Here is a 72,089-nt window from a genome sequence, read left to right on the forward strand (position 1 = left end):
AACTTGAAATAAAAAATAGGGAGTTTGTGTTGCATATTTGGTTAAAGTTACAATATTATTTAACATTTCTGCTTCTTTTCATGTAATCTGATATATTCAAGTTGAATATCTGATGTCATTTCTTTACTCTAATACTGATTTGTTCCCACCAGCTTCTTTGTGCTGCTGTATAATTATATACACATTATTTTCTGTAATTGCTTTTTAATCAGTTGAAAAGAAAGTAGGAGAACTATGTAATTATAATGTCTTTTAAAATGACTTACTAATTATCATTACCAGTGATTTTTTTAAATGTGTATTTGAAATACTTTTTGTATCACTTTATATTAACTTTAAAAGTTTCTTTACTATCTCTTGCAAGACTGTTCTACTAGAAACAAAACCTTTCATTTGCTCTCACCATCACTATTCCCAACCATCTAGGAATGTCTTTATTTTTCCTTAACTTTAATTATTTCAATATTTTAGTTGCATTATTTGCAAATTTATATGTAGTTGTGTATTAATCAGAATTCTCCAGAGAGACAGAATTAATAATATGTGTAATTATTAGAACAATGTTTACCTTGGCTTAAATGATCACATTGAGCTGTCTGATGGCGACTGTGTGCAAAATGAACCCTTGGAGATGTGGTGCTGCTCAGTAAGCAAAGCAAACCTTCAGAACATGAGGCAGAGATGATACTGAAGCAATCTGATTATGAAGTCCCCAAGAATCACTGCTGTATTCACTTTCAGAGATTAAGGAATCTGGAATTCTTGTGTCCATGACAAGGATATGTCATTTCTTATATTTATATGTTATTTCTTTTTGCTATACCTGCTTAAATACCTCATAATTAAGATTACCAGTTCAAATTTCACAATCTATATGGTATTTCAGCCCATTAGAAAGTTCTCCAATGAGAGGGTGGCATACCCCTTCAACTAATCAAATAATTTGCCACTTTTCCTTTGAAACACTGACTGACACACCAGAAATATCCTTACTAATTACCACAGTATATTCATATGACATTAGCAAGCAATATTAACAATTATGAAGTGTAGGAAAGTAAACATATTTTACTTGCCCTTTACCAGTCTCTTCCAATTGCAGCACCTTACAAAGTTATAGTAAAATATAAAACTTAGATGATTTTCTGTGACACTACCAATGAACAGACTACTATCCATTTCCTCATAAGATTCTCTCAGGTTGTGAATTAATAACCACTTACTCATGACTCCTACTTGTCTTACATGTAAGAAACATTTACAGCTTTATATCACTTTAAGAACATTATATAAATGAAGTCATATTCTAGAAAACTGTTGAAGGATGCTCTGAAATTCAACATTTTATCTAAGCAAACATTTCTGAAAGTTTTTCCAGGCTTTTGATTTCATCAATAGCCATTAAGTGTCTAAATTAATGATAATTATGAAATGGATATGCCTCTATTAATGAGACCATATACAGTTGATCATTCTCTAGTTTTTTTCCAGTTTGAAGATATTAAACATATACTTCCACTCAAGCCAGTGGTTGGTGCACATCTTTGATTCGACTCAGGAGGCAGAGGCAGGTGAATCTCTGAGCTCAAGGCCAGCTTGGTCTACAGGAGTTCCAAGACTGTCTTAGAAGTCCAGGCTACACAGAGAAACCTTGTCTCAAAATGGAAAAAATAAATAACTAAATAAAAACACAATTAAAAAGTGGCAACTTCTAAAAAATATGCAAAGAGAGAACTTTGTGTGAAGATGAAATCATTTGTTTAGAACCAACATTCAGAAATCCAACTACTAAGATTTCTAAGAGATTTTACTTAGTTTTAACTAAGTGATTTAAAAAATATCAGTATTATTCATATTTCGTTCTACAAAGTATTAGTGTCTTAATTGCTTACCTACCACTATTACAACATATTCTGGCAAAAGGAACTTTATGCAAAAATGAGCTTATTTTTGCTAAATGTTCAAGGCACAAACACCATAGTCCCAAGGATGGCCTCACTTACAGTAAAGGTGAGTTTTCTCCAATCAAGTATCATAATAAGTTAATCACCTACAGGTATGATTATATACCTTTAGGTCATTTTAGACTTGGTCATTTTGACACTAATTCTAACAATGCTATTTTAGAAGTCTTTTAACTCTGATTTTGTATAAAAATCAAAAGCATGTTATAAGCTTCCAACATATATAAGGACAAGCAATTAACATTTTTATTTCACAAGGAAAGATTTAGAGCCAAGCAAAGAATGATGAGAATAAAGCCAAATAAAGATCTCTCAAGTCAGACAACAAATTCTGTAGCTATATCTGCAGCATTTATGGTTAATGATAAAATCTGAGTGAACTTTAGAGTTGAGGGTCTCTGTCCATTCAGTACTGCTGCCACCTTCATCACCTATAGTCTCTCTGGAATAGATCCATTCTACAACCACAGCTCTTTCTCTTAAATGTCTGACATTTCTGTTGTATCTAAGGTCCTGGGGTTATTATTGCAGCTTAGTTTTTCCTACACAAGTTCAAAAACAGCTTTTCAATGATTACTTGTAGAAAATCCCGCTTTTCCATAAACTTCCTGATAGTAATAGCCTTCTGCAGACATGTAGGATTTCATAACGTTCTCCATCTCGCGTCCTCATCCTTTGATAATCAATACCCTGTGAGCAAGCTCTGCTGTCACGGAAAGCAGAGGTGAAACAGCCCCATGTGCTGACCCTGTGGACAGTCTTTCCTATGAAGGTGCCCTGAGAGGCAAAGTTCCCTACATTCCCAGCAGCTTTGTGGCTGAGGCCTTTCACTTTCTAAAACTTCCATCATTTCAAGTTGGAGCCTTTGATGCAGGTCCTAAACCCAAGGCATTTTTTTTCCTATTGGAAGAGTGCACAACGGCAAGTTTCTTTAATGGGGCCAATCTTTTTTTTCAGAGTTATAGCTGCTATTTTAGCTTCATGCTTCTTGTCTGAAACTCTAAACTTGGTCAAACCTCTTCCCTTCACAAACAATTTATTACATTAGTTTAAAATACTACATCCTCAAATTCTTAGGATACATACAGAAAAAGCCACATCCTTGGACAAAATATCTGTCAATGGCTCCTTCCTCAATCTCTGATGAAATCTGTATTTTCCTCCAAAACTTCATGCACCAATATTTCTAATACCCAATCTATTTCTTTCCAATTTTATTCAGCCTAATAATTTAGCCATTTTTCCTTTACAATCTCAAGTTTAGATTTTTACATTTAGATATGTAGTCTCTTTTTATAAGATCTGATATATAGACCAGGTGGTTGTCATAATAATAATGATCATTACAATATATTTTATTGCAAAAAAATATACTGAAGAGAAGCAACCCAAAGAATACACAATTTTTATACAAAGTCTTTATTCTAAAGAACATCACATTAAATGTCTATGTTCAATATTAAACACATTACTATTTATTTACCTGATTTTTTTCCAACACAGTTTCAAAGGTTTAGGTTTTAAGATTAGCTATGTGATTTTTGCAACATCTGATACTTAGTTTGGACTTCTTAAAAACGTTCTTTTAATTGTTCATTTAAATATATAATTGATTATATTTCAGTTTTCAGAGGTTACATTCTTGCAATTAAGTTCCCTTTTCATGTGTTTTAATTGGTCTTTTGCTGCTTCCTGGGTTCTTCTTTCCTCCAGTCTTCTCCACCCTTTCAACCTCCTAGCAGTAGATAGGAGAGAAAATGATAGAGGGGGAAGAGGGAGAAGTTATCATTAGAATACTTCTTGCTGCTTAGTTTAGGGATTTTAAGTTCCTTAGGGCAAGTTTGATCTTCACAGAAGATCAAAAAATATCGAAATTTTTCTTGTTGTTGTTTACTTTTTCTTTTATTTTAATTGAGTATCTTCTTCATTTACATTGCCAATGGTAAAACCTTTCCCAATTTCCCCCCTCCCAAAAGCCCCCCACCCCAAAGATTCCCTATCCCTCCTCCCTCTCCCTGACTCCATGTATATGCCCTTCTACCCAACACACTCCCACTTTCTTCCGACCCTGTCCTTTCCCTTTTTTGGGGCCTCTAATGAGCATTTACCTGACCAAAGACCACTGATGCCCAACAAGGCATTCCTCTGCCATATTTGTGACGGGAAACATGTGTACCCCTTGGTTGATGGTTCAGTCCATGGGAGTCTTGGGGTATCTGGGTATCTACTTAGCAAACCAGAACCATCACCAACCAACAGCAAAAAAACCAACAACAACTAACCAACAAAACTTGCACTTATATACCCTTTGAAAACTCCCCAGAATCAGTCACATAATCATAGAAGCTAGCTGCTGCTGGCAAAATCATGCCCCTGCTAGAGCAGGAGGCCATTCATAGTCAGCTACAGTGGACAATCTGAAGCAGCCCCACATCCCACACCTAGGATTAAAACAAAAATATATACTTATAATGCTTTTGTGGTTTCTTTTTAAAAATTGAAATGCCAAAATTGTTACTACAATCTTTCTTTAAAATTATGAACATATTTCTTAGATTATTTTGTGTTCTCTCTTCTTTTGCTTTTGTCTATTTCCATATCCCTCTGTCAATGTCATACAATCATGGTTAATATTGATACATAACCACTGAGAAATGGGTGGACTAATACATCTTGCGACTTTCTTATTTTCAAACAGTTTCACCATTTTATTCATTGCTCTTCCCCCAAATAATTTTTTCTATGCCATATGCAAAGATTTACCACTATTCTTTTAATAGGAATGACATTGCAACATAAATTTTAATTTGAGAAAATTACAAAATTCCACACTTTCACACTTAATAATTTCCATCTTGGTGTGTCCTGCTATGTGCCCCATGCCCTATACCCTGTGCCCTGTGCCCTGAGCCCTGTATCATGTGTCATCTTTCATGTGCCATGTGCTGTGTCATGTGCAATGTTTCAAGTCATAAGCATCTTTCCAAACCCTTGAAGTTTCTCTGGGCCTCTAATATAGCTATGGTTTTACCAAAAAATAAAGTTAATATATTTTTTTTCTTTTTTTTTAGTATCTGTGTTTTAAATCCTGGGAATACAGCAATTATCATCCAAAATAATACTCATAAACATTGCTTCAAAGAATTCAATTTAAACACCTATCTTTCTTCTGTCATCTATTTAGCATAATATACTTATTTTCTACATTTCATGTGGACAGATTTTATTTTGTTTAGTCTTGCTCTACAGTTATAACTATTTTGTTAGGTATGCTGAATTCATATACTTATGATACCACTTAAAATACTTGATTTTCTTTTATTTCAGTTGTAAACATGTAAAGGTTCTTTAAGAATTTCATTCAATATTTATGATCATATTCAGCTTAAAAGAAATATGTAATTTGCTTGAAATGTATTGATGATTTTAAATAATATTTTTATATTTTTGATTGTGAGCCTAGCCTCTCCAGCCCTAAAAAATATTCCTGTATGTATAAATCTTAATTGAAATCCAATAATAATGGCACTTATGGTATTCATTTTAAAATTTCAATACATTAGCATAGTTATTCCAAATTTTCCAGTCTTGCTAATGCTGCAGTTTAGTAATATAAGAACTTGTTTCTTTTGCTATTGATTTTGGAGTATTACATTTTTATATCTCATTTTTGTTTATAACATTGTATTTTATTCTAATAAAGCACTACTAACCATAAATCCACAGTTATTTTAAAATAGTTTTGTGTAAAATTTACTAAATTCAAATAACTTTGTCTCATCATCTCCTTTTTATCATGTAGTCCTCCAATTCATTATTATATTGTGATTCATTTTTATGAAAGGCTCATTCAGCAGATTTATCAGAGGTGTTTATATATTGTGAGAATTTCTCTATAGCATTTACACTTCAAAATTCATTTCAGGGAAGAATTAATTTTGTCGTAAGGGCACACAACTCCAAATAGGAATGTGGGCAGATACACATTTTCTGAGACATCGCTTTTAAAGAGCCTCACCTGGCTTTTTATGGTCTTTAGAAGTTAACCTTCTCCTCATTTCATTGCACCAAGGCATGTCCTTAACCTGGTCAAGGACATATTCAATCCTTAGCCATCATTATGAGTTTAGAGACAACATGTTCATGTGCATAAGGTTTGGGATGCAAAAATCCACTCACCCCTTCTGGTGTATTGATAACTCTTGTGATCACTACCAATAATGAAGCTTGAAAAGGTCAAGATCTTGAAAAACCTTCTAAACAGAAAAACTGGGGCTAATGAATACAACTCTTAAGCAGCAAATGCTGATGAAATGGAAAGCTATTGAGAATTTTCCTGTGATCTAAACAAATGGTGGACAATTTGTTGTAATTATTCCTGGCATATTACATGGTGAGTACTAATAAAACAGTATTCTCTAAGCCCTAGAGTTCCAAAACATTTGGCCTGCTTTATGGTAGGTTTATTTGTACCCTAGAGAATTTCTACCTCAGTTGAGTAGGCATGAAAGAAAATAAAGAAAATAAATGCTTTTCCCTTCCCTTAGAGACAATAAATCTCAGAGAAAGGAAATTGTGTTTTGAAGATGGATTCAACATTGTTGAACTTTTCTCTGGACGGGGAAGATTTTGGTTCTGAAGTTCAGGGATACAGATAAAATAGAATTCACTTATTTGTTTTAGTTACCCACTGTCACCATTTCCATATGAATTTGTAATCACAGTGAACAGTACAGACATATCTCTGACATAGGTAGATATGTATTCTATGGTTGAGTAGCTTGCTGCTCTTGTGGGAACCCTAACAGTGAGAACAAGAAATGTTCCTAAATCATTTGCCTGCCTATGGGACACTTTTCCTCCTACTGGGGCTGCCTTGTCCAACCTTGAAGTGATAGTATGTGTCTGGTCTTATTGTAGGTTGTTATGGTGTGTTTGCTTGAATCCTCTGAAAGGATATATATTACAACAACAGAAAAGGCCACAGCCTTCTAATTACTGTATTTCCAATATCTCAAACTTCCGTCTGGATGTCAGTTCTCTTCCATTATTTCCACAATTTATGGGTCTTTTTGGAGATGTGTGTGTGTGTGTGTGTGTGTGTGTGTGTGTGATTTACAGTTCTACAGAATAAAATAGATTAGCAACACTACATTCAGATTTTAAATTTACCAATTATATTGTCATATTCATGGTCCTTTTTCATTTTTTTATTTTCTATTTTTAGTATATTGACTGATTACTTGAATGAAGAATTTTCTTTCAATATCTAGTAGGAAGGTATTTGGTCTACATCTGGAACTAGTATCTCACATCCAGATTTAGGACACTGACCTAGGCAGCTGAACTTTTCTGATTAATGAAACATTGGTTATGCAACTCTAGCCCACAGGTTATGTCACCCATAAAGTGTTTGGTGATTACAATGTTATACTCATTCTTTTTACGTATTACCTTTTATTTTCTCACTGACAAAAATTATTTCAATGGAACAGGATTGAAGATCCAGAAATGAACCCACACACCTATGGCCACTTGATCCTCGACAAAGAGGCTGAAAACATCCAGTGGAAAAAAGATAGCCTTTTCAACAAATGGTGCTGGTTCAACTGGAGGTCAGCATGCAGAAGAATGTGAATTGATCCATCCTTGTCTCCTTGTACTAAGCTCAAATCCAAATGGATCAAGGACCTCCACATAAAGCCAGACACTCTGAAGCTAATAGAAAAGAAACTGGGGAAGACCCTTGAGGACATCGGTACAAGGAGAAAGTTTCTGAACAGAACACCAATAGCGTATGTTCTAAGAGCAAGAATTGACAAATGGGACCGCATAAAATTACAAAGTTTCTGTAAGGCAAAGGACACCATCAAGAGGACAAATCGGCAACCAACAAATTGGGAAAAGATCTTCACCAATCCTACATCAGATAGAGGGCTAATATCCAATATATATAAAGAACTCAAGAAGTTAGACTCCAGAAAACCAAACAACCCTATTAAAAAATGGGGTACAGAGTTAAACAAAGAATTCTCACCTGAAGAACTTCGGATGGCGGAGAAGCATCTTAAAAAATGCTCAACTTCATTAGTCATTAGGGAAATGCAAATCAAAACAACCCTGAGATTTCATCTTACACCAGTCAGAATGGCTAAGATTAAAAATTCAGGAGACAGCAGGTGTTGGAGAGTGTGTGGAGAAAGAGGAACACTCCTCCACTGCTGGTGGGGTTGCAAATTGGTACAACCACTCTGGAAAGCAATCTGGCAGTTCCTCCGAAAACTGGGCACCTCACTTCCAGAAGATCCTGCTATACCACTCCTGGGCATATACCCAGAGGATTTCCCACCATGTAATAAGGATACATGCTCTACTATGTTCATAGCAGCCCTACTTATAATTGCCAGATGCTGGAAAGAACCCAGGTATCCCTCAACAGAAGAGTGGATGCAAAAAATGTGGTATATCTACACAATGGAGTACTATTCAGCCATTAGAAACAATGAATTCATGAAATTCTTAGGCAAATGGATGGAGCTAGAGAACATCATACTAAGTGAGGTAACCCAGACTCAAAAGGTGAATCATGGTATGCACTCACTAATATGTGGATATTAACCTAGAAAACTGGAATACCCAAAACATAATCCACCCTTCAAATGAGGTACCAGAAGAAAGGAGGAGTGGCCCCTGGTTCTGGAAAGACTCAGTGAAGCAGTATTCAGCAAAACCAGAACGGGGAAGTGGGAAGGGGTGGGTGAGAGGACAGGGGAAGAGAATGGGGCTTATGGGACTTTCGGGGAGTGGGGGGCTAGAAAAGGGGAAATCATTTGAAATGTAAATAAATTATATAAAATAAAAAAAATTAAAAAAAATCTTGAAGCACGTAAAAAAAATTATATGTGATGGAGTTTGGAAAGAATAACCTAAAATATTTCTACTCTGGTCTCTCTTTTTTATTTCATACGCCTTCATTGTCCCATCTCAAGTTAAAATCAAACAAACAAACAAACTAATTAATTAATTAAAAAATATGATCTCCTTAGGTACCTCTCCTTTCAAAGAAGGAATTTGGAAATTGCATTGTTGAAAAATTCAGATGGTTTCCTCCAGGTAATATAACTAGTTCTCCTCTTTTGCTGAATTTGTGAAGTTGTATTAAGATAGGAGACGTAATATTTTCTTGTTTCTTTTATAAGTAAGATGAAATGGATCATTATGGACAGAAAAGTGACATTAGTGTTAACAATAGGCATGATAGAGGCTATTTGACTAATTTTTTTCTTTTAATTTAGCTCTAGATATATGTGGGAGAAATATCTTCAATGCTTGCAAGGATGTTATTGAAGCCTGACACATAGTTTCTCTGTTTACCTAACATGACACACCTAAGCTGAGAGCAACCTGCATCTCTGGATCCATGGAAAAGAAAATATCTGTTTTAGTGGTCTGAAGCAATTATTTACATCCATCCTTCCACATTTAAGCAGTGAGAAATTTCCTATATCCATAGGCTATCTACATTCAGTCAGGTATTAAAACCACATATTGTTTATTTTTAATGATTGCCTAATTTGTAGTGCTCCCTTGATTTATGTTTATTCAATTTTTAAAAATATTGCTAATATCAATGATAATATTAGGGAGAGCAAAAAACTTTTCTTTGATTATCATGTTGTTAGAAGTCATACAAATGAGAGAGGGGAAAGGGTTTGTCAGCTTCTAATTTTTAAAATATGAAAGATGAACACAGAATTGCATTGATGAAGTCAAATCTAGAGGTGAAACTGATATCTAAGGCATGGTACATCAAAGCCATGTTACAGTCATTGCTAAGCCTGATTTAGTATGGATATGCTGGGTGCTAATAGAACATACTGGACATGGTACCCATTCATTGTTTCGTTGTTTATCTCTTGTGATTCATCTCAAAACTCCCTTGACCAAATCCCATAAAATGTTTGGCTGTAGTAGAAAAAAATCACCTGCACCTAAAAGATAAACAAGAGATGTAGTTCTTGGTGACTTTTGTCATATAATCACTTGAATTTCTAAGAAATTCATGGAGCTTTACCAATTAGAAATGCTTAAGATTGGAGATTTCATTTATCTCTTGAGTTTGACTTCTTTCTCTAAGAACATTTTCTTTTAAAAGTACAAATTTATGCATTATATTGATGCAATATTTCAGTTCTCTATTTAATTGAACAGGTATCATTGTCATACAAAACCCATTTTAACTGCTATCTGAAATTAATTTTAAAAATTATTTTTTTATTTCCTTTTCCTTGGTTTTCTGAATTGACACCTATAGAAATTTTTGTTATCTATGCTACTTTCTTGACCATATTTGCTCTATTTCTATTTTAACTCTAAAAATAAAGGAGTGACAAAAATATGCTCATTGTGAAGAAAGTAATCATATGTAAGAAAGTAATCATATGTTAAAAAAAAAAACTACACAGAACTGGATAAATGACTGTTGCAAATGTTAAGTAGATGTCATATGTTTCTGCTCGCTGCTACAGGACTGCAGATGAAGCTGTTTTGCCAGGTCTGTATACAACTGTAACATGAAAGTAAATGTTTGAGTGTATAACAATATCTAAAGCTATAGTAAAAATATATTGTCAGTGATTACATCATAGTATATCAATTATAATTGGTAATTTTAATATGTCATGGGCATGAACGGAACTTAATGATATTGAGATTCTTGGGGTGACCCAATGAGTGAGGATATTAACATATCCTCACTAGCATATTAACACACACACACACACACACACACACACACACACACACACATCATATATATATATATATGATGCCAGGACCACCAGGATCACTGTGCTGCACCACAATGTTTCTTCACAGTATGTGCTGTCTAGGTTCTTTAATGCTCTATGGTACTAACACTCAATTGACTAAAGTAATACATGATGCTTTACTGTATAGCCATATATGCCACAACAGCCTTACATAGCCTCAGTTCTTCCACAAAGAAATTGGATACAACATAAAGGCTGTGCATACATACATACATGCTGAAAATGAACAATTCATAATCAAATCTCATTGGGCATAATTAGCCTAGATTATATTTCATGATCTACTTTAAAGTTTAAAGTGATCTAAAAAAAAGCCTCTCATGGTCTTGAGAACCTCACTATTCTTTACCACTTCTCCCACATGAAGAGTAGTTAAACAATTAATTGCAAATGTGTTCCTACATAGCTAAAATCTGTAAAACTTAGTGAACATCTTGCTTTCATATTCACCTCAAATTCACCAGGAAGTAGAGTGTGTGTGTAGTTGCTGCTGAGTTTAGGCTACATATAAGATCCTTGTCCTATAACTGAGACCACTGTTAAGTTTCACTCCAACTTTTTTCTCTCTTTATGTAGCATAAACTCATGAATACTATCTGATGTAGTATCATCAAAACATAATATATATTAATTATTCTTTTCAATGTATTTCTGAGTATTCCTGCTCCATTACCAAAACAGCAACTGAAAATATAAAAATTTCGTGCTATTCTCAAGCGCCTTAGGTTTATTTTGGCTCTAACTAACATTTGAATCGTAACAAGACAACCTGAGGCAAGAGGAATTAAGTGTAATTACTAAAGAGGAACTTGTAGAATTAACTAATTATTTCTGAAATAATTTTACCTTGTTATGGGCAAGAATTGAGTGGAGTAGAGGAGGATAGCTTTCCCTGCTACACAGTGGTCACCTTCTCTATGTGAAATACCTGTGATTGTGATTCCTGTGGCAGAAGACAGAAACAGCATGATTCTGGTTTGTATTCATCCTAGTAGAATGTTTCACTGAATCTTGTGTTTGAATATTTATTCAAGATGAAGATTTATGCTAAAAATAATTCATATTTTACACACTTTACTTATGTTCTATTACTTTTTGTCTAATAAAAAAATAACTTTTACTGTATGCACTTTCCATGTGTGTCATCACAGTTAGGTGAACACTGGTCACAATTATTCTCAAAGTGCTTAAATGTTGGGTTTTGATTATGGTTATTTTCCCCAAGAATTCATATGCTGGAAGCATGGCCCCTAAGAAAGGAAATTACATGATAGGGAGAAATAGGCCTTGCATATTTATGAATGAATAAAATATGTTTATCATGGTCACGAAAGGGAGTCAGATCTGCTTTTTTCATGCATTGAGATTGAAGTATGTTATAAAGAGAAGAAATTGGACATAGTACTCATGGAGGAGCCAGCTATACCACTCTTGGCATATACACAAAAGATGATCCAACATATAACAAAAACACATCCTCCACTATGTTCATAGAAGTCTTATTCATAACAGCCAGAAGCTGAAAAAAATGCAGGTGTCCTTCAACAGAGAATGCATACAGAAAATGTGGTATATTTAAGCAATGGATTACTATTTAAAAACTATTACTATTAAATTAGCTATTAAAAAACAATTACTTCATGAAATTCACAAGCAAATGGATGTAACTAGAAAATATCATCCTGGGAAAGATAAGCCAGTCACAAAAGAACACACTGAAGACAAAGAACAGTATGTACTCACTGATAAATGGGTATTAGGCAAAAAGCTCAAAATACCCACGATACAACTTGCAGATCATATAAAGATCAAGAAGAAGGACGACCAAAGTGCAGATGATTGAGTCCTACTTATAATAGGGAACAAAATAATCATGGAAGGTAGAGGGTGGTTAGTAACTTGGGAGGAAGATAAGAGAAGGGGCTGGAGCGGGGAAGAGGGCATTCTCAGCAATGGGAGGAGATGGGTCAAGAAATTGAATAGAGGTGTGTAGTCATCGAGGATGGAGAACTGTGTGTAGCCACCAGAAAGTCCCAGGTGCCAGGAAAGCAAGAAGCTTCCATGTCCCAATGAGGATAAGATTAGCTGAAATACCCAACAAAAAGGGAGAGAGAACCTGTAGAGACGATATGCAGAAGGTAGGCATGATGTCCCTCGGTTGACGGATGAGGCTACCCACCCATCTCAAAAATTTTAACCTAGAATTCCTGTCTAAATGAAATACAGGCACAAAGAGTGACACAGAGACTGAAGGAAAAGTCATCCAGAGATTGTTACACTTGGGATCAATCCCATATGCAGCCAGCAAACTGAGACACTATCGCTAATGCCATGAAGTGCTTTCTGAACAGGAGTCTGATAATGAAAGGCCCTGGAAGAGTTAGACAAAGGGCTGATGGAACTGAAGGAACAACCACATAGGAAGAAAAATTTCACAAACCAGAAACCCAGAGATTGCAGGGACTAAACCAGTAACCAAAGAATACACATGGAGAGACCCATGGCTTCAACAGCACATGTAGCAGAGCATGGTTTTATCTTGCACCAAAGGGAGGTGAGGCTCTTGGCCCTATGAAGTCTACATGGCCCGGGATAGGAGATTCAAGGGTGGAGAGGAGAGAGTGGGTGAGGGTATGGGTGCAGGGGAGTACCCTCAAAGAGACATGAGAGAGGAGGAATGGAATAGGAGGTTTGAGGAGGGGAACTGGGAAGGGTGATAATATTTGAAATGTAAATAAATAAAATAACCAATAAAATGTTAAAAGAACATAATAAGCAAACAGAAAGACATAAAGGTGAGAAAGTGTCTTGTAGGGAAAAAGAAAGGTTGAAAGCTGAGTGGAAGACATGAAAGGACAAGATAAGGGGAGGTCCAAGTAACCAGATTGGATTATTCACATGTTGATTTTGTCAAATAATAAGCTCATAAAAATTGAAAAAGAGAGATAATGTTCAATGTGTTGGTCCCACAGAGATTGTAGACATTCTACCCTTCTCCATGCCTTAATTCAACCAGAGTCAACTGTCAATACGAATCATAAGATAAATAAGCACATATTCTTTGTATAGTACTCAGATTTGCATATTTTATTCAAAATCATGACATACTAAAACTGTTAAAAATAGAGCTTTACCAAGCTAAAGTACATATCCAAATTAGAGGAATGCTGACTGGTACAGAGAAGGTATTAATTGTTTAAAGCAGTCATTGCAGAAACATCGTATCATAGGTTGATTTGTACTACACATACAAGTTTGTTTCCCCAAAATATTTTTCTATAGCATAATATCTTTAATGAAGACAGTGATCGATAGCACAAAAAGTTGATATATGATATAAGATATTCTATCAAAATATATTTACTAACAATATACTTATCATCTTAATATTTAATAGGATTTGATAATTAATTTTAAAATTATATATTATATATGAAAATGAACCTTTGAAATAAACTTTTACTTACTATAATCTTCTATTAATTTTAACCTTGAGAATTTTATATTGATGTAACTAGATTTAAAAGGAGGTGAAACACTCACTGTTTGGTAGATTACCTATCACACTCTATTCTACTAATTTAGCATGCATTGATCTACCTTTTTAATTTTATGTTTAAGTCATTCGTGTGAATAAGAATTCCTGGAATCATGCTGTATTGGTAAAGGATGATTAGATGATTAGAGTGATTAGAACGTCAGTGATGTGGAGAAAATGGAAAGTTCCAGGCCTAGAGCCTAATTACAATTTATTTTCAGCTATCTTTAGCCGACTGAACAACCATCCCCCACCTGCTTCTCTGTCCTACTAATTTTCTATCACAAATATAGAGGTTGATCTAACAACCTAACAGATAAAAATAATGAAAGTAGTCTACTACACAAGACCATACTTTTACACCAATGAAATGGCCAAAGAGTATGTGTCATCAGAGCATCTGACAATTACAGTTTATATTTCTCCTGCAGTATAATCTAAATGTTTCCACCAATATCTTTCAACAACATCTGGATTTATGAATTTCATTCTTTTATTACTTGCAAAACTTTAAACAACTACTGAAATACGGGACATGGAATTTTGAATAAATCCTAAATCTGTGGTCCTGGGATGTGGTCACTCACATTTAGCGACAGAATGAAGTCTCTCATCTTTTTTTGAGGCAAAAGCTGTGTGCTTGCATTAATAATCCCTTTTTCACATGTCATACAGCTTTTTGTCTCACAGTTAATCTCCTACATTCTGAATGAGCAGTAATGCCCATAATATTAAATAAAGTTCATATTTATTATGAATTATCTATGAACTTCCATTGTAAAATTGCAAGTAAATAGTTCTGCATCAAGTTAATGGCACATTGAAAATTAATTGGGATTGTAAATAAATAATACAAAAAGAGGGATAGAATCTGTGACATTCTGAGTATACACTAAATGCTTAATGACTAATAAGATAAAGTACTAACATACTGAAAGAGAAACATGTAAATCTTTTGTTTTAGTTAATCTTCTTTTCTAGGTACAGTTTCTGTATATTTCTGTGATATCCCTAACAGAAGTGCCAGCATGCATTTAGGCTGCTTTACAAGTATACAGGGATCTACCAATCAGTGCATGCTGAGACATTTTTACTGTATAGCTAATTTTTGGTATTAGAAGAAAGTACAGAACAAAGTCAAGTCTCATTAATACAAGATATTCTCTTCAGTGATACAAATGTAGTTTTCCCTCTGAATAAAATCTTTATCAAGATTTTGCCATATAAACAAAGCCTTTATTTTGAAATAAGTATATTTTCCATTGCAGAAGTGCTCCTTAGTTTGTGTCATCCCTAAAATAAATGAGAAATTCATAATGATATCAATATGTAGATTGTCTTCTGCTGTTCGGTCATTTCTTCTGAACTTCTACATTTTCTGCCGAAATTTCATGAAGGAAAAGCCAAGTCACAACAGAAACATGAAAGATTCTCATGGTCCCACTCTCAACAGTATAAATATAAGTAAAAAACTACTTGGTAAGGAGACTCAGACCAGTATAAGTGGCCAGAAATTCCTGAATATATGGCACCTGAAAACTGAGAAGAGGGCCCCTGTGTTCAGGTTTTATGATTCTACACTTGTTTTGGGTGGGCTTTGTGGGGATGCTATTGAATTTGAATTATCACTGCTTTTCTTTTTTTATTAGATATTTACTTTATTTACATTTCAAATGTTAACCCCTTTCCATGTTACCCTACTAAAAACTGCCTATCCCATCCACCCTTCCCCTGCTTAACTCCCCCCCCCCCTTGCCCAATTTTCTGACTTGCATTTCCCTATTCTGGGGAAACGAGCCTTCACAAGATGAATGGCCTCTCCTCTCATTCATGTCTGAAATAGTTATTTCTGGTACATATGTAGCTGGAGCTGTGGAACCCTCCATGTGTACTCTTTGGTTGTTTGTTTAGTCCCTGGGGGTACTGGTTGGTACATATCATTGTTCCTTCTGTGGAGCTGCAAACCTCTTCAGCTCCTCTCTCTAGCTGCTCCACTGGGGACCCTATTCTCATTCTATTGTTTGGCTGTGAGTCGTGGGTGTTTTGATCTACCTACCAATAAAACTCAAAATATCCATACTTTGGTCTTCCTTCATCTTGAGCTTCATATGGTCCATGAGTTGTATCTTGGGTATTCTGAGCTTTTGGGCTAATATTCACATATTAGAGATTGCATACCATTTGTGTTCTTTTGTAATTGGATTACCTCAGTCACGATGATAGTTTCTAGCTCCAACTGTTTGCCTAAGAATTTCATGAATTAATTGTTATTAATAGCTAAGTAGTACACCATTGTGTAAATGTACCACATTTTCTGTATCCATCCCTCTGTTGAGGAACATCAACAGAGGAATGGATCACTGCTTTTTGTAAGTAATCCTTCACCCATATGTCTTTATTAAGCCACAAAAAACTAATTGGTTCACCAGGAATATTGGAGGAGTAATTACATTGACTTTTGGTAGGTTTCATTTCTAGAGGGAATAGTTATGTGTCTCCCCAGGAATAGCCTGTAACAGTATCTTCACCTAAAATGTTAAAATGGTATTCACAGTGGCTAAAACCATTACAGCACACTATCACAAACATGACTTTCTTGCACAAAACGGCAAACTGCAAAATCCTTTGTAGAAAAGATCAAGAAGTAGTGTAAGCTGGTACTAATTGATTTAAGAGCAAAAACTGATACTTGAAATTTAATTATTTCTGCCTTCAGAATAAGTTTTAAAAGCATATCCTTAGGATGGATATCTATCTATCTATCTATCTATCTATCTATCATCTATCATCTATTTATCTATATGAGACACAGATTGTTCTTATTAAAATTTGAAAAACATATTTTAGAACGTGTATTTTTGTGTTTTCAAAACTTGAAGTATCAATAAATAAAATAAAAATGGGCAGACGAGTCTAATTCCAGAGGGAACTTGTCTCCTGAAGCAGATCAGTGAAGACTCCATCTCAGCTTTGAAAAATGAAACCTGTCTACCTGCTAGGGTTTCAAAATCCCAACAAGATATTTATGTATTTACACTTTATCTTTAAGTATTATTTTATTTTCTCCTTTATAAATCTGAACTTCAAAAAGATCATCTTTCTTGCCTTTTTATATTTTAGAAACTATCTGATGTGTATGTAATATGCTCTAAACACTACTAGAAGTACTTTAAAAACTAGGGCTGTGGAGATAGATATGTGTGTATTAAGAATTGAATTTGAATCTTCAGAACTTATATATGGCCAGGGACAATGCACTCAGCAATACTCCCTTGTGTCCTATGTAAAATGTGGTATGGAGACAGGAAAAACTCTAAAAACTGTAAAATCTAAAAATGGAGACAGGACTGCTTTAGTAAGTATCAAGCAATAAGACATTCTGTCTCAAATAAGGTAGAAGGACGAGCCTGGCACCAGATTATCTTCTGACTTTTATGTTCTGGGAAAAAGTTGCCCATACATCCATGGTCAAACATACATTCAGGCATACAGACAGACAGACATATATACATACATATTTACATTATTTTTATATCTCATAAAAATATGCCAAACAATTTTTAAAAGCACCTTAAACAGGTGTAAATTACATTTTATTAAAAAAATAATTTCTTGGTTGTAGAAATAGAGTATGCTTTCAGTAGTGGGAAAAGAACTCAGTGAAGGTTTGTGTGACAGTTTGTCTATGAATATAACTGAAAGAAACAGATTCACTGACAAAAAATTTCCTCTTAACTGCTGTCACCCACACTATCAACAAGTCAGTGTGAACCAAGGGAAGAAAAATAATTTTTCAGAGTACTTGATGTAGTGACTAGAAGGAAAACAATACAATGGAAAAAGAAAGTGAGTCACATGTATCCCATCTGCAGAATGATATTCTGCAGTGTCTCTGTGGTCATTTGCACTGCTTTAAATCCAGGAAGATGTGCTTAGATGTGAAGAGAGAAGGAGAAAGTTCCATGCAAGAGAAATAAATTTAATCCAAAACTCTTCATTGGGAACACAGTATAGCTTAAAGAAAACTAGGACCAAAATGAGAGAAACTTTCCTGGGAACTTATTTTCACAAGGACATAGTCATATTTCTTGAGGGGAGGAGGAATGGGATGAGTAACTATGGGAAGGGGCCCTGTGAGGGGGACAACAGTTGAACTGTAAAAAATGATAATAAAAATGAACTTAAAGTTTAATAAAAGAAAATTTACAATAGAATGAAAAAAGAAATATAGAAACAGACTGGAAGATCAATGGAATCAAACAAAAAGAAAACAGAAGTAAACTAACACACATGGGCAATTGATTTTTGACAAATAAGACAAAGCAATACAAGGGAAACGAAAGAGCACCTTCAACAATTGGTGCTGGTCTAACTGGTTGTCTGAGGCAAAAGCGTGCAAATAGATCCATATTTCTCACCGAGCATAAGGAATTCTTAGTTTTGTATTTCTTTTGAAAAGCAATCTGTTAAGAACATATTTAATATCTATGATTCTACACACACACACACACACACACACACACACACACACACACACACACACACACACATATATATATATATATATATATATATATATATATATATATATATATATATATATATATATATATAATGCCATATAGTTGGGTCTCATGGAGACGACTCTTCAAGAGTGGCTCCTTTCTCTGTGATAACTCCACACAAACCTACCAGTACAGAAGAAATTTTAACACTGATAATTGGCTTGTATAAATTTTGTTGTATATATTTATATGTGTGTGTGTGTGTGTGTGTGTGTGTGTGTGTGTGTGTGTGTGTTATATGTCGATGACTTTATATCTAGGATTGCACGATTTATCATTAATTATATTTAATAATAAATTATAATAATAAATTGTCTTAGGGTTTGTATACCTGCACAAACATGACCAAGAAGCAAGTTGTGCAGGAGAGGATTTATTGAGCCTACATTTTCACATTGCTGTCCATCATCAAAGGAAGTCAGAATTGGAACTTAAGCAGATCAGGAAGCAGGAGCTGATGCAGAGGCCATGAAGGGATGTTACTGAATTGCTTTCATTGGCTTGCTCAGCTTGCTTTCTTATAGAATCCAGGACTATCAGCCAAGGGATGGCACCACACACAATGGGCTGGGCCTTCTATCCTTGAACACTAATGGAGATAATGCCTTGCAATTGAATCTCATGGAGGCAATTCCTCAAGAGAGGCTCCCTTCTCTGTGATAACTCCACACAAAACCTGCCAGTATAGAAGAAATTTTAACACCAATAATTGGCTTGTATAAATTTTGTGGTATATTTTAATTTATTTTAAATTCTTACAAAGAACATTAAAAGTAATCATCGTTTCTTTATGCTTTTTAAAAATATTATTAATTTTAAGTCTTCTAATTTCCAAAATGAAGCACATACTTTGCTATTGCATTGAGACAGCATACAAGGGCACTTTTCTTTAAAATGTTTTATTTTAAAAACTAAAATTACTGGTATAATAATAAGATTCGAATTGATTTAGTAAATTTTTTATGTTCTTCAATGCAAAACCAAAAAGCTACTCTGTGATTTCCTTTAGTAGGTAATACTTCATACCAACATCCATTGTAACATCTGATCTCAGCCTTACATGTCTGTCATGCACTAAATGTTCCTAGTCAACGTTCATCCTGTTCTTTTGCAATAGACCCTACTTTTCTCATTTAATTAGAGTTATTATTTTTCAATTTTTATGTACCAATTGTTTTCTGTAACAAATTTATCCATGTTTCAACAGAATCATTCTCATCAACATATTAACATGTGTCTTCATCACAGAAGGATAGTAAAATGCTTTCTGAGAAGAAATGACCCTCTAGCTGCTACTGTCCTATTATATTTCTTTGTTTTCCTTTGGTCAGCATAACTACAAAAAATTCCATATTTAAAATATTCAGTATATTTCAATATATTTTCTTATTTGAATTTGACTCTTATTTGGAGTTTATATAGAACACTCTTATCAAAATCATCCAAAAGCTAAACTCAACCATCAAACCCTTTTGTCAAGGTCGGATTGACACTTAAATAAAGCTTATCACATTAAACACCTATTAATCAATGCATTTAGAATTAGCCTTTGAAAGCATCACTACCATCTGTCAGGACACAGGAAAAATCATTGTTCCTTTCACTATGTAAAGAAATTAAGATTTTTCTCTCTGAGAAAAATTTAGGAACAAAAAATCATTTGTTGCTACCTTCTACAAAAAGTATTGTGCCTATCAATAACAATCAGTATTTCTAAGCCAACTGTAGAGGAATTTTAATCCAGCAATATGACAACTCTGGCAAGGAATAAAATCCAAAAACCTTTAGGTCTGTGTGATGCTGGAATAATTCAACTTTATTCCCTTGGTCAGAAAAATAAAACATGCCTTAAATACACATTTTTAATGCAAAACAAACAATAAAGGTAAAGTTAGTTTCTAGAAGAAAATTGTCCTGTTAGCAAGTAACTACAAACTGAGAGGTAGACAAAGTTACATAACTAATAATAATTTGACAGAATAGGGCAGAGTTATAATATGCCTGAGAACAGCCAGAAAATAGAGGCTACTACAGAGCAGTGCTGAGTGAGATAAGCATGGAGGGAGGTTCAGTGAGTGCAATTCAGTTCAGTTCAGGCAATGCAGTGGAATTCAGTTACGTTGAATTCAAATCAAGGAGTGAAGTTCAGTTCAAATGTTGGGTTTTTGAGCAGAACAATTTAGTGAAATCTGAAAGAAACCAGTTTGAATCAGTCATTTTGAAGAGAAGAAGTTTAATCCAGAACAACTGAGTTGAACAAGCCACCAGAATTTAGAAAGAACTAGAAACACTGAGGTTATTCAGTACCAAGCCTCCAAGATAACAATTGAATCTGGCAAATAAAAGTAACATTTATATCTGGGAGCTGCCATGATTGAAGAATTAAGTCCATTAACTTGACTAAAGACAATACATCTGACAGAAGGCCAGAAAAAGAAGTTCACCTAAGTTTGTCTCCAAAAGAAGACAATGACAGACTAGATGCCCAGAGAGACTCAGAAAACTCTGAAGCAGATGGATGCTTGAGGTTTGTTGAGTCTTCAGAAATCTTACAATTATTGACTTTATGTAGGACCCATTAAATAAAAGAAAATTTTGTGGGGTTAGAGTTAAGATATTGCTTTAGTCGAATCTCTACCTCTGGGCTAGGTATTTGGTCTAGAGGAACCTTGTAGGATCTCAAGAGCATCCTGCTTCCTCATGAAAACCTTTAGGAGGGACCTTAAGATTAACCATCTTGGAATCCTGTTCAACAAATTCCATTCAGGTCCAATCTGCCTACCATCTTAGTTGGGTCTGCATGGGACACAGCCCACAGAGTAAGGTCCACTGGAGAAACAGCCTGCAAAATGATGTCTGCCTGTGGCACAGCAAGTACAGCAGGATGCCCTGCTCTCCATTGTCTGGCTTATGGGATCCCCCAACTTCCTGAGAAGTTCTGCTGCCACCAGGACCATGTAGGAAACACTAGAGAAAAATTGATTTCTAGAGGACAGCAAAGAATACAATCAACAAGAAGCAGGACAATATGGTACCACCAGAGAAAAGCTATCCTGGATATCCCAATTAAACTGAAGCACAAGAAGAAGATCTTAAATCCAATTTTATAGTGATGATAGAGGCCTTTAAGGGGGCCATGAATAAATCCCTTAAGCAAATACCTTCCCTGACATCAAGCTATATTATAAAGCAATAGTGATAAAATCTGCATGGTATTGGTTTAGAGACAGGCAGGTAGACCAATGGAGTAGAACTGAAGACCCAGAAATGAACCCACACACCTATGGTCACTTTATCTTTGACAAAGGAGCTAATACCATTCAGTGGGGAATAAAACAGCATTTTTAACAAATGGTGCTGGTTCAACTGGAGGTGGGCATGTAGAAGAGTGCAAATCAACCTATACTTACCTCCTTGTAGGATACTAAAAAGCAAGTGAATCAACGACCTCCACATAAAACCAGATAAACTGAAACCAATAGAGGAGAAAGTGGGGAAGAACCTCAAACAGAAAGTAGAATTAAAAGAGGAAGCAAATAATTATAACAAAATACAGGAAAATACAAATAGGTGGATACTATGAAAAGCTCAAACCTTTTATATATATATATATATATATATATATATATATATATATATATATATATATATATATATAAGCTCAAACCTTAAATATATATAAATATATGAATATGAATATGCATATGCATAAGCATATACATATACATACACATACACATACACATATACATATACATCCTACTACAAAAGCCTATGCTCAACACAACTGGGAATCTGGAGGAAATGGACAGTTTCCTAGACAGATATCTGACACCAAAACTAAATCAGGATCAAATAGATCAACTAAGCAGTCCCATAACGCCTGAAGAAATAAAAAGGGTCATAGAAAGTCTCCCAACCAAAAAAAGCATGGGACCAGATGATTTCAGTGCAGAATTCTATCAGACTTTCATAGAAGACCTAACACCAATACTCTTCAAACTATTTCACAAAATAGAAACAGAAGGAACTCTACCCAACTCGTTCTATGAAACCACAATTACACTGATACCAAAACCACACAAAGATCCAACAAAGAAAGAGAAATTCAGGCCAATTTCTCTTATGAATGTTGATGCAAAAATACTTAATAAAATTCTTGCCAACCAAATCCAAGAACACATCAAAACAATCATCCACCATGATCAAGTAAGCTTCATCCCAGGGATGCAGGGATGGTTCAATATAAGGAAATCCATCAATGTTATCTACTACATAAACAAACTCAAAGAAAAAAACCATATGATCATCTCATTAGATGCAGAAAAAGCATTTGACAAAATTCAGCATCCTTTCATGCTAAAAGTCTTGGAAAGAACAGGAATTCAAGGCCCATACCTAAACATCGTTAAAGCAATATACAGCAAACCGGTAGCCAACATCAAACTAAATGGAGAGAAAATTGAAGCAATCCCACTAAAATCAGAGACTAGACAAGGCTGTCCTCTCTCTCCATATCTTTTCAATATAGTACTTGAAGTTCTAGCTAGAGCAATTAGACAAAATAAGGAGGTCAAGGGGTTACGAATTGGAAAGGAAGAAGTCAAATTATCACTATTTGCAGATGACATGATAGTCTACATAAGTGACCCGAAAACCTCCACCAGAGAACTCCTACAGCTGATAAACAACTTCAGCAAAGCGGCTGGTAATAAAATCAGCTCAAGCAAATCAGTGGCCTTCCTATACTCAACGGATAAACAGGCTGAGAAAGAAGGTAGGGAAATGACACCCTTCACAATAGCCACAAACAATATAAAGTATCTTGGTGTGACTCTAACCAAACAAGTGAAAGATCTATATGACAAGAACTTCAGGTCTCTAAAGAAGGAAATCAAAGAAGACCTCAGAAAATGGAAAAATCTGCCATGCTCGTGGATCGGCAGGATTAATATAATTAAAATGGCCATCTTGCCAAAAGCAATCTACAGATTCAATGTAATCCCCATCAAAATCCCAACTCAGTTCTTCACAGAGTTAGAAAAAGCAATTCTCAAATTCATCTGGAATAACAACAAACCCAGGATAGCTAAAACTATTCTCAACAACAAAAGAAATTCTGGGGGAATCAGTATCCCTGACTTCAAGCAATCCTACAGAGCTATAGTGTTAAAAACTGCATGGTATTGGCACAGTGACAGACTAGTTGACCAATGGAATAGAATTGAAGATCCAGAAATGAACCCACACACCTATGGTCACTTGATCTTTGACAAAGGAGCCAAAAACATCCAATGGAAAAAAAGAGAGCCTTTTCAAGAAATGGTGCTGGTTCAATTGGAGGTCAGCATGCAGAAGAATGCGAATTGATCCATTCTTATCTTCATGTACTAAACTTCACTCCAAGTGGATCAAGGAGCTCCAGGTAAAACCAGACACACTGAAATTAATAAAAAAGAGACTGGGGAAGACCCTATATAAACCTTTTATATATACATGTACATATACATCATATACATATACACATACACATACACATACACACACACACACAAACACACACACACATACACATACATATATATCATATACATCATATACACATACACATACACATACACATACACATATACATATACATATACATAAATAGAAGGGAAATCCCAGGTCAAAGAAGCAGAAAACATCTTCAACAAAATCGTAGAAGATAATTTTCCTAACCTAAAGAAAGACATGCCTATAAATGTACAAATAACTTACAAAACACTGAATAGATAAGACCGAAAAAGCGCTCCAACATGTAATCATCAAAACAAGAAATATACAGAAGAAAGGATTTTAAAAGAAGCTAGGGAAAAATGTCAAGTAGCATATAAAGACAGACCTATCAGAATTACATTTGATTTTTCATCTGATAATGTACAACCTAGAAGGGGCGGGGCAGAGATCTTATAGATCCTTCGTAACCACAGATGTCTGAACTGACTACTATACTCAACTTTCAATCAACATAGATGGAGAAAGCAAGATATTCCATGAAAAATAAAACAAACAGTGCTTCAGAGGATACTATAAGAAAAACTCCAACAAAATGAGCCTAACTATACTGAAGAAAACATAAATAAATAAATTCATACCAGTGAAAACCAATAGAAGAGAAAGATACACATGCACACACACACACACACACACACACACACCAACAAAATCAGCTCAAGAGAAAGTAACAAACATTTGTCATTAATATCCCTCAACATCAGTAGACTCAATTCCCCAGTAAAAAGACACAAATTAGCAGAATGAATACATAAACAGAATTCACCATTCTGCTATATATAAGAAAAACACCACGGCAACAAAAATAGGAATTATCTCAGCAAAAGTGGTTTGAAAAATGTTTTCGAAGCAAATGTACCCAAGGAACAAGATGGAATAATCATTCTAATATCTAATAAAATTGACTTTCAATAAAGGAGACAAGGAAGGATACTTCATACTCTTCAACAGAAAAAAAGAAATCCATCATGAGGACACTTCAATTCAGATGACATCTTCCCCAAATGCAAGTGTAACCAAATGTCTAAAAGGACCATTAATAAAACTTAAATAACACAAAGGACCCCACATATTAATACTGGGAGACCTCAACACCTGCCCGACCTGTGGATCCCTTCCATATACAGCCAACAAACCCCGAAGCTATTGTGGATGCCAGGAAGTGGTTCCTGCTAGAAGCCTGATATGACTGTTTTCTGAGAGACTCTTTCAGAGACTGGCAAATACAGAGGCAGATGCTCACATCAAAGCATTGGACTGAGAGATGGAGAAGGGATTGAAGGAGCTGAGGGGATTTGCAGCCCCATGGAGGAACCAACAGAGTCAAAAGGCCAGACCCCTGGAGCTCAGGGAGACTGGACCACCAACCAAATAATACACATGGAGCAACCCATGGCACTGGCCACATTAGTGGCAGAGGATGGCCTTGTCAGACATCAGTGAGAGGAGAGGTCCTTGGGCCTGAGGGTGTTCAATGCCCTAATGTAGGGGAAAGCCAGGGCTGGAAAACCGGAGTGGGACGGTAGGTAAGTGGGATAGCACCCTCATAGAGGAAAAGGGAGAGGGGATAGGATAGGGTGTTTCTGAAGGGGAGACCTGGAAAAGGGAAACTATTTGAATTATAAATAAAAATATCCAAGAAACAAAACAAAAAATAATGGATAGAAAATAAATAATGAAACCAACAGAGGTTATGATTCAATGGGCCTAACAAATATCTGTAAATACTTCACCTAAACAGAAAAGAACATATATTTTCCTCATCACTTTACAGAACCTTCTCCAAAATTGACCATATATTTGGTCAGAAAGCAAGCTTCAACAGATACAAGATAATTGGAATATCCTCATCCACCTTTTCAGATCACTATAGATTAAAGTTGGACTTAAAGATCATCAGGAAGAACAGAAAGCACATATTTTCATAGAAACTGAACAACTCTCTATTCATTTATCACTGCATCAGAGAAAAAATAAAGAAATAAATGAAACATCTTCACCCAGGATAACAGCTTGACTGATCCTCTGAAAACCCAACAGTCTGAAGACCTCCCATGAGATCTACTGCAGCCAAGCCAACAGATCAGCAGCTTCTCTGACTCTCTGAAGAGCTTCTAGTTGGAAAGTCCCACAGGAGTTCTGCTACAGCCAGGGATCCAGGCCTACTAGGAGACCTGAAACTCCCCAGGGAAAAAAGAGGCAGACTCCAGAAAAAGTCATCCAGAATGACAAGCACCAGGAATAACCAGATGGTGAGAGGAAATTACAAGACCATAAGCAACAGAATCCATTATAAGTGGGCATCATCATAATATAGTTATCCTACTACAGCAAACCCTGAATACACTAACACACCTGAAAATGGGGAAGATGTCTTAAAATCCTATCCCATGAATATAATAGATTCCTTTAAGGAGGATAACTTACTGAAAACATAGTAAACACATAAGAAAACATAGGTTAAACTCGTAGAAACCCTTAAAGAGGAAACAAATAAATCCCTTAAAGAGATACAGGAAAACACAATCAAACAGTAAAGGAATTGAATAAAACACTCAAAGACCTAAAAGTAGAAGTAGAAACAATAAAGAAATATACAATAAGGAAAACACAAATATAGGCAAACCTGGAAATGAAAAACTTAGGAAAAAGGTCAGGAATTAAGATTTAGTTATCACAAACAAAATACAACAAATAGAGGAGAGAATCTCAGGTGTAGAAGATACCATGAAAGAGATTGGCACAACTGTCAAAATATTCAAAACATAAAAACTCCTAACACAAAGCATCCAAAAAATTCAGAACACAATGAAAAGACCAAATCTAAGAAAAATTTGAATAGAGGAGAACAAAGATTCACAGTTCAAAGGACCTGAATATATTTTCAGCAAAATCATAGAAGAAAACTTCCTCAATCTAAAGAAAGAGATGGACATAAAGGTACAGAAGCCTACACAACACGAGATATATAAGATGAGAAGTGAAAATCCTCTTCTCACATAATAATCAAAACACTAATTTCACAGAAGAAAGAATATTAAAAGCTGACAGGGAAAAGGGCCAAGTAACATACAAAGGTAGACCTATCAAAATTATACCAGACTTCTCAAGAGACACTATGAAACCAAGACGAGCTCAGTCAGAGGTCATGCAGACCCTAAGAGAACACAAATGCCACACAAAATACTCAGAAAAACTCTCAATTAACTTAGATGGTGGTTCCTCAGAAAACTAGGCATGACACTTCTGGTGGACCCCGCTATACTGCTTTTGAGCATATACCCAGAGGATTCCCTGGCATGCAATAAGGACACATGCTCCATTATGTTCATAGCAGCCTTATTTATAATAGCCAGAATCTGGAAAGAACCCTGTTGTCCCTCAATAGAGGAATGGATACAGAAAATGTGGTATATGTACACAATGGAATTCTACTCATAATTCTTCTTATAATTCTATTCTAATTCAATAAAAACAATGAATTCAGGAAATTCTTAGGCAAATGGTTGGATCTGGAAAATATCATCCTAAGTGAGGTAACCCAATCACAAAAAAACACACATGGAATGCAGTCACTGATAAGTGGATATTAGCCCAGAAGCTCAGAATACCCAGGACACAATTAACATATCAAACCATTACCAAGAAGAAGGAAGGAGAGGGCCCTGGTCCTGGAAAGGCTTGATACAGCATTGTAGGGGATTGCCAGGAAAGAAGTGAGGGGTGGGATTGATTGAGGAATAGGTGGAGGGAAGAGAGCTTATGGAACTTATGGGGAGGGGGCAACTGGGAAAGGGAAAACCATTTGGAATATAAACAAAAAATATAGAAAATTAAAAAAAATATTCCAGGAAAAAAACAAATTCAAACAGTATCTATCTACCCATCAAAAACTAAAGAGGCTACTAGAAAGAACACTCAAACAAAATGAAGGTATCTATACCAAAGAAGAGACAAAATATTAAGAATCTCATAACAAAGCCAAAAGGAGAGAACCACAAGCACATAAAGACACCTACAAAAACCAAACATTTTAGGAACTAACAGTCATCTGTCTTTAATAACTCTCAATATTATGGAATCAACAAACATAAAAAGATTTAAGCTGCCAGAATGGATATGCAAACAAGATCCAGCATTTTGCTGCATATAAGAAAAACACCTCAATAACAAAAACAGACACTGTCTCAGTATAAAGGGGAGGAAAAAGGTGCTAAGTAAATGGTCCCAAGAAACAAGGTGGAGTTGCCATCCTACTATCCAATAAAATAGACTTTTAACCAGAAGATATCAAGCATGATGAGGAAGGACACTAAGTATTCATCAAGGGGAAAATCCACCAAGAAGAAATCTCAGTTCTGAACATCTATGCCCCAAATGCATCGACAACCATAAAAGAAACTTTACTCAAGCTTAAAACACAGATTGAACAGTATACAATATTAGTGAGAGACTTCAACACCCCAATCTCACCAATGGATAGGTCATTGAAACAGAAACTAATCAGAGACACAGTGAAACTAATAGAGGTTTTGAACAAAATAGATTTAATAGATATCTACAAAGCATTTCACCCTAAAAAAAAATACTACATCTTCTTCTCAGCTCCTCATGGTACCTTCTTCAAAATCAATAATATAATTCATCATAAAGTAACTCTCAACTGATACAAGAAGATTGCAATAATCCCATACATACAAACAGATCACCCAGGCTGTAGGTTCTTCTTCAATAACAGCAAAAATGAACAGAAATCCTACATACATGTGGAAATTGAACAGTTCTCTACTCATTGATGACTTGGTCAGGGAAGAAAAGAAGGAAAGAGATTAAAGACTTCCTGAAATTTAATGAAAATATTGACACATCATACCCACACTTATGGGAAACAATGAAAGCAGTACAATGAAGAAAATTAATAGCACAAAGTGCCCAGGTAAAGAAACTGGAGAGATCTTACACTAGCAACTTAACTGTACCCTTCCCCCCCCTGCAACTAGTTGGCTAGCGGGCACCCAACTCTTCCGATGGCTACCTCCGGCCTTTGTTCTACAAACAAAGGGGCTCCACACCTCGGCTATCGACACCGCCCCCAGGCCGGCGTTCACCTGAGCTCCCAGGCAGTAGGCAGACGACCCGCTGAGACTTGGAGCCAGAGAATTCACAGCACCGCCTTTGAAGCTACCGACTTCTGGGGTGTTGGCCGATCCCCCAAATGTCTATAAAACCTGTCTTCAATTTATTAAAAGCAGTCTTGACCAGAATCCTAGGCTTGACTCAAATCCCTTGTCTGTGTCCCTGTACCCCAAGATTCTCTCAACAGGTAACCTGGTTCACATGTAGCCGCTGGCGGCTACATACTGGCGCCTGAACGTGGGAGACCTGGCACGAGAGAATTCCTGAGGTGGCCCTATTCAGCGAAGCTTCGCAGAAAAAGGTGAAAATTAATGGTATCTGCACGGTAAGCAACATAGAAGTCAAAACTAGCGCTAGTGAATTCGTGTCTATCGTTGTGAGTGCAAGGAAGAGATACAGTTTTTCAAGCATACTGTGTGCACCCGACACAGGAGTTGCTTGGGTTAAAAGGATAGGAAAAAATGGGACAGGAAAGTTCGCGCGAGATCTGCGCACGCAACATTCAAGAGTTGCTTCAGGCAAAAGGGATTGGGTTTGAAGAGGAAAGATTAGAAGATTTCTTGGACCAGATATATTCCTGTTGTCCTTGGTTCCGAGAAAAACGAACGTTAAATGAGAGAACTTGGCTGAGAATTGGTAATTCGCTAAAGGCAGCCAAGGCAGACAATATCACCCTCTGCCTTTGGACTCTGATTAAGGACATCATAGATGAAGGGAGTTTGGAAGAATTAGGTGTTATTCATGAAAGTGAGGATTTTCAAGTAAAAGGCCATGTGGAGAGGATCCCTGTTATAGAAAATTCTCCACAACCTGAGTCTCGTAAACAAAGAGACAGTTCTGATGAGTCTGTGGTTAGGAAAAAAATAGCTCATCCCGAGAAAGGAGCAATTGAAGTTCATGGAGAAACTTGGCCCCCTGTAGCGCCATCCGCGCCGCCTGTGACCTTGATGGCAGAGGCCGAAATCCAGAAGGATATGCAATTACAAAAGTTAGAGTTTGAAATTAAATTGCAGAAATTGACTAATGAGTTACAGGAGCTAAAAAGGGTCTCTAATACTAGAGAGAACAATAACTCGGAGACCCGCCAGTCGCCATTAGAAAGAGTTATAAACCAGGCCCGCGGAGAGGGGCAGGATACGTCAGAAATCTTAGCTTTTCCAGTCCTTGAGGTAGAAGACCAGGACAATGTGGTCAGACAATATCAGACCTTGGAATTTAAGGTGATAAAAGAGTTAAAGCTAGCCGTAGCCCAGTACGGCCCGACCGCTCCCTTTACACAGGCGTTGTTGGATACTGTGATTGAGTCGAATCTAACTCCACAGGATTGGAAAACGCTGTGTAAAGCTACGTTGTCGGGGGGGGAGATTTCTTGCTCTGGAGTTCTGAATGGCGTGAGGCTTGCAAAAGAACCGCCGCCACTAACACTCAAGCAGGCCATCCAGAATGGAATGCGGAGATGTTGTTGGGGGAAGGCCTATTTGAAGGAAATAATAACCAGATTGGGTTTCCCATCGCAGTGTATGCGCAGATTGCGGTGGCCGCCCGCCGTGCTTGGACTCTGTTACCAGCTAAGGGAGATATTAGTGGAAATCTAACAGCTGTGAAACAGGCTCCCGACGAACTCTTTCAGGATTTCGTAGACAGATTGCTGAAAACGGCTAATAGAATTTTTGGAAACTCTCAGGCAGAGAATCCGCTGGTTACGCAACTAGCCTATGAGAATGCTAATGCGGCCTGCCGAGAGGCCATTAGACCCCAGAGAGGAAAGACAGACCTAGCCGGTTACATTCGCCTTTGTTCTGAGATCGGTCCGTGCTATAATCAGGGTTTAGCTATAGCTGCAGCGCTGCAGGGAACAACTATTCAAGGGATTCTGTCACAAAGACGAGGAAATAGGAGATGTTTTAAATGTGGTAGTCTGGGTCATTTTAAAAGTGATTGTCCTGATAATAAGCCCAGTATAAACGGGCAATCAGGTGGTCCACCAGGAACGTGCCATAAGTGTAGAAAAGGAAATCAATGGGTTAAGAGAGACAAGTCAAAAAATAACTTCCAAGGTAGACCCGTGTTGGGAAACGGGGGGAGGGGCCAGCCCCAGGCCCCGATGCATCAGACTGTCTGTGGGGCACAGCTACTGCCGAGCCAAGGAAATCCATCCTTGACCTCGCCAGAGCTACACCAGGAAGTGCAGGGTTGGACCTCTGTTGCATCGGCCATGCCGTACTAGCTCCAGAGATGGGAGTTCAGGTTTTGCCCACGGGAGTTTTTGGGCCATTACCTGAAGGTACTTGGGGATTGTTGTTAGGACGAAGCAGTTCTACTGTGAAGGGACTGCAGATTTATCCAGGAGTCATAGACAGTGATTATGAGGGAGAAATTAAAATTATGGCTGCTTCCTCTCGTGGTGTCATAAGTATTCCAGCTAATCAAAGAATTGCCCAGTTAGTCTTGGTGCCCTTACATCCACTGCCTTCCAAATTCATTAAAGATAAGAGAGGGGAGGAGGGCTTTGGCTCCTCCAGAGTGTTCTGGGTTCAGTCTATTACTAATAAAAGACCTAACCTTAAATTGACTATTGAAGGAAAGAGTTTTGAAGGATTAATAGATACGGGAGCTGATGTTACAATTATTAAGGGACAGGACTGGCCGTCTAATTGGCCATTGACAGAGACCCTAACGCATCTGCGAGGGATCGGTTATGCAAATAATCCGAAACAGAGCGCTAGACTTCTAACTTGGAAAGATGCAGATGGAAATTCAGGACAAATTCGGCCTTTCGTGATACAGAAGTTGCCTACCACGCTCTGGGGCAGAGACCTGTTATCTCAGATGAATTTGATTCTGTGTAATCCTAATGAAATTGCCTCTAAGCAAAAGACAGTGTCGGAGGAATCCGAACCTACTCGGGGGCTTGGATATGAAGGACAAGGCACTAGTAGGTTTAAAAACCCCCAGGCAAACCCTAACTCTAGAAGTCTGGGGCATTTTCAGTAATGGCCACTATCTCTCCTGCACCCCACGCCGATAAAATTCAATGGCTTAGCGACATTCCAGTGTGGGTTGATCAGTGGCCTTTAACTAAAGAGAAATTGGAGGCTGCCTCTCTTTTGGTGCAGGAACAGTTAGAGGCAGGACATCTTATAGAGTCATTATCTCCATGGAACACGCCGATATTCGTAATTAAAAAGAAGTCCGGCAAATGGAGATTGTTACAGGATTTAAGAAAGGTAAATGAAACAATGTTGCCCATGGGAACCTTACAAACGGGTCTTCCATCTCCTGTGGCTATTCCAAAAGGGTTTCATAAAATAGTCATAGATTTAAAAGATTGTTTCTTTACCATTCCTTTGCACCCTGAAGACTGCAAAAGGTTTGCGTTCAGTGTTCCTTCTATTAACTTTGCAGAGCCTATGAAAAGGTTTGAATGGACCGTGCTTCCCCAGGGCATGGCAAACAGCCCCGCCTTGTGCCAGAAATTCGTAGCACAGGCCATTCAACCTGTGAGACAGAAATGGCCAGATATTTACTTTATCCATTTCACAGATGATTTTCTAATTGCAGGAAAAAATCCTCAGACCTTGCTTTTATGTTTTAGAGATTTGCAGCAAGCCCTGGTCGCTAAAGGGCTGCAGATAGCTCCAGAGAAGATTCAGATTCAGGAGCCATATAACTATCTAGGTTTTAAACTTACGGACCAGTCAATTTTTTCCCAGAAGATAATTATCCGCAGGGACAATTTGAAAACTTTAAATGATTTTCAGAAATTATTGGGTGACATTAATTGGCTTCGGCCGTATTTAAAACTTACCACAGGGGAATTACAACCTTTATTTGATATTCTTAAAGGAAATGCTGATCCGACATCCCCTAGGGTATTAACTTCAGAAGGACTTTTTGCCTTACAGACAGTGGAGAAAGCTATTGAGAACCAATTTATTACCTATATAGATTATTCCTTACCTCTGCATCTGCTAATTTTTAATACTACTCATTCGCCTACAGGATTATTATGGCAAAAGGCTCCTCTGATGTGGATTCATTTGAGGGTGTCTTCTAGGCGTAATATCTTGCCATATTTTGAAGCAGTGGCCCAAGTAATTATGCTTGGTAGAAAGCAGGCATTGACTTATTTTGGTAAGGAACCGGACTTTATTATACAACCTTACAGTGTAAATCAGGATGAATGGCTAAAACAGCATAGCACAGATTGGCTGCTGGCTCAGATTGGTTTTAAAGGGTGTATAGACAATCATTATCCTCAAGACAAGTTAATAAAGTTTTTAAATATGCATGAGGTCGTATTTCCAAAAATGACATCTCTACAGCCGCTGCAGAATGCACTCCTAGTGTTCACAGATGGTTCATCAAAAGGAAAAGCCGGATATCGTGTTAACAATCAACAGGTGGTCGTAGAAACGCCTGGGTTATCTGCTCAGTTATCAGAGCTTACAGCAGTGCTGTGTGTTTTTCAAACTGTAAATAGTACGTTTAATCTCTTTACTGACAGTGCTTATGTTGCATTTTCGATACCGCAACTAGAAACCTGTGGCATGTTTAATTTTAATACGCCAGCTGGATCCTTGTTTTCACAATTGCAAGGTATCATTCTTGCTAGAAAAAATCCTTTTTATATAGGACATATTAGATCTCACTCGGGTCTCCCTGGACCTCTGGCTCAGGGCAATGAGTGCATTGACAAAGCACTAATTGGTCAAGTCTTGGCACTCACACCCATAGAATTGGCAAAACGTGATCATGATAAATTTCATCTTTCTAGTCATACGTTGAGGCTCCGTCATAAAATCACAAAGGAGCAAGCTAGAATGATCGTAAAGCAATGCCCTAATTGTCTCACTTTAGCACCAGTGCCCCATTTAGGGGTTAATCCACGTGGCCTGGTGCCCAATCAAATTTGGCAAATGGATGTAACTCACTATGCGGAGTTTGGGAAATTAAAATTTATACATGTTTGCATTGATACGTGCTCAGGACTTATTTTTGCTTCCCTGCATACCGGAGAAGCCTCTAGAAATGTAATTGATCATTGTTTACAAGCCTTTAATACCATGGGAGTACCCAAGGTCATTAAGACAGACAATGGACCAGCCTACACTGGTAAGAACTTTATCTCATTTTGTAAAGAATTTAATATAAAACTTAAAACTGGAATTCCTTATAATCCAATGGGGCAAGGAATAGTGGAGCGCGCCCATCGCACGCTTAAAAATTGGCTTATTAAAACTAAGAAGGGAAATTTATATCCCCCTCGGTCCCCAAAGTCACATCTTGCCTTTGTTCTATTCGTTTTAAATTTTCTCCAAACGGATGCGGAAGGCCAGTCTGCCGCTGACAGGCATTGGCATCCGGCTACTTCCAATTCCTACGCCATGGTTAAGTGGCGGGATCCTTTAAATAATTCTTGGAAAGGCCCAGACCCCGTTTTGATATGGGGAAGAGGCGCGGTATGCGTTTTTTCACAAGAACAGGACGAAGCGCGTTGGTTGCCAGAGAGATTGGTAAGACAAGTGGATTCGACCCCAAAAACGGTTGGTAAGTATATTTAGGTCAGAAGGCTGTTTTCCAAGCCGCCCCCCCCATTCATTTGGGGAGATATAGTTCCTTTGTCTTCTTGCAAATTAAGTTGCAAGCCAGGCCTTTTGCCTGAGTGGATTCCACCCCCAAACTGTAGGTAAGTATAATTAATTCAAAGGCTGTTTTTCAAGCCACCTCCCAGTTGCTTGGGGAGGCATAGTTCCTTTGTGTTCATGCAAACTAAGTTGCCGGCCAGGGCTCTTCCCTGAGGCCACTGAATTTCAATTAAACCAAAAACCGGTTTGACCTCCCAAGACTAACCAGACAGGTTCTCTTAATCTCCTTTTATATTTGAAGCAGATAACACTCAGAAGACGAAATTCCTTCAGCAATGGCCCTAGGTGGAGGATGGGTTGCCTTTTCAGCTAGCCAACGCTTAGCCGCAGAGAATTTACTCTGCCAGTGGAAATCCTCGGAGATGAGGCTGCTTGATACTCGGAATCATGCGTGTTTGTTGTCACAACAAACATGGGCATCAGTTGAGGTGCGAGGCGAGGCACTGCAAGGGAAAGGGAAAAAATTCCTGGCTCCGAGTTTCCCTGAAAAGCACGCCCAGCTGCATGGGGGTTTGACATCGTAAGACCGTCCTGAAAAAGGCGGTCTAGCCCCCCCCCCTGAAAAAAGATGTCGGTAACACTTAAGGGGGCTGCGGCCAATGCTTTCACTCACTGATGAATGCCCGTCATCCATTGGATGAACTTAATCATTTCCACTGAGTGGTTTTAAATTTAATAATTAAGGGGGAATTGTACCCTTCCCCCCCCTGCAACTAGTTGGCTAGCGGGCACCCAACTCTTCCGATGGCTACCTCCGGCCTTTGTTCTACAAACAAAGGGGCTCCACACCTCGGCTATCGACACCGCCCCCAGGCCGGCGTTCACCTGAGCTCCCAGGCAGTAGGCAGACGACCCGCTGAGACTTGGAGCCAGAGAATTCACAGCACCGCCTTTGAAGCTACCGACTTCTGGGGGGTTGGCCGATTCCCCAAATGTCTATAAAACCTGTCTTCAATTTATTAAAAGCAGTCTTGACCAGAATCCTAGGCTTGACTCAAATCCCTTGTCTGTGTCCCTGTACCCCAAGATTCTCTCAACAGGTAACCTGGTTCACATGTAGCCGCTGGCGGCTACACTTAGCAACACACCTGAGAGCTCTAGAACTGAAAGTAGCAAACTCAGCCTAGAGGCATAGGGGCCAGGAAATAGTAAAACTTGGTGTCAAATTCAACCAAATAGAAACAAAGATAACAATAGAAAAAAATCAGCAAAACCAGGAGCTGGTTTTTTGAGAGATTCAATAACATATAAATTACTTGCCAATCTAAATAAAAGGGCCGAGAGACATTATCCAAATTTACAAAATCAGAAATGGAAAGGGAGACATAACAACAGAAAAAGAGGATATTAAAAAACAATCATCAGGACCTTTTATAAAACCTATATACAGCAAAACTGGAAAATCTAGAAGAAATAGATGTTTTTTTTAAACAGATACCAATCAAAAAAGTTAAATCAAAAACAGGCAAACTATCTAAACAGGACTATATCTCATAAGAAAATAGAAAAATTAATTAAATACCTCCCAACCAAAACAAACAAACAAACAAACAAAAACCAAAAAACAGGGTCAGATGTATTTAGTGGAGAATTCCACAAGACCTTCAAAGAACTCCTATCAATATTCCTAAAAATATTCTACAAAGTAGAAACAGAAGGTGCATTATCTAATTCATTCTTTGAAGTCACAATTATTCTAATACCTATATCACACAAGGATTCAACCAAAAAAGAAAACTTCAGACCAAACTCACTTATGCAAAAATACTGAATAAAATTCTTCCAAATGGAATCCACGAACACATCAAAACCATTATTCACCAGAATCAAATAGGCTTCATCCCAGGGATGCAAGGTTGGTTCAATATATGATACTCCATTAACATAATCCACTATATAAACAAAATCAAAGAAAAAAATTACATAACATCTCCTTAGATGCAGAAAAATCATTTGACAAAATACAACAGCTCTTCTTGTTAAAAGTCTTGGAAACATCTAGAATTCAATGCCCATACCTAAACATAAAAAAAAAAAAAATCAATATACAGAACAAAAAAAAAGTCAGGAACAAAACATGGATGCCTACTCTCCCCATACATATTCAAAAAAGTACTTATTGTCTAAGTAGAACAATAAGACAACAAAAAGAGATCAAGGAGATATAAGGTGGCAAAGAACAAGTAAAGGTATCACTATTTGCAGATGATATAATAGTATACATAAATGAACCTTCAAATTCTAACAGAGAACTTCTTCAGCTGACTACAAACTTCAGCAAAGTGGCAGGATATAAAATTAACTCAAATAAGTCAATAGCCTTCCTTTATATAAATGATAAACAGGCTGAGAAAGAAATTAAGGGAAAAAAAACCCCTTACTTCACAATAGCCCCACATAATATAAAATATCTTGGGGTAATTCTAACCAAACAAGTGAAAGACTTGTATGTCAATAACTTCAAGTCTCTCAAGAAAGAAATCAAAGATCTCAGAAACTGGAAAGATCTCTGATGCTCAATTGATTCCAGATCTAATATAGTAAAAATGGTCATCCTACCAAGGCAATGTACAGTTTCAATACAATCCCCATCAAAATCCCAACACAATTCTTCAAAGACATTGATAGAAAAATTCTTAAATTCATCTAGAAAGGGATAAATGGTGAAAACAATTCTTAACAATATCAAAACTGCTTGGGAATCATCATTCCTGATCTCAAACTTTACTACAGAGCAATAGTGATAAAATCTGCATGGTATTGTTGCAGAGAGAGACACAATGATCAATGGAGTAGAAGTGATGATCAAGAAATGAAACCACATACTTAAGGACACTTAAGCATTGACAAAGAACCCAAATATGCAATGGAAAAAAGAAAAACTCTTCAATAAATGGTGCTGTTCTAACTGACAGTCCATATGTAGAAAAAGGAAAATAGACCCCTATTTGTCACCCTGCACAAAGCTCAAGTATAAGTCAATCATGGACCTCAACATAAAACTTGATACACTGAATTTAATAGAAGAGAAAATGAGAAAGAGCCTTGAACTCATTGGAACAGGGGTAATTTCCTTAAAAGTACTCCAATGCCTTATGCTCTAAGATCAAGAATTAATTAATGGGACCACATGAAACTATAAAGCTTCTGTAAGGAAAAGGAGACAATCAACAGGACAAAAGGGCAACCAACAGTGTGAGAATAATCTTCCCTAACTCCTCCTCCAATAAAGGGGAAATATCCAAAATATATAAAGAGCTCAAGTAGCTAACATCTAAAAATCCAAACAACCCAACAACAACAAAAAATGGAGTATAGAGATAAACCAAGGAATTTCGTGAATTGTACATTCACAAAAGAGGAATCTTGAATGGTTGAGAAGCATCTAAAGAAATGTTCAAAGTCCTTAGGGATCAGAGAAATGCAAATCAAAACGACCCTCAGATTCTACCTTATGCCAATTAGAATAGCTAAGATCAAAACCTCAGATGAAAACACAAGTTGGAGAGGATGTTGAGAAAGAGGAACACGCCTCCATTGATAGTGGGATTGTGAACTGCTAAAACCTGGAAATCAATCTGGAGGTTCCTCAGAAAATTGGAATTAGATCTCCGTGAAGATCCAGCAATACCTCTTTTGGGAATACACCCAAAACATGCCCCACCCTGCTACCAGGGCACATCTTCCACTATGTTCATAGTGGCCTTGTTTGTGATACACAGAAGGTATCCAAATGTCCCATGACAGAGATACAGAATATTGGATTAGGACATTAGGGACAGGATACAGAAAATGGATTTATCTGCACAATGGAATATTACTCAGCTATTAAGAATGAGAACATTCTGAGTTTTGCAGGCAAATGATGGAAGTAGAAAATATCATACTAAGTGGGGTAAATTAAACCTTAAGAACATGTATTGTATGTACTCACTAATAAGTGAATTCTAGCCAAAACAAAAGAAAACAAAACAAAAAACCCTACAGAATACTCAAGATTCAGTGTGCAGAGCTCAAAGGTTAACAAGCTGAAGGGCCCAAGTGAGGATTCCACAGTCCCACTTGTGAGGGAGAAGAAAGAATTCACAAGTGGGGAGGGAGGGAGGAACCTGGGAGTGAAAGTGGAATTGGTGTGGAAAAGAGGGCAACCTAATCTGGTACTGGGTGAGGGAAAAGACTGAAGCCCTGAGGGCCTAATGGAAATCAGCAATATTGGGAGGGAGGAGGTTGTGGGAACCCTCCAGAATGCACCAAATACCTGAGAGGTGAGAGACTCCCAGGACTCAAATACAGGGAACTTTGATGAAATGTCCTACAGTAGGGAGACTGAACTTATAGAGCACACCTCCAGCAGGAAGAAAGGGCATCAAGCGAGGAAATTGCCATCCCATGGTGAATACATTGACACATAATTGCACCTGTCTGAAGGAACTGCAGGGATGGAAATGAAGAGAAGCTGAGGAAAAGAATGTCCAGAATTCGGCCCAAAGTGAGACCTAGCACAAAGGAAGGTTCCAAGGCCTGACAAAATTACAGAGATTATGGGTGCTCACAAAAAGGGACCTATTGTGACTGCCCTCTGAAAGCGACAAGTACCTGAAAGAGTCAGATGCAGATATATGCACCAAAAAACAGACAGAAGCTGCTGACCCCTGTAGCTGAATTATAGAAAAGTTGGAAGATGAGGAAGGTGACCCTGTAGGAAGACAAGAGTCTGAATTAACCTGGACCCGTGAGATCTCTCAAACACTGGACTACCAAACAGGGGCATGCACCAGCTAATATGAGGCCCCGAACACATATACAGCACAGGACTTCCAGGTCTGTGTACAGTCAGAGAAGATGCCTCAAGAGACTGGAGGCCCCAGGGATTGTAGAGGCCTTGTTGGGTAGGTGGTAGGTGTTGGGGATATCCTTGGGGGATAGGTGGTTGGGGAATAAATTTGAGGGCGAAATAAATAAATAAATAAATAAATAAATAAATAATAAATAAATAAATAGTAAATTAAAAAAGAAAAGATAAAAGATGCAAACATACCATTTTGGAGTAGATGGCAGGAAATAATCAAACTCAGAGCAAAAACCAATCAATTAGAAACAAAGAGAATAATAGAAAAAAAATCAATGAAACCAAGAGAGCTGTTTATTTGAGAAAGTCAACCAGATAGCCACACCATTAACCAAACTAACTGAAAAGCAGAAAGTCAGTACTCAAAGTAACATACTCAGAAATGAAAGGGAGACCTAATAACGGACACTCAGCAAGTTCAAAAAATCATTTAAGTATTACTTCAATAACCTGTACTCCAAAAAATTGGAAAATCTAAATAAAATGGATGACTTTCTAGATATATACCAATTACCAAACTCAAATAAAGGTCAAGTAAACCACATGTACAGTCCCATGACCTCTAAGGAAATGGAAGTCATTAAAAGACTCTCAATCAAAAAATGCCCTGGTCCAGAATGTTTTAAAATAGAATTCTGTCAGACTTTCAAAGAAAATCTAATGTCAATTGTTCTTAAACTATTCTACCAAAATTAAAACAGATAGAAGACTATCAAACTCGCATTATGAGGCCATAGTCACTCTGACACTTAAATCACACAAATACTCAAAAAATATACTGTCAACCAATATTCCTTATGATCATGGATGCAAAATTACTTAATAAATTACTCACAAACTGAATTCAAGAATATATCAAATACAACATCCACAATGATGAAGTAGCCTTATTCATCACAGTAATGCAAGGGAGGTTCAATATATAAAAATTCATCAACATAATCCACCATATAAACAAATAGAAAGAAAAACAAAAACATGATCATCTCAATAGAGTTAAAAAAACATTTGATGAGACTCAACACCACTTAATGAATGAAGTCTCAAAGACAGCAGGTATACAAGGGGAGTAATGAAACACAATAAAGGCAATACACAGCAAGCCAATTGTTAATTGGGCTACTGTCTGTAGGAATTAGTTCAATAAATGATCTTTACTTTTGAAATTATTTGAGTCTATGGTATCATTTGCCAGCATTTCACAGACTCTCACACTCTATCCAAGCATGTGAAAGACCTGTGTGACAAGAAGTTCAAGTCGCTGCTGAAAGGATGTAGCAAAGATTGAATGATTTCCCACGCTCAAGGATATGTTGGAATAACATAGTAAAATGACCATCTTACCTAAAGCAATCTATGGATTCAATGAAATCTCCACCAAAATTCCAATACAATTATTCATAGATATTGAAAGAACAATTTTCACCTTCATATGGACAAACAAAAATCCCAGGAAATCTAAAGGGATCCTGAACAATAAAACAACTTTAGGGGTTATCACTACTCCTGACTTCAAGATGTTCTACCTGGCAACAGTAATAAAAGCTACATGGTATTGGTGTAGAAAAGGACAGGGATATCAATGGAATCAAAAGAAGAAGAGAAGAAGAAGAAGAAGAAGAAGAAGAAGAAGAAGAAGAAGAAGAAGAAGAAGAAGAAGAAGAAGAAGAAGAAGAAGAAGAAGAAGAAGAGGAGGAGGAGGAGGAGGAGGAGGAGGAGGAGGAGGAGGAGGAGGAGGAGGAGGAGGAGTGAGGAGGAGGAGGAGGAGGAGGAGGAGGAGGAAGAGGAGGAGGAATGAGAAAGAAAGGAACCCACAAACATACACTTGATTTTTGACAACAAAGCCAATGACATACAATGGAAAAAGTAAAGTATCTCCAAAAAATGATGATGGTCTATTTATCACCATGCACAAAGTTCAAGTTCAAGTGAATTAAAGACCATAATGTAAAAGCAGATACACTAAATCTAATTGAACAGAAAATGGGTAATAGACTTGAACTCCTCTCTACAACAGCCCTTATGAACAAAACACCAAGGACTCAGTTCCTAAAGTCAAGAATTAATAAATGACCTCATAAAACTGAAAAGTTTCTAGAAGTCAAAGTATACCTTTATTAGTAAAAAAGACAGGCTACACATTGGTAAAAGATCTTCCCTAACTCTACATCATGCAGAGTGCTGATAATCCAAAAAATAAAGAACTTGAGAAGTTAGACACCAACAATCCAAATACCCCAATTAAAGATATATCAGGTACAGAGGTAAAGAGAGAGTTCTGAACAGATGAAATGAGAATGGCTGAGAAGCACATTAGGAAACATTTAATGATCTTAGCCATCAGGGAAATGAGGATCAAAATGACTCTGATATCCCACCTCACACCCATTTGCATGACTAAAGTCAAAACTCCAAGGACACCACATGCTGGCATAATTGTGAAGCAAGGGGAATACTCCTCCTATGCTAATGGAGTGAAACATAAAACTCTGCAAATAAATTTGGCTATTTTTCTGAAGATTTGAAATAGTTCTACTTCAAGACCCAGCTATACTACATCTGGGCATATACCCAAAATATGTTCTACCAACCCTCAAGATATTTATTCAACTATGTTCTTAGCAGCTTTATTCATAATAGCTAGAAACAACTCACAACCTAAATGTCTGTCTACTGAAGACTGAATACAGAAATTTTGGTATATTTATGCAGTGCAATACTACTCAACAATTAGAACCAAGGAATTCATGAATTTCTCAGTCAAATAGATGGAACTAGAAAATATCATCCTATGTGAGATAACCGAGACTCCAAAACATATGCATAGTATGAACTCACTTATACATGGATATTATCCATAAAGTACAGGATAACTCTGCTATAATCAACACATCCAAATAAGTCAAATAACAAAAATGGCTGAAGGAAACATGGTTGAATATTTCTCAGGATAGGAAATTAAATAGATATCAGAGGTTGATGGAAAAAAGGAACAGAGTGGACGAGGGAATGGGCCTGGGAGTGGTGCAGGTGGCAGAGATCATATATAGAGTGACCATGGTATAGAGAAAGGAGTTTCATCGTAGGGCGGTACAACTTTATGACATTCTTGAGATCCAGAATGGGGAAAGGCCCCAGAGGGTCTATAGGGATGAGACTCTAGCTGAGACTCTAAGCAGTCAGGGGTATGGATCCTGAAGTGGCCACTTCCTGTAGTTAGGCAGGACTCCCAGTGGACAGATGACCATCACCCAGCCACATTGTGTCCTACCTACAAGATATGCAGGAACAAAGATAAAGCAGAGACTGGGGGAATGGCCAAGAAAAGACTGCTCCAACTTGAGACCCATTCCCTGGACAAGAACCTGTCCTTGACACTATTATGGATACTCTGTTATGGTTGCAGGTGGAAATAATTGTCCTCTAAGACTACCTAGAAGCTGCTGGAAAAAGTTGTAGAAACTCACACCCAAACATTAGATGGAGTTCAGAAGTATTATGATGATGGTAATGATGATGATGATGATGATGATGATGATGATGATGATGATGATGATGATGATTTCCTTTAGATACCTCCCACCTGGGAAGACCAACAAAGTCAACTAATCTGTGCTCTTGAGGAATTGTAGAGTCTGAATCACCAATTAAAGTGGGACCAAGGCCCCTTGAACACATGTTGCTCTTCATGAAGGTCCCGTAACAACTAGAGTAGGTGCTTTCCCTGAGCCTGTTGCCTGCCTGCCTGCCTGTGGATCTCACAGGCTTAAATAGACTGTCTTGTCTGGCCTGAGCCAGAGGATGAACATAGTCTTGCAGCAACTTGATATGCTGCTGGTGGTAGAGGGGGAGTTAGTTGTGGTAACACCAAATTGGGGCTTCCTCTTCTCAAAAAAATATGGGAAAGGTGAAATGTGCGGCAGATTTGTTTATGTCTCCCCACATAACAGTTTAAACTGTTACGTCTAAAATGGCTTGAGTCAGGGTACTTCACTGGATACCACTTCCAGCACTTGTATATGCTCTCATTGTGGTTTTGTGGTTTTAGCCTTTATAAACTGACACAGAAAAATGTTTGGGGTCATAGCCTCAGCCCCAGAATTCTGAGCTACATCCCTGATCGATCAGTCTTAGGGTGTGCTTTCAATAAACCATGCCTGTCTGACTGAGACTGATGTTTCTGTGGTTTTCAGGGCAACTCATGAACCCAACCAGTTCCTAGTAAAACTAAGGATTAGGACCCCTCATTGAAGCTATAGTGTCACTTCTTAACGAAAATGATGAAAGGTGAATACCGTCACTAGCTTTCCCAGTGATGGGACAACAAATGCCAAAAAAAAAAGGTGAAAATTCACAAAATGAACACCTTGTCTGGAATCCTATAAAAATACAACAGCTTAAACATTTTAAAGAAGAAATAGGAACTTATGGTTTCCACTCAACTATGTGAGACATATGTTAAATATATGGGCTCCCTCTTCAAAAAAAAAAAAAAAGGATTATGCCTCCAAGACTGGACAGATGACCAGTTGTCCTGGAAGCTATTTCTCAATTACAATAGCTGACATGCGGGAGAGAAGAAGTTGCAATTATGGAAAATTATAGTGTGTCAAAAGGTGTTAATATTATGAAAGATCAATTGTTAGGTGAAGGTCAATTTGCTGATTTAAGACTGTAGATACAATGTGATTATACTCTGTTATTAAACTATGTTCTCTAGTAGCTTTAAGAGCCTGAGATAAGGAGAAGGAACAAAGATTATGCAAAGCCCCAGAGAGCCTCTTACTGAATTCTTACATAGATTAATGTCTGCTATAAACAGCTATATCAGATCCAGATGTGAGACAGGTAGTAATTGAAACTTTAGCTTTCAAAATGCAAATACAGAGTATAAAATGTTCTTAGGTCTTTAAAAGCTCAATCAGCACCCATGGATGCATGGATTAGAACTACTGCTGCTATTGACCCCATCATCTATGCAATTGGACAAAACCTAGATATCAAAATGACAATTGTTTTAACTGTGGGAGACTAGGTCATTCGAAAAGGGATTGTAGAGAAGGATTTCCCAGAGACTTTTCTTGAATGTTTCAACCTCTGGAATTTGTAGACAGTGTGGAGTGAGTATTAGAATAATGAATGCAGATATGCAACAGTTTCAAGATATTGTTCAAAATTATCCCTTACCAATGGGACATGACTTAAGGGAATGTGTTACACTGGGGAAGAAGTGATATCTATATTCCACAGGTGATGAAATACTATTAGATCCCTCAAAATTAATAAAGAAACGATCAGAATCAGAGATGCTTCCATATGAAAGAAAAAGATACAGAAAGACAGAAATATAGATGACATAGAATGCTGACCTCCCTGCATGGGAACAGCTCAACAAACTGGCTGACAAAGGACAGAACATTCACCACAATTGCAAACTGGCGATGGACATTTGCTGAAAGATTGCAGTTACGAATGATCATTGCATCAAAGGATATTCACAAGGATATTAAAATTGTTAAGTCTTTGGGAATGAGAATTGTTTCTGTTGTAAAAGGTAAACTGCCTACAATTTTTGGATTAAACATGATAAAATGTAGAATAATTTTCATGCAGCAATATGGCTGCTATGACAAGGAATTATATCAAAAGACATAATTTACCTGGAATGTAGACACAACTTGTATTACACTAGGATCTGACTGTAATACAGACACAACTTTAGTACATACGTTATTACCTAACAGTGAAGGTAAAGTTAATTTATAGAAGGAAGGAACCGTGTTTGAAAGAGACATCTGAGGTACAAAGTGAGGAATGAGAGTAAGAGTTTGTGCAATGGATCACATATAGGATACTCTCAACTTTCATGAGAACTGACAGGAAAGAGAGGCTACTTAAGAATACTGGAGAACAGAGTGTGTCATATATGCAGGCCAGTTAAGTGAGTGAAGTTCAGTTAAGTACATCTCTGTAGTTCACTTGAACGCAGTTGAATTCATTTAAGTTCAAACACTTCTATTCCATCCACTTTGTGTAATCTTTAAAGATCAGTTCTTAGGATTCAGTGGCAGTATTTCCAAGCAGAGCAATTCTGTGAGAAGCAGAGAGAAGCCAGTTTGAATTACTCAGCTTAGCAGATTAGAATGTGCAGAAGCTAGAAACTTCCAGAATTAGGCCTAGGGATAAGTAGACCACAGAAAAAACACTGTGGGCTCAGCACAGATCTATTCCCACAACTAGTGTACGACTCATTTTTTCCCTTTATATGAGGAAATGAAAGGTACATTTATCATGAAGGATTTTCTCTCTCCACATTTTTGCTTCTCTGGAAAAGTTCTTTTATTCCTGCCACTCAGCTTTAATTTCCTTTGATGGATGTGTGTCATCTTCATTAACTTCACTCAGTTTTGATATCATCAAATAACACGTGAATTTCTGCACTAATTTTATGTTGTTGCTTTCATACTTTATTTCTTTAAAATCTACCCTGAACTCCATCAATATAATTTTGATAGATCATCATGGCCAAGTGGTGCACTCACTTGTCTTAATCAAATATTGTTACTCATGCTAATACAATGTTCACATTTCTAGATAGCTGTTGTTATATAGCGTGATTATGCAATAGATAATTTGGGGAAACAAATGTTTTATGTTAAAAATAAACTTATCAATAATGTAAAAACTATGGAATTTGCTCATTTCTGTAAGAAATGTTTCCAAAGAAAATTTAATGTAGGTCAGATATCAGGCTATGTTTTACAAGCAGAGTTCAATTTTACAATATGACTCTCTCTGTGCCTGTGTTATAAGAATGCATTTTTTTAAATTTTTTTTATTCAATATAATTTATTTACATTTCAAATGATTTCCCCTTTTCTAGCCCCCCCACTCCCCGAAAGTCCCGTAAGCCCCCTTCTCTTCCCCTGTCCTCCCATCCACCCCTTCCCACTTCCCCGTTCTGGTTTTGCTGAATACTGTTTCACTGAGTCTTTCCAGAACCAGGGGCCATTCCTCCTTTCTTCTTGTACCTCATTTGATGTGTGGATTATGTTTTGGGTATTCCAGTTTTCTAGGTTAATATCCACTTATTAGTGAGTGCATACCATGATTCACCTTTTGAGTCTGGGTTACCTCACTGAGTATGATATTCTCTAGCTCCATCCATTTGCCTAAGAATTTCATGAATTCGTTGTTTCCAATGGCTGAATAGTACTCCATTGTGTAGATATATCACATTTTTTGCATCCACTCTTCTGTTGAGGGATACCTGGGTTCTTTCCAGCATCTGGCAATTATAAATAGGGCTGCTATGAACATAGTAGAACATGTATCCTTATTACATGGTGGGGAGTCTTCTGGGTATATGCCCAGGAGTGGTATAGCAGGATCTTCTGGAAGTGAGGTGCCCAGTTTTCGGAGGAACCTCCAGACTAATTTCCAGAGTGGTTGTACCAATTTGCAACCCCACCAGCAGTGGAGGAGTGTTCCTCTTTCTCCACACCCTCTCCAACACCTGCTGTCTCCTGAATTTTTAATCTTAGCCATTCTGACTGGTGTAAGATGAAATCTTAGGGTTGTTTTGATTTGCATTTCCCTAATGACTAATGAAGTTGAGCATTTTTTAAGATGCTTCTCCGCCATCCGAAGTTCTTCAGGTGAGAATTCTTTGTTTAACTCTGTACCCCATTTTTTAATAGGGTTGTTTGGTTTTCTGGAGTCTAACTTCTTGAGTTCTTTATATATATTGGATATTAGCCCTCTATCTGATGTAGGATTGGTGAAGATCTTTTCCCAATTTGTTGGTTGCCGATTTGTCCTCTTGATGGTGTCCTTTGCCTTACAGGAACTTTGTAATTTTATGAGGTCCCATTTGTCAATTCTTGCTCTTAGAGCATACGCTATTGGTGTTCTGTTCAGAAACTTTCTCCCTGTACCGATGTCCTCAAGGGTCTTCCCCAGTTTTGTGTCTTTCCTTATAAATTAAGGATGCCAATGAGATATGCCATGTGTAGAAAAGGAGCTGCCATACAATTATCAGCAAAATGAGCTTTATTACAGAAGACCAAAAAGGGCTGAGGATTGTTCTGGGTGGTGTTATGTCAATTTGACACATAAACTAAAGTTATCTGAAAGGAAGGAACCTCAATTGATAAAATGCCCCCATAGGGCCAGCTGTAAGTAGCTAAATACCAAATTTGTCTTTCCTGGATTACCTCACGTAGAATGATCTATCTAGGTCTATCTTTAAGGTCTATACATTTACCTGTGAATTTCATATTATCATTTTTTCTAACAATTGAGTAGTACTATATGTGTAATGTACTGTAATTTCTTAATCCATTTTTCAGCTGAGGAACACTTAGATTCTTTTTAGTCTATTGTAACATTTTAGATTGTGTTTAGTAGATATTTCGGGAAAGGCTTCTTTCCTTCTTTCCTTCTTTCTTTCTTTCTTTCTTTCTTTCTTTCTTTCTTTCTTTCTTTCATCTGTCTTCCTTTCTTTTTCCATTTTCTTTCCTTCCTTTCTTCCCTTCTCCCTTATTTTCTTCTTTCTTCCTTTCTTTTTAAAGTAAAGGGAGGAGGAATGAATCTAAGTCTCGGGGAGATGTGAAGTGGGGCAAGGGACTTGGAGGAATAGAAGGAGGAGAACCTTTGCTCAGGGTGTAATGCATGAGAAAAGAATTAAAGAAAACAATGAGACAGAGCTTAGGTTCCAGTCCTGAGGCCTCTGGCAGGAGCCCTCAGATCTCTCTGCTTCCGGATCCAGATCAGCCTGGGCAGCAACTCCACATCTCCAGGTCCTGCAAGAGGCAAGAGGGGCTTTTGGGAGGACAGTTGGGAGAATTCAGTGTGATCTGGTGAATCCAGCAGGCCCCAGCAGGAGCCTTCAGGTGTCTGCATTAGGATCTGAACAGCCTGGGCCACAGCACTCGGTCTCCAGGAAGTGCGGGAGACCTAGTGTGCACCCAGAGGCAGTCTGGGAGCACACAGCTTGCTCCAGTGGCACAGAGCTTAGGTTCCAGTCCTGAGGCCTCTGGCGGGAGACCTCAGATCGCTCCACTTCCAAATCCAGATCAGCCTGGGCAGCAATGCCACATCTCCAGGTCCTGCAAGAGGCAAGAGGGGCTTCCGGGAGGCCAGCTGGGAGAAGTCGGTGTGCTCTGGTGAATACAGCAGGCCCCGGCAGGAGCCTTCAGGTGTCTGCTTCAGGATCTGAACAACCTGGGCAACAGCACCCTGTCTCCAGGCAATGCAGGAGGTAAGCTGTGCACCAGAGGCCACCTGAGAAGAGGCAGCTTGCACTGGTGAGTCCAGCATTGACAAGACCAACTAACCCCAGTGAGAACTAGATGGCAAAAGGCAAACGCAGGAACATCACTAACAGAAATCAAGGCAATATGACAACATCTGAACCCAATTCTCCTTTAACAGCATGTCCTGGATACCTCATCACACCAGTAAAACAAGACATGGATTTAAAATCACTGGTCATGATGCTGGTACAGGAACACATGAAGGACATACTTAAAGAAATTCAAGAGAAAATGGATGAAAAGTTAGAAGCCCTTGCAAGGGAAACACAAAAATCATTGAAAGAAATTCAGGAGAATACAAAAGCCAATAATGAGGAAACACAAAAAACACTTAAAGAAATACAGGAGAACTTTGGTCAACAGGCCGAGGTCATGAAAGAGAAAACACAAAAATCTCTTAAACAATTACAGGAAAGCACAAACGACCAAGTGAAGGCGCTAAGCAAAACCATCCATAATCTAAAATCCGAAGTAGAAACAACTAAGAAAACTCAAAGGGAGACAAATTTGGAGATAGAAAGCCTTGGGAAGAAATCAGGGGACATAGATGCAAATAACAAAAAAACACAAGAGATAGAAGAAAGAATCTCAGATGCTGAAGATACCATAGAAACCATGGACTCAACAGTTAAAGAAAATGCAAAATGCAAAAAGCTTGTAACCCAAAATATCCAGGAAATTCAGGACACAGTGAAAGGACCAAACCTAAGGATTATAAGCATAGATGAGAGTGAAGATTTACAACATTTACAACTTAAAGGGCCAGCAAATATCTTCAATAAAATTATGGAAGAAAACTTCCCTAACCTAGAGAGATGCCCATGAATATACAAGAAGCATACAGAACTCCAAAAAGACTGGACCAGAACCGAAATACTTCCCGTCACATAATAATCAAAACACCATATGTACTAAACAAAGAAAGAATATTAAAGGCAGTAAGAGAAAAAGGCCAAGTAACATATAAAGGAAGACCTATCAGAATCACAGCAGACTTTTCACCTGAGCCTATGAAGGCTAGAAGATCCTGGGCAGATCTCCTGCAGACTCTAAGAGAACACAAATGCCAACCAAAACTACTATATCCAGCAAAACTCTCAATGACCATAGATGGAGAAACTAAGATATTTCATGACAAAAACAAGTTTACCCAATATCTATACACAAGCCCAGCCCTACAAAGGATAATAGGAAGAAAACAGCAATACAAGGAGGGAAACTTCACCCTGGAAAAAGCAAGATAGTAACCTTTCATCAAACCCAAAAGAAGTTAACCAATCAAATTTAAAAAATAACATCAAAAATGACAAGAAGTAGGAATCACTATTCCTTAATATCTCTTAACATCAATGGACTCAATGTCCCAATAAAAAGACATAGACTAACCGACTGGATACATAAACAGGACCCTACATTTTGCTGCATACAGGAAACATACCTCAGGGTCAAAGACAAACAGTACCTTAGAGTAAAAGGCTGGAAGACCATTTTACAAGCAAATGGTCTCAGGAAACAAGCTGGAGTAGCCATTTTAATATCAGATAAAATTGACTTTCAACCCAAAGTCATCAAAAGAGACTCTGAGGGACACTTCTTGTTGGTCAAAGGAAAAATACAACAAGAAGAACTCTCAATCCTGAACATATATGCTCCAAATGCAAGGGCACCCTCATTCATAAAAGACACTTTATTAAAGCTCAAAGCACACATTGCACTTAACACAATAATTGTGGGTGACTTCAACACTGCACTTTCCTCAATGGACCGATCAGGGAAACAGAAACTAAACAGGGACACAATGAAATTAATTAAAGCTTTGGACCAATTAGATTTAACAGATATATATAGAACATTCTATCCTAAAGCAAAAGAATATAACTTTTTCTCAGCACCTCATGGTACCTTCTCCAAAATCGACCATATAATTGGTCACAAGACAGACCTCAACAAATATAAGAAGATCGAACTAATCCCATGCCTCCTATCAGATCACTATGGAGTAAAAGTGGTCTTAAATAGCAACAAAAACAACAGAAAACCCACATATACTTGGACACTGAACAATATTCTACTCAATGATACCTTGGTCAAGAAAGTAATAAAGAAAGAAATTAAAGACTTTTTAGAACTTAATGAAAATGAAGACACAACATACCCAAATCTATGGGACACAATGAAAGCAGTGCTAAGAGGAAAACTCATAGCCCTGAGTGCCTCCAAAAAGAAAATGGAGAGAACATATACTAGCAGCTTAATGATACACCTGAAAGCCCTGGAACAAAAAGAAGCTATTTCACCCAGGAGGAGTAGAAGGCAGGAAATCATCAAACTCAGGGCCGAAATCAATCAAGTAGAAACAAAGAGAACCATACAAAGTATCAACAAAACCAGGAGCTAGTTCTTTGAGAAAATCAACAAGATAGAAAAACCCTTAGCCAGACTAACCAAAGGACACAGAGACAGTATCCAGATTAACAAATTTAGAAATGAAAAGGGAGATATAACAACAGAAACTGAGGAAATTCAAAAAATCATTAGATCCTACTACAAAAGCCTTTACTCAACACAACTGGAGAATCTGGAGGAAATGGACAGTTTCCTAGACAGATATCCAACACCAAAACTAAATCAGGATCAAATAGATCAACTAAACAGTCCCATAACACCTGAAGAAACAAAAAGGGTCATAGAAAGTATCCCAGTCAAAAAAAGCACGGGACCAGATGGCTTCAGTGCAGAGTTCTATCAGACCTTCATAGAAGACCTAACACCAATACTCTTCAAACTATTCCACAAAATAGAAACAGAAGTAACTCTACCCAACTCATTCTATGAAGCCACAATTTTGCTGATACCAAAACCATACCAAGATCCAACAAAGAAAGAGAACTTCAGGCCAATTTCTATTATGAATATTGATGCAAAAATACTTAATAAAATTCTTGCCAGCTGAATCCAAGAACACATCAAAACGATCATCCACCATGGTCAAGTAGGCTTCATCCCAGGGATGCAGGGATGGTTCAATATAAGGAAATCCATCAATGCTATCCACTACATAAACAAACTCATAGAAAAAACCACATGATCATCTCATTAGATGCAGAAAAGCATTTGACAAAATCCAGCATCCTTTCATGCTAAAAGTATTGGAAAGAACAGGAATTCAAGGCCCATACCTAAACATCATTAAAGCAATATACAGCAAACCGGTAGCCAACATCAAACTAAATGGAGAGAAGCTTGAAGCAATCCCACTAAATCAAGGACTAGACAAGGCTGTCCACTCTCTCCATATGTTTTCAATATAGTACTTGAAGTTCTAGCGAGAGCAATTAGACAAGATAAGGAGGTCAAGGGGATACAAATTGGAAAGGAAGAAGTCAAATTATCACTATTTGCAGATGACCTGATAGTCTACTTAAGTGACCTGAAAACCTCCACCAGAGAACTCCTACAGCTGATAAACAACTTCAGCAAAGTGGCTGGTTATAAAATCAACTCAAGCAAATCAGTTCCCTTCCTATACTCAAAGGATAAGCAGGCTGAGAAAGAAGTTAGGGAAATGACACCCTTCAAAATAGCCACAAACAATATAAAGTATCTTGGTGTGACTCTAATCAAGCAAGTGAAAAATCTATATGACAAGAACTTCAGGTCTATGAAGCAGGAAATCGAAGAAGACCTCAGAAAATGGAAAAATCTGCCATGCTCGTGGATTGGCAGAATTAATATAGTTAAAATGGCCATCTTGCCAAAAGTGATCTACAGTTTCAATGCAATCCCCATCAAAATCCCAACACAGTTCTTTACAGAGTTAGAAAAAGCAATTCTCAAATTCATCTGGAATAACAAGAAACCCAGGAAAGCTAAAACTATTCTCAACACCAAAAGAAATTCTGGGGGAATCAGTATCCCTGACTTTAAGCAATACTACAGAGCAATAGTGTTAAAAACTGCATGGTATTGGCATAGTGAAGGGACAAGTGGACCAATGGAATAGAATTGAAGATCCAGAAATGAATCCAAACACCTATGGTCACTTGATCTTCGACAAAGGACCCAACAACATCCAGTGGAAAAAAAGATAGCCTTTTCAACAAATGGCGTTGGTTCAATTGGAAGTCAGCATGCAGAAGAATGCGAATTGATCCATTCTTATCTTCATGTACTAAACTTCACTCCAAGTGAATCAAGGACCTCCATTTAAAATCAGACACACTGAAACTAATAGAAAAGAAACTGGGGAAGACCCTTGAGGACATGGACACATGGGAAAAGTTCCTGAACAGATCACCAATAGCTTATGCTTTAAGATCAAGAATTGACAAATGGGACCTCATAAAATTACGAAGTTTCTGTAAGGCAAAGGACACTGTTAAAAGGACAAAACCGCAACCATCAAATTGGGAAAGGATATTCACCAACCCCACATTTGATAGTGGGCTAATATCCAATATATACAAAGAACTCAAGAAGTTAGACCCCAGGGAACCAAATAACCCTATTAAAAATGGGTTACAGATCTAAACAAAGAATTTTCACCTGAAGAAATTCAGATGGCCGAGAGGCACCTTAAGAAGTGCTCAACATTATTAGTCATTAGGGAAATGCATATCAAAACAACCCTGATATTTCACCTTACACCAGTCAGAATCGCTAAGATCAAAATCTCAGGAGACAGTAGGTGTTGGCAAGGATGTGGAGAAAGAGGAACACTCCTCCACTGCTGGTGGGGCTGCAAGATTGTACAACCACTGTGGAAATCAGTCTGGAGGTTCCTCAGAAAACTGGGCATGAGACTTCCAGAGGACCCTGCTATACCTCTCCTGGGCATATACCCAAAGGATTCCCCGGCATGCAATAAAGACACATGCTCCATTATGTTCATAGCAGCCTTATTTATAATAGCCAGAAGATGGAAAAACCCAGATGCCCCTCAAAGGAGGAATGGATACAGAAAATGTGGTATATTTACACAATGGAATACTACTCAGCAATTAAAAACAATGAATTCACAAAATTTTTAGGCAAATGGTTTGATCTGGAAAATATCATCCTAAGCGAGATAACCCAATCACAAAAGAATACACATGGAATGCAATCTCTGATAAGTGGATATTAATTAGCCCAGAAGCCCTGAATACCCAAGGCACAAATTGCACAACAAATGACTCCCATGAAGAAGTATGGAGAGGGTCCTGATCCTGGAAAGGATTGATCTAGCATTGGAAGGGAATATAAGGACAGAGAAAAAGGAGGGAGGTGATTGGAGAATGGATGGAGAAATGAAGGTTTATGGGACATATGGAGAGGAGGGATCCGGGAAAGGGGAAATCATTTGGAATGCAAACAAAGAATATAGAAAATAAAAATATTAAAAAAGAAAACAATGCATTTTTTATTTTAGTGATTTGTGGGGCGAGGCCTAGACCTTTGAGGGTAGTCCTACTCCTAAGCTTGCTCTAAATTCTGTAAGAAAGAGTGTAAGGAAACCATGATGTGCAAGCCAATAAGTTACAATCATATATGGCCTTGGCTTCAGCTCCTCAGTTCAGGTTTCTGACTGTTTGAATTCCTATCTTAACTATCCTATACTATACTTAGTTGATAAATATCAGTATGGAAGTATAAGCCAAATAAACCCTTTCCTGTAAAGTTGTATTTTAGTCAAGGTGTTTCATCCTAGAGAAACCAAAACAAATGAACAAACACCTCATTAAGACAAGGAAATAATTTGGCCCTTAAGTGAGGGAGCATTATGAGTGCAATATGAGAGAAGTAGCTAAAGGCAGAATAATGTGGCTGGAAGAAAGAAAGGCCTTTCATTAAAACATGGAAAAACATGGGTTAGGACAGACATATGCCAGACACAGCAAGAGAAGTTTCTTAAGATAAAGTGTCTTACTTAGGATTCCTGTTGTAATATAATGTTGTGACTGAACGCTACGTAGAGAAGGAAGAATTTATTTGGTTTACTCTCCCTTAACATATTTCATCATCATAGATAGTCAGTGCAGGGAATCCAAAAAGGCATGACACCAAATGATTTGATGCAGAGGGCCTGGAAGAGAGAGAAATGCTGCTTGATATCTTGCTTTCCATGGACTCTTCAGTGAATTATCCGATAGCACCTAAAACCACCAACCCTCAATGGGTTATGCCCTCCTACATCAAACACTAAGAAATGTCTTACAAGTTTGCCTACAAACCAATGTTATGGAAACACTGGTCTCAATCTAAGATTCCTCCTCTCAAATCAAAGTTAGGTTGCATCAAGCCAGTGTAAAACTAACCAGTAGCAAAAGCCTTCAAATGCTCTAAAGAAAGATGATTTCTGGCTTTTATGGATTTCTGCATTTTGATGTGTTGGTATATTCATACCATGGTGGCTATATGCTTACCATGTGATATAGTTTAGCTCATTCTATTTTAGGTCCGGCAGGTCAGGAGGCCAGGAATAGATGGGACCATAAAAACTATGATATATCTGCTAGAAGAGAGGTTGGCCTTCTCTTTATCTTTTATGCCTATGCACTATGAAATTTAAAGCTGGGGTCTATCAGCAAAAAACTTTATATCCCAATTTATGGATCAGGGGCAGGGTAGAGCTAGAGGGTATGGGATCTATGACCAATATGTTTATCATACTTACTCACATTTTGTTCCTGAATATATTGTTGGTTCATAAAAGATTGTACAAAATGAATTGTTATAATAGAGCTTTCCTGAAGCCATTAAAGACTCAGACTGTCTACCAAAATTCGATGTTCAGATCATAGAAATCTAACACAAAGAGAGTTGTAAGATGCTCTTAGTTACATAGTAAGAAAAATTGTCAATATATATTCTCTGTACATATTGTATGTATATATTCATATCTATTCACATATATTTTTTCTGATATTTCTTGTGGGTTGAAACCCACCAGGTGGAGAAGCACTGCTCTAAAGGGACACTTGTATTCATAATTCTGACTACTGGAGTATGAAACAAGGCATCCTATGGAAACAAAATTTCTCCAGCTCTCTCATTCTCAGACAAGGAGAGAGCTGAAGCATGGAGCAAGCCATAGGAAAAAAATTGTGTTATAAAAGAGGAATTCCAAGTCCTGACAACCTGTTAGACCACCTCAACGGAGACTGGAATGACAGAAACAAAGGCAGGATCATCCCTTGTCCAGTATTTCTTATCTATGCATTTTCTTACTCTCTTCTTTAACTGATGACCTTATCATGACACCAAAAATGGACTGACTGGGGAGTTGGGAAAGAGAGGTTTCTCTTAACCAATTTCCTATGTCATTGCATTGAGTAAATGTCCTTCATCTGATTTTAAACTAATAATTTAGTCCTTGTAATTGTCTTACTGAGAATTGGTGAATGACCTTGGCTTGTTAAGCACAAGCTGTTATATATTTCAGGTTTCTGCCAGTCACAGTATATTAACCCTAGATGGAGAAAAAAATTGAAATAAATCCTAAGGGCTGCCAAATTAGTAATATTTCTTTAGTGTTTTCTTTCTGTTCCACTTCATTTTACACCAACTGCTTTTTATCCCCAAATGCTGAAGAAAAAAAAGTCTTTGAACTTTACTTTGGAGCCTCAAGATGGTGTGATCCATATTAGCTTTCTCTCCAACTGGCCAACCTTGCTTTTGTGGCAGGTTTTTTGTTTTTTTTTGTTTTTGTTTTTGTTTTTTGTTTTTTGTTTTTTGTTTTTTGTTTTTCTTGAGCTGATCATGTCTATTGCTGTTTAATAGTGGAGCCCTGGCTTTTCCTCATGTAAGAACTTTGTCAATTGTGCAAAAGCATAACCTCGCTCGACCTCAGAATGATCTTAACACTTACATGGAAGGTTATAATGTTAGTTACATAATCTTTTGAATTTTAGGATTCAGAAATTGACTGCAGAGTAGATGGTGAAACTTAAAAGTATAATTTTTCTCTCATGTAGCTGTTTAAGGATTTCAAATGATTCTGTAAAATGTACCTCTTTCATTAGTTTTGGGCCTCATTTATCTTGTTTTTCCTCCTTTAATGATCACCTCTATAGTGTGACTTCTGGTAGACATTTCAAGGTTTATTTTTTAGACATAGGAAATTAGCAAAGAACAAAGCCTAAAGCTTGTGTACTCAAGAGTTAACCAAAAATTCGAGGATAAAATTTCACTGGGTTTCTCTACTCAATAGTTGACTCATTTATATGTCCTAAGAAAGTTTATATCCTGAGGAATTTTTATGGGATATATATGAGAGGGGTTTTAATGGGATATATATATGTGTGTGTGTGTGTGTGTGTGTGTGTGTGTGTGTGTGTGTGAACCAACTAGATTCTGGCTGAACATAAATTTACCTCCTAGCCTAAGTCATGAAAGTGGATGTGAAGAACATTGAAAAATGGATGCCAGTATCAAAATATTACAATGACTGACCACTCCATGCAAGGATATTGTCTAACACAAAATAATCATTGGCTAACAAAATGATTCTGTCACCCATATTTATTAGCTTTTCTATACCAATTCAGAATACATCCCATAAATTGGTGTTTAGGAAAGAAATGAGGCATGGGTGACTAGAAAATGCTCTCAAGATTTGTGATGTCTAACAAAGAATTCCAGGTTGATGAGACCTATCAGATCAATTTCTGAAAAGGCCTGTAAGGGGATTATTATAATTAGATCAGGTACTAGTTTCTTTTAAACTTGACACAAACTAGACTTCTTTGGAAGAGAAAACTGTGATTGAGTTACCTCCTCCTTCAGACTGCTAATTGAGCATGCCTATGTGCCATTTCTTGATTAATGATGGATTTAAAAGGACCCAGCTTATTGCATTAGGTGGTACTGCTGTCAATGTAATGTAGTGCTGCATAAGAAAGTCGCAAAGGTCTTCATAAGAAGCAATAGTCTTCCATAGTCACTGCTTCAGTTTGTTTCTCCAGTTTCGTATCTTGAGTTCCTACCTATCACTTGATATCCTTCAGTGATCCAGTATGATCTGAAAGAGTAATGTTAAATAAAGCATGCCCAATGAAAGTATCTTTTGGTCAGTGTTTTATCACAATAATCAAGAAACAAAGTAGGCCAGTTAACCTAATGTCAGAAACCACACCCTACATGTGAATGGCAGCAATCCATGGGCTGTGATCTGAGAGAGAGAGAGAGAGAGAGAGAGAGAGAGACAGACAGAGAGAGAGACAGAGACAGACAGACAGAGAGACAGAGACAGACAGACAGAGAGACAGAGACAGACAGACAGAGAGACAGATATATACGGAGAGAGACACAGAGACACAGAGAAACAGAGAGAGACAGAGTGGAACACACCATGCTTATTAGTTTTGAATGCAATATGACCAGCTACCTGAAGTCTCAGCTGTCATTGATTCATTTCTTAACATATATTTTGTCACAGCAATCAAAAAGTATTTAATACTTGGAATTCATAGAAAAAAACTGGTACCTGTCATTTAGTTTTTTTGATACCTGAACTGGTTTTAAAGAGAGTGATGTAGAACAGTTTAGAACTTTGGGCTAGAAAACCTGTTTGATACTACAATAGAGCTTAATTAATTTTAGTAATAGCTTAGAAAACAGCAATGATTAGAGAAATACAGATGGTGGAAACTACACCTATGTGATTTCATGAGAACTGAGAATCTATATAGAACTGTACAAGTCATTTTCTACGTAACACCTTTGCACAGAATATGGGGAATTTAAAAGTGAGCACATCCATGAGAGTGAATTAAAATGATGCACTATTGTGGCTGTTCAAGGAACTTTGGAAATAGAATACGATTCAGGATATGGAATAGCTACTGTTTACAGCTTTCCTCTATGTCCTCACAATGAGTGAACATGTGTGAAGCAGAAGAATATTTAAAGTTCACACTTGTATGAAAGACAGAGTATAAATAACTTCAGGTTACATACAACAAGTTTGAAAGCAATAGTAAATATTAAAGAGATTAACCGCAGTACAAAAATGGAAAAAACAAAAGAAAAGAAGGAAAAGAAAAATAAAAGAACTACAGGAACTAGTACCAGAACAAGAGTGCAGGTGTCATAGAGAAAAGATCTCAGCAATTAAAGGCCTAATTTTGTGAAATTGCCAATTAATTTGAAAGGAGAGAGCCTATCTATACACAACCACAGAATCCACTGACTGGCCCCAGACCTTGAGAATAGCTCTTAGATAAGTGTGTCCTAAAGTTCAAGACACAGAAGCTGATACAACTATGGTTCAAGGGCATGACCTCCTACAAACCAGGTGGAATAACTGGGAGACATCTTCCGTATGGTACTGCTTTTACAGGCATGGAAGGTATAAGCTTGTTTTTGTAAGAGCCATGAAATACAGAAAATGTATGTTATGGACAATAATACATTAATGAGACCCAGCATGCCAACTGAGTGAAGCTGGTAAAGTGATACCAGATATATAATGAACATTGTATGACCTCTGAGATATAGATGGATGATAGAATATTTAATTCCTTATGGAGATTTCTACATAGTCTAGTCTCAATCAAAAACATATATGACTTCACACTTCAGACATTCTTACAACCTCTATTTACAGAGGAACAGAATTTAGACTATTTTATAATATAAATTATTCAATGGTTACAGATAATATTAATTCAACAAACAGTAGAAAAGCTGTAGGTAGTCAGCTTCAGGGAAATGGAGAGTGTGGACCAAGCTAAACACAATGCAATACATTAATAAAAAATCCAGAGCATAAACTATCATGTAAAAAGAACAACATAAAGTGCACAGCAAGTCTTTTTGAATTATGTGGCTCATATTTTGAAAGCAACAGCTTAAACCTTCTACTGACCAATCCACATATTTTCCCCAAAATATTAGATGACTGTTGCTAACAAAGAAATACTTCTAATTTGAATCTAAGATATTAATAAAAATTTTATTTCAAGAGTTTATAGGGGCTCCTTGCTGTTCCAAGATTTGAGTTTGCTATGCCAAAGACACAGAGAGTTGTGCTTATTTATTATACAGTTTTTATATCAGTAGAATAATAATAAATTCCTAAGCAACATTAATTTTGTGGACTTTAATCTGCTAGTACTACTGATTTCATTTGGTTGACAGGGAAAATAAGAATCACAGATCATTACTATGTTAATTAAATCTTGCTATCCAAATCTTGTTATTCTAATCTTAATAATTAATATTATCACATCATACAACATATTTTACACAATAACACTTGTATGTTACATTGCTATAGAATGCAGCAAAATAGTTAAAGAGGATTTGGTGCTCAAATACAGCTTACTGAAAGCAAGAATACAAAGCTGACATAGATTTAGAGACCATTGATGAAAGCAAGTGCTTAGGCATGATGTTAAGGAATCTGTCAAAGAGTTTCTCTGAGAAGTGAACAGACCTATTTCAATCAGCAAGAGAGAGGGCACCCTACTCCATACTCATCTCAGCAGGCTGAGGTGGACCCTAATCTCATAGAGACTGCGACTGAGACAAATCTGTAACTTTGAAGAGATTTGAGATTCGATGGAAGGTGTTCAAAAGGCACTCAAGAAGAAGGTAAAAGCACACAAGAACATAACTAGAGATGTCTCCAAAAAATTGCAAAAAAATAAGAAACTTATATAGGGACATGGGACTTACATACTTAAGGGAAGTCCAGAGTTATAATAATGGTTTAAAGAGGCACACAAATCCCACTCCCCCCCACACACACTTACATACATACACATCATATGTCTTCTGGACACATTATATTGGTAGCTCAAAGGTACATTACAAAAGATATGTTTTTCCATTTCTTTCTAATTAAAAAATGTTACAAATTATTCTGGGGATTTGTTGCTTGAAATATAATCTAATATAATAGAATCAGAAGATACTGGGGTTGAATAATGGGTTGTGGACATATCCTTTTATATAAATGGTGTCTCCAATGAGATTTCTAGAAAACCGAGGTATTCTATATCTTTGTTTATAATCCAAAAGCTTTCCTTTTCCCAGTTCCCCCCTCCCCATATGTCCCATAAGCTCTCTTCTCTCCATCCATTTTTCTATATTTCCCCTCCCTTTTTTCTGTCCTGCTACTCCCCTACAATGCTGGATCAGGCCTTTACAGGATCAGGGCCCTCTTCTTCCTTCTTCATTGGAATCATTTGATATGCTAATTGTTTCTTCAGTACTCAGAGTTTCAGGGCTAATTAATATCCACTTATCAATGATTGCATTGCATGTATATTCTTTTGTGATTGCGTTACCTCGCTTAGGATGACATTTCCCAGTTCCATCCATTTGCCTAAAAAATTCATGAATTCATTGTTTTTAATTGCTGAATAGTACTCATTGTGTATATATACCACATTTTCTGCATCGATTCCTCCATTGAGAGATATATGAGTCCTTTCCAGCTTCTGGCTATTATAAATAAGGCTGCTATGAACGTAGTGGAGCATGTATCCTTATTGCATGCTGGGGAATGCTCTGGGTATATGCCCAGGAGAGGTATAGCAGGGTCCTCCGGAAGTGTCATGCCCAGTTTTCTTAGGAACCACCAGACTGATTTACATAGTGGTTGTACCAACTTACAATCCCACCAGCAGTGAAGGAATGTTCCTCTTTCTCCACATCCTCACCAACCCCTGCTCCATTCTGAATGGTGTGCAGTGAAATCTCAGGGTTGTTTTGATTTGCATTTCCCTAATAACTAATGATGTTGAGCATTTCTTAAGGTGATTCTTAGCCATCCGAATTTCTTCAGGTGAAAATCCTTTGTTTAGATCTGTACCCCATTTTTTAATAGGGTTATTTGTATTCCCTGGGGCCAAAAGCAATATACAGATTCAATGCAATCCCCATCTAAATCCCAAATCAGTTCTTCACAGAGTTAGAAAAAGCAATTATCAAATTTATCTGGAATAACAAAAAACCCAGGATAGCTAAAACTATTCTCAACAGTAAAAGAATTTCTGAGGAAATTAGTATCCCAGACCTAAAGCAATACTACAGAGCAATAGTGTTAAAAACTGCATGGTATTGGCACAGGGATAGGCAAGTGGACCAGTGGAATAGAATTGAAGACCCAGAAATGAATCCACACACCTATGGTCACTTGATCTTTGACAAAGGAGCAGAAAAGATCCAGTGGAAAAAAGATAGCCTTTTCAAAAAATGGTGCTGGTTCAACCTGAGGTCAGCATGCAGGAGAATGTGAATTGATCCATTCTGATCTCCTTGTACTAATCTCAATTCCAAGTGGATCAAGGACCTCCACATAAAATCAGACACACTGAAACTAACAGAAAAGAAACTGGGGAAAACCCTTGAGGACATGGGCACAGGGGAAAAGTTCCTGAACGGAACACCAATATGCTTAAGATCAAGAATTGACAAATGGAATCTCATAAAATTAAAAAGTTTCTGTTTGGCAAAGCACACTGTCAAAAGGTCAAAACGCCAACCAACAAATTGGGAAAAGATCTTCACCAACCCTACATCTGATTAAGGGTTAATTTCCAATATATAAAAAGAAATCAAGAAAATCGTGGTTTTTATCTGGCAAAATTGAAACACCATATTCAGCTACTAGTCACATTTAAATCCTTGCTTTTCTGCTAAGACAGTACATGCTGATTATGAGGTAAGAATATCATCTCCACTCTCATGTCCTCATAGTTTCCCCTTTCAATCCTGGCTCTTTTCCAAGGCAGGCAGATGGGGTTCAAGTCACAGAGCTCAACAAAGATGGAGCTAGTTCTGAACAAATGAGAAGTCATACGATTGACCTTGCTAAGCTGAAACTCTGAAGAGAGAGTGTGTGTTTTGTCTTTATAATTCTTTTTTTATTCGATATATTTTTATTTACATTTCAAATGATTTCCCCTTTTTTAGTCCCCCACTCCCCGAAAATTCCATAAGGCCCCTTTTCTCCCCCTGTCCTCCCACCCAACCCTTCCCACTTCCCCGTTCTGGTTTTGCCTAATACTGCTTCACTGAGTCTTTCCAGAACAAGGAGCCACTCTTCCTTTCTTCTTATACCTCATTTGATGTGTGGGTTATGTTTTGGGTATTCCAGTTTTCTAGGTTAATATCCACTTATTAGTGTGCGCATACCATAATTCACCTTTTGAGTCTGGGTTACCTCACTTAGTATAATGTTCTCTAGCTCCATACATTTGCCTAAGAATTTCATGAATGCATTGTTTCTAATGGCTGAATAGTACTCCATTGTGTAGATATACCACATTTTTTGCATTCACTCTTCTGTTGAGGGATACCTGGGTTCTTTCCAGCTTCTGGCAATTATAAATAGGGCTGCTATGAACATAGTAGAGCATGTATCCTTATTACATGCTGGGGAATCATCTGGGTATATGTCCAGGAGTGGTATAGCAGGATCTTCTGGAAGTGAGGTGCCCAGATTTCTGAGGAACCGCCATACTGATTTCCAGAGTGGTTGTAGCAATTTGCAACCCCACCAGCAGTGGAGGAGTGTTCCTCTTTCTCCACATCCTTGAAAACACCTGCTGCCTCCTGAATTTTTAATCTTAGCCATTCTGACTGGTGTAAGGTGTAATCTCAGGGTTATTTTGATTTGCATTTCCCTAATGACTAATGAAGTTGAGCATTTTTTAAGATGCTTCTCCATCATCCGAATTTCTTCAGGTGAGAATTCTTTGTTTAACTCTGTACCCCATTTTTAATAGGGTTGTTTGGTTTTCTGGAGTCTAACTTCTTGAGTTCTTTATATATATTGGATATTAGCCCTCTATCTGATGTAGGATTGGTGAAGATCTTTTCCCAATTTGTTGGTTGCTGATTTGTCCTTTTGATGTTGTCCTATGCCTTACAGAAACTTTGTAATTTTATGAGGTCCCATTTGTCAATTCTTGATCTTAGAGCATACGCTATTGGTGTTCTGTTCAGAAATTTTCTCCTGGTAGTGATGTCCTCAAGGGTCTTCCCCAGTTCCTTTTCTATTAACTTCAGAGTGTCTGGCTTTATGTGGAGGTCTTTGATCCATTTGGATTTGAGCTTAATACAAGGAGACAAGGATGGATCAATTTTCATTCTTCTGCATGCTGACCTCTAGCTGAACCAGCACCATTTGTTGAAAAGGCTATCTTTTTTCCATTGGATGTTTTCATCCCCTTGTCGAGGATCAAGTGGTCATAGGTGTGTGGGTTCATTTCTGGATCTTCAATCCTGTTCCATTGATCTGCCTGCCTGTCACTGTACCAATACCATGCAGGTTTTTTTTATTCGATATAATTTATTTACATTTCAAATGATTTCCCCTTTTCTAGCCCCCCCACTCCCCGAAAGTCCTGTAAGCCCCCTTCTCTTCCCCTGTCCTCCCACCCACCCCTTCCCACTTCCCCGTTCTGGTTTGGCTGAATACTGTTTCACTGAGTCTTTCCAGAACCAGGGGCCACTCCTCCTTTCTTCTTGTACCTCATTTGATGTGTGGATTATGTCTTGGGTATTCCAGTTTTCTAGGTTAATATCCACTTATTAGTGAGTGCATACCATGATTCACCTCTTGAGTCTGGGTTACCTCACTTAGTATGATATTCTCTAGCTCAATCTATTTGCCTAAGAATTTCATGAATTCATTGTTTCTAATGGCTGAATAGTACTCCATTGTGTATATATACCACATTTTTCGCATCCACTCTTCTGTTGAGGGATACCTGGGTTCTTTCCAGCATCTGGCAATTATAAATAGGGCTGCTATGAACATATTATAGAACATGTATCCTTTTTACATGGTGGGGAGTCTTCTGGGTGCTCTGTAGTATTGCTTGAGGTCAGGGATACTGATTCCCCCAGATTTTCTTTTGTTGCTGAGAATAGTTTTAGCTATTCTGGGTTTTTTGTTATTCCAGATGAATTTGAGAATTGCTCTTTCTAACTCAGTGAAGAATTGAGTTGGGATTCTGATGGGTATTGCACTGAATCTGTATATTGCTTTTGGCAAAATGGCCATTTTAACTATACTGATTCTGCCGATCCATGAGCATGGGAGGTTTTCCCATTTTTGAGGTCTTCTTCCATTTCCTTCTTCAGAGTCTTGAAGTTCTTGTCATACAGATCTTTCACATGTTTGGTAAGAGTCACTCCAAGATACTTCATACTGTTTGTGGCTATTGTGAAGGGGGTCATTTCCCTAATTTCTTTCTCAGCCTGCTTATCCTTTGAGTATAGGAAGGCCACTGATTTGCTTGAGTTTATTTTATAACCTGCCACATTGCTGAAGTTGTTTATCAGCTGTAGGAGTTCTCTAGTGGAGTTTTTTGGGTCACTTAGGTAGACTATCATGTCATCTGCAAATAATGATAGTTTGAATTATTCCTTTCAAATTTGTATCCCTTTGATGTCCTTATGTTGTCGAATTGCCCTAGCTGGTACCTCAAGTACAATATTGAAAAGATATGGAGAAAGGGGGCAGCCTTGTCTAGTCCCTTATTTTACTGGGATTGCTTGAAGTTTCTCTCCATTTAGTTTGATGCTGGCTACTGGTTTGCTGTATATTGCTTTTACTATATTTAGGCATGGGCCTTGAATTCCTGTTCTTTCCAAGACTTTAAGCTTGAAAGGATGCTGAATTTTGTTAAATGCTTTTTCAGCATCCAATGAAAGGACCATGTGGTTTTTTTCTTTGAGTTTATTTATGTAGTGAATTGCATTGATGAATTTCCATATGTTGAACCAACCCTGCATCCCTGGGATAAAGCCTACTTGATCATGATGGATGATAGTTTGGATGTGTTCTTGGATTCGGTTGGCAAGAATTTTATTGAGTATTTTTGCATTGATGTTCATAAGGGAAATTGGTCTGAAGTTCTCTTTATTGGATCTTTGTGTGGTTTTCGTATCAGCATAATTGTGGCTTCATACTAGGAATTGGGTCGTGTTCCTTCTATTTCTATTTTGTGGAATAGTTTGAAGAGTATTAGTGTTAAGTCTTCTTTGAAGGTGTGATAGAATTCTGCACTGAAACGATCTGGTCCTGTGCTTTTTTTGGTTGGAAGACTTTCTATGACTCTTTCTATTTCTTTAGGCATTATGGGACTGTTTAGATGATCTATTTGGTCCTGATTTAATTTTGGTATTTGGTATCTGTCAAGGAAAGTGTCCATTTCCTCCAGATTCTCCAGTTGTGTTTCGTATAGGCTCTTGTAGTAGGATCTGATGATTTTTTTTGTATTTCCTCATTTTCTGTTTTTATATCCCCCTTTTCATTTCTAAGTTTGTTACTTTGGATACTTTCTCTGTGCCCTTTGGTCAGTCTGACCAAGGGTCTATCTATCTTGTTGATTTTCTCAAAGAACCAGCTCCTGGATTCGTTGATTCTTTGTATGGTTCTCTTTGTTTTCAATTGATTGATTTCAGCCCTGAGTTTGATGATTTCCTGTCTTCTATTCCTCCTGGGTGAATTGGCTTCTTTTTGTTCCAGGACTTTCAGGTGTGTCGTTAAGCTGCTAGTATATGCTCTCTCCATTTTCTTTTTGGATGCACTCAGGGCTATGAGTTTTCCTCTTAGCACTGCTTTCATTGTGTCCCAAAGATTTGGGTATGTTGTGTCTTCATGTTCATTAAATTCTAAAAAGTCTCTGATTTCTTTATTTCTTCTTTGGTGAAGGTGTCATTGAGTAGAGTATTATTCAGCCTCCATGTGTATGTGGGCTTTCTGTTGTTTTTGTTGCTATTGAAAACCACTCTTACACCATAGTGATCTGATAGGAGGCATGGGATTAGTTTGATCGTCTTATATTTGTTGAGGTCTTCCTTGTGACCAATTATATGGTCGATTTTGGAGAAGGTACCAAGAGGTGCTGAGAAAAAGGTATAGGGCGCTTTTAGGTGAAATGTTCTATAAATATCAGTCAAATCCAATTGGTCCAAAACTTCAATTAGTTTTACTGTGTCCCTGTTTAGTTTCTGTTTTCCCGATCGGTCCATTGAGGAGAGTGGAGTTTTGAAGTCCCCCACAATTATTGTGTTATGTGCAATGTGTGCTTTGAGCTTTAGTAAAGTTTCTTTTATGAATGAGGGTGCCCTTGCATTTGGCGCATAGATGTTCAGAATTGAAAGTTCTTTGTGGATTTTTCCTTTGACCAGCAAGAATTGTCCTTTTGTATCTCTTTTGATGACTTTAGGTTGAAAGTCAATTTTATCTGATATTAGAATTGCTACTCAGGCTCATTTCCAGAGACCATTGGCTTGTAAGATTGTCTTCCAGCCTTTTACTCTAAGGTAGTTTTTATCTTTGACACTGAGGTGTGTCTCCTGTATGCAGCAAATTGTAGGGTCCTCTTTACGTATCCAGTCTGTTAGTCTATGTCTTTTTATTGGGGGAATTGAGACAATTGATATTAAGAGATATTAAGGAATAGTGATTATTACTTCCTGTCATTTTTGATGTTCTTTTTATATTTGAGTGGTTATCTTCTTTTGGGTTTGATGAAGGAAGGTAACTATCTTGTTTTTTCCAGGGTGTAGTTTCCCTCCTTGTATTGGAGTTTTCCTCCTATTATTCTTTGCAGAGCTGGGTTTGTGGAAAGATATTGTGTAAATTTGGTTTTGTCATGGAATATCTTAGTTTCTCCATCTATGGTGAGTGAGAGTTTTGCTGGGTTTAGTAGTCTTGACTGACATTTGTGTTCTCTTAGAGTCTGCATGAGATCTGCCCAGGATCTTCTAGCTTTCATGGTCTCTGGTGAGAAGTCTGGTGTGATTCTGATAGGTCTTCCTTTATATGTTACTTGGCCTTTTTCTCTTGCTGCCTTTAATATTCTTTCTTTGTTTAGTGCATTTGTGGTTTTGATTATTATGTGACTGGAGGTATTTCTGCTCAGGTCCAGTCTGTTTGGAGTTCTGTAGACTTCTTGTATATTCATAGGCATCTCTCTCTTTAAGTTGGGAAAGTTTTCTTCCATAATTTTGTTGAAGATGTTTTCTGGCCCTTTCTGTTGTAAATCTTCACTCTCATCTATACCTATAATCCTTAGGTTTATAGGTTAAATCCTTCCTTCTCATTGTATCCTGGATTTCCTGGATGTTCTGGGATACAAGCTTTTATCATTTTGCATTTTCTTTGACAGTTGAGTCAATGATTTCTATGGTATCTTCAGCATCTGAGATTCTTTCTTCCATCTCTTGTATTCTGTGGTTTATATTTGCATCTATGGCCCCTGATTTCTTCTCAAGGTTTTCTATCTCCAAAGTTGTCTCCTTTTGTGATTTCTTAGTTGTTTCTACTTCTGTTTTTAGATACAGGATGGTTTTGCTCAGTTCCATCATTTGTTTGTTTGTGTTTTCCTGTAATTCTTTAAGAGATTTTTGTGTTTCTTCTTTCATGACTTTTGTTGACTCAAGTTCTCCTGTATTTCTTTAAGTTTTTTTTTTTTTTTTTTTTTTTTTTTTTTTTTTTTTTTTTTTTTTTGCCTTTCTTCTTTATTGGCTTCTATGTCTTCGGCCTTATTCTCCTGCATTTCTTTAAGTGATTTTTGTGTTTCCATTATACGGGTTTCTAGCTTATTCCTGTTCCCCTGTATTTCTTTAAGAGATTCATTTATGTCCTTTTTGTGTTCTTCTAGCAGCATCATGACCAGTGATTTTAAATCCAAACCTTGTTTCTCTTGTGTGTTGGCATAACCAGGACTTGCTGATGTTGGAGAGTTTGGTTCAGATGCTGCCATATTGCCTAGATTTCTGTTAGTAGTGTTCCTGCATTTGCCCTTTGCCATCTTGTTCTCTGGAGCTAGTTGGTCTTGTCTCTGACTTATGTTTCAGCCTCCTGAGAGGTTCTAGGGCTATTTCTGCAACACTGGATGGCAGGGTTTTCCCTGTTGCAGATTGCTGATGTGCTGTCCTCCTCTTGTGTGCCCTTGCAGCCCTAGGGTGCTTTGCCCCAGATTGTGTCTGTGAACCAGATGGTGCCCGTTTGCTCCTTCAGGGAGTGCTGAGGGTGTATGCTGCAGGGACATTTTCTGCATGCTGATCACTCTGCTGGGCAGTGGAACTCCCAACCGGGTTGGTGCCCACGAGGCTAGCCTAGCTGCTCAGGCCCTGAGTTTAGGCAAAAGCCTGGCAGGCCAATGTCTGAGCAAAGTTCCCCTCAGCTGTGAGTGTTAATTGGGTCTGTCAGGTGGCCAGGATGGAGGTGTTTGCACACTCCCTGAGAGTGCTGGGAGAGTCTGCTGGGCTAACAACCTCCTGGCTGGGTGGGCACACAGATGGCCCACCGAGCAGCCCAGGGCCTGCGGGCAGTCCAGGTCCTGTTGGGCCTAGACCCCTGCTATGTTAGCCTCCGGCTATGCCTGTTATCCGGTTTGGTTTTGCCTACTAGGACTCTCTGGCTTCCCCGTAGGCAAAATGGTGGTGTGCGCACTGGCCCAGGCAAACAACCTCCTGGCCGGGTTTGCACACCGGTGCCCGCACCCCCCCCCCCCACCAGCCCAGTGCCTGGGTGCAGGCCAACGCCCGTCAGGCTTAGACCCCTGCGATGTTCGTCTCTAGTTACATTTGCGTACCTCAGTCTTTCTGATCTCTCTGGTGTCTGAGAACCAAGATGGAGGCCAGTCTCTCATAACTAACTGGTGGGAGACAGAGTTCTGATGTGGATTCTGAGTGGTGAAAGGCAAGGTAAATCCTCCTCTGCTTGCAGCCTGGCTGGCCAGTGATGGCCAGTGGTCGTGAGCGCAGGGTCTGCCTGGACCCTGTCAGCTTGGTTCCACTGCTGATGGCCCTTCCTCTGGAGCAGCCGCTGCTGCTCATCTTTGTAATTCTTATGATAGAGGTACCAGGTAGTCTGATGACAGGTTGACAGGGACAGCATATCATAGTGTAAATGAAGTGTGCCTCTGTGTGTATGACTCAAAAGAGGGGTGCATCATTTGTTCTGTTGTCTTTACTCATTAAACAACCTGAATTTTATGATACCATGTTGTAACAATCATCTACTGATTGGCTCCTAACTTAATATAATAAACCCATAGGTATTAACATCTTATTTCCCTAAATAAATCATATATAAAACTGGGCCAAAGTTTGTCCTGGAGAGATGGTGGTTCTTTTTTTTTTTTTTTTTTTTTTTTTTTTTTTTTTTTTTTAAACAGGGCTGAGGACTGAACCCAGGGCCTTGTGCTTGCTAGGCAAGCGCTCTACCACTGAGCTAAATCCCCAACCCCAGAGATGGTGGTTCTTTATCTGCACAAGTAAGCTGTAAAGCATCTCTAAGCTGGGCATAGACTGAAAGGCACTCTTTTATACTGTGTGAAGTAATTCAAAGCAGGACACACAGTATTCTTTCCTCACTAAAATAAATTATGAATGATTTATTGAAGAAAATGTGTAAAAATACATTGCATTTGTAGTAGTAATGATATAACACACTTCTCACAAAGCATGCATTCAGGCTTTTTTAAAATAAGGAAGTCATAAAATATTAAAGACTTATAATTATTATTCTAGAAACAAATATTCCCATAGTCGGATAGTGACTTATAGTAGATTCTCTTTAGGATTTAAACAATTCCAAAAGAAAGATGTTATATTTTTTTAAAATTCAATCCAGATTTTGCTGCTTACACATTTTATTTTTTTTCTAGATGATAAAAATTTAAGGAATTTTGTGGGACAAATTTGTGATTGCCATTAGGTTTCTGTACATTGAAAGGGAGTATGCAACATAAGGCTATATAAAATTGTATTCTGAGTCTGTTTAAAGTATTTTTAACTTCCTTTAGAGTTTAAAGTTTACACATCTCAGCCTGCCAAAAGAAAATTCATTTTTTTGAAAAATTCTTACCACCAGAAAACTAAAAATTTTGTTCATATTTTTATGAACCAATCACAAACATTTAATGAAGTGTTCCTTTAAAAAAAACTGTTATTTTTGAATGTTCTAGAATCTCTGTGATTGGGATTAAACAAATGTCTTTTATGCCTGGCTATTTCACATAGTATAAGCTTTTTTCCTTATAGATAATGATCACGTATCTATTAAGGATATTGTACTGTAGACAGTGTATTGAAAGGTACTGATCAGTTTCTTTAATTATGATCTTAGAACCATTATTGATGTACTGTGGGGTTGATCAACTATTCACCAATTATATATATTTAAGGTTTTTACCAATTATAAAATTTAATTTTAATATGCAGTATGAATGAAGAATTTAATTTCACAGTATACTCAAAGATACTGACTTATTTCAGAATTCATGAGAAGTGGGAGCTTTGTGTATGTTGGAGGCATTCAAGCATGAGGGGCTATAACTCAGGACTTACAATGCTAGAATCACTTGATCACAGAAAGTTTCCACTTAGTCTAGAAATATCTTTGAGCTGTCTTGAAAATTTGGTGCATGAATTTCATAGTTCATAGAGAACATTTGTTTACACGTAGAGGTTTTATTTTTATGATTTTATAGGTAGACACTTAAGAGAAAAAACAGAAATCAGAGGTGCCATGAATAGAGTGGATCATAAAGATGGGACATCAGTGGGCTGTCTCTTCAGGACATGTGTACAGCATGTAGGAGAGAAATTATGTTGAGACACAAGGTAAGTCTGTCAATCGTTTTGATCCTGTTGTGAGCTGTCCTTGTGCCTCTCCTTACTGAGTACTTGTACTTCAGTTCTAGGCACACCTTTGAAGGGTG

The sequence above is a fragment of the Apodemus sylvaticus genome, chromosome 3 (genome assembly GCF_947179515.1).
Source record: "Apodemus sylvaticus chromosome 3, mApoSyl1.1, whole genome shotgun sequence".
NCBI lineage: Eukaryota > Metazoa > Chordata > Mammalia > Rodentia > Muridae > Apodemus > Apodemus sylvaticus.